The sequence below is a fragment of the Myotis yumanensis genome, unplaced genomic scaffold (assembly GCF_028538775.1).
Source record: "Myotis yumanensis isolate MYYU_CA2020_CCGP unplaced genomic scaffold, mMyoYum1.0.hap1 SCAF_3, whole genome shotgun sequence".
Lineage (NCBI taxonomy): Eukaryota > Metazoa > Chordata > Mammalia > Chiroptera > Vespertilionidae > Myotis > Myotis yumanensis.
In genome coordinates this window covers 8,230,741-8,302,829 of record NW_027223754.1, presented here as the reverse complement: position 1 = coordinate 8,302,829, position 72,089 = coordinate 8,230,741, and the positions used below count along the sequence as shown (strand labels likewise).

The 72,089-nt window shown below is 47.0% G+C and overlaps 1 long non-coding RNA gene and 1 pseudogene across 1 annotated transcript; one reads left to right on the top strand and one right to left on the bottom strand.

The window, feature by feature from the left end:
• Positions 1-27,909: 27,909 nt before the first annotated feature.
• Positions 27,910-69,436, top strand: LOC139004831 (uncharacterized). The gene is made up of 6 exons (XR_011470609.1): positions 27,910-27,965; positions 29,103-29,251; positions 33,237-33,400; positions 39,331-39,396; positions 63,231-63,379; positions 68,460-69,436. It is a non-coding gene; the product is annotated as an uncharacterized lncRNA (long non-coding RNA).
• A 139-nt stretch (positions 69,437-69,575) lies between these two features.
• On the bottom strand, positions 69,576-71,609 carry LOC139005841 (ribosome biogenesis protein NSA2 homolog pseudogene; annotated as a pseudogene).
• Positions 71,610-72,089: the final 480 nt, after the last annotated feature.

Sequence of the window (72,089 nt, the reverse complement as noted above, 5' to 3'; positions counted from 1 at the left end):
GGTTCTGCCCTAACTAGTCATCTGATCTTGATGAACCTGTCTCAGCTCAGCCTTTCAGCTCCAATAGAGGAAGTTTATCTACAGCTGAATCCCCCCCCCCCCCAAATGTGGTCTATAGAGCACTAGTTGCAATAACAACTATGCGGGGGGAAAGGGTGTACCAGAAGTTGGGAAAATGTTTTAGTGTGAGTATACCGCCACTCCTCTTGGAGAGCCACATGCACTTATGCAGAACAAAGGCTCTGAAAAGTCCTGCAAAAATCCTAAGTGTCGTTCGATAACTCAAACCCACTGTGTCTGGATCACAAAGCACCCTGGCTTTTTTTTTTTTTTTTTTTTTTTTTTTTTAGGAGCAGAATTTGGGAAATACTCATATGCTAGTATCTAAGGAAATCTTGCTTCCTGCTCCTTTAGGATGACCTTTGAAACTGAGCCATTTTGCCAATAAACTGGCCGCTGAGAAGAATAAAACATGCTCTATGCTGCCTTACCTGGCGGCTTTGTTCATCTTCATCATCCATTTTAATGGGGGTGCGAGGCCCAAGGGCCAGAACGTGTGAGCCAGCCCTGACAGTGAGAGGGCCCACGAGGGGGAGGGCTTTCTCCCTGCCACCTGCCCCTTTAACAGTCTGCTAGGCCCTGAGTATTTCTTCAGCGTCTGCTGGGTGGTTAGCCCTGGGGATGAAGGCAGCAGGCGAGACCTCAAGAAATGTAATGCTGTGCAGAGCAAACCACCCTCTTCTCAAGGCAGCGAAAGGGAAAGAAACAAGCAGGCACTGAGCTCCCACTAGGGGAGGAGCTGGGCTTCCATCTCCTGGTTAATCTGTAAGGCAGGTGTTATTCCCCCTGAGCAGGGAGATGCCCAGGGAAGAGAAGGTAGAGACTTCGCCAAGGACACAGGTCTAACTACTGGCAGAGTCGGGACTCAGCATCACTCAGGTGAGCTGTGAGGAGGCAGGGTAGGCACCGCATAGAGAGCCCTGGGTTGGGAGTCAACAAAAGATCCAAGTTCAAGTCCTGGATCTGTGACTTTGGACAATTCACTAAACATTGCTGGTTTCCTCAAATTAAGAGGAGGAGGCTGGAGACTGTCCTCTCTCAGCTGTGACGACGATCCGCTTCCACTTGGGCGGGGTGGGGGGTGGGGCGGGGGCGCGGGATTTGAGCAGGTCTGGGAAAGAGGTTACAATTTGAAGGTAGAGGCAAGCAGGGACAAAAATAGGAAGTGAGTAAAAGCTTACATGCACTAAAAAAATATTTATTGGGATAAGGACACATATGTAATACCTTAATCAATAAAGAAAGAAAAAGGAAAAAATATATATATTTATTGAGCACTTACTATGTGCCAGACACTGTTCTAGGTCCCCGGGACTCTACAGAGAACAAAACAGACCAAGTCACCGAGCCCTTGCCCTCATCATGCAGCTCACACACTAGGGAGGAGACAGATCCGCAGTATGGAATGTGGGAGGTGATGAGCTACAGAAGAGATAGAGCTCAGTGAAGGGGGCCAGGAGTGGGGCTATCTCCCAAATTATAGGGTTCTGAGCCAAGGCCTCCTGCGAAGAGGATATATTTTTTTGGTTGTTATCTTCACCCGAGGATATTTTTTTCCATTGATTTTTAGAGAGACTGGAAGGGAGGGAGGGAGGTGGGGGGAGACAGAGAGAGAGAGAGAGAGAGAGAGAGAGAGAAAGAAACATTGATGTGGGAAAGACACATTGATTGGTTGCCTCCTGTATCATGTGCCCTGACCAGGGCTGGGGATCAAACCTGCAATTCAGGTATGTGCCCATGGCTGGAAATCAAACCCACAACATGAGTCTGCAGGCTGATGCTCTAACCATTTAGCTACACTGGCCAGGGTGCAAAGATGCTGTTTGAGCAAAGACTTGGAAAGATGGAGGAGTGAGTCAGGTGGATTCTGGGAGATGAACCTTCCAAGAAGAGGAGCAGCCTGTGTGTGGGTACCGAGGACGGAGCGTGAAGGGTGACCCCGGGCTCAGAGACTGGCAAGGAGGCCAGCAGCGTGGTTGGAGGAGGGCCAGGGAGAAGGAGAGTCAAGGGATGAGGCTGGTAGAGCTGACCAATTCTTAGAATGTCAAAATGTGGGGAGAAAATTCAGTGGTTCATCAATTATTCATGTTCAGTAACAACATTAGAAAAATTTTCAATATTTCGTTACTGGGTCCAAGATTCTGGAGGGTGGGGCCTTCATCCCTGATCAGACTCTAAGAAACAGATGCTCTCCTAGGCATTGTCTCTCTCCTTTCCCTCTTCTGCTCTCTCAAAGACGTCTGGGATCTGCTCATGACTGACATGCACAGAGCAGTGGCTTTTAATATTTGTCACATTTACATGTTGTATTACATGACTTTTGTGAGCATTACCGTGGAAACCAGACTCTCTACCCCTGGATGTGTTGGGTTATAATATCAGGAGTTTCTTCCTATTTAGAAGGAGCCCCTCTCAGTGGACTGTTCTGACTTTGCAACTAACTAGCTGTGATCTTGATCCGGTCACTTAAGTCCATCTGAGGTTGGTTTCTTTCCCTGGACGTGGGTGGGTGTAGATTAGATGACCTGTAAAGTCCCTTTCCTTCCGAAAAGCCCTTGGTCTGCCCTCTCTAGCAAACAACATTTCTTTCCCAGCAGATCTCCTCTCAGAGGTCAAACCAGCAATTAACCGCCCCCACACACACTTTTTTGCTTGTAAAACATGAATAATTCATAAGTGGGCTTGCAAAGTGGGACCAGAGGTCCCTTTGGTCAATTCCCCTGTGGCCCACATGACCAGTGCTCACATACCAGAAAGGTTACCAAGGACAGATTCCCATTTCCTTTTACACTCAGCCTCTCGCCTCTAAGGTCTCTAAAAAATAATCCAACACATGATTGTACAGGGTGGGCAAACGTAGGTTCACAGTTGCTCATATGGAAAATAGTACCATAATTCATCAATAATACAAGAATACAAGAATAAACTGTATTTGTTACTCACAACTGTAAACCTATTTTTGCCCCACCCTGTATCTCACACATTTATTATTTTAGAGCTGGAAGGCTCTTAAAGACCCTTCAGTTCAGCATCTTCATTTGACAACCAGGAAGCCGAGGTTTGGGACGTCAGTGGCTTGCCCTCGGTGGGAATGCTCGATGGGGCCGAGCAGGGCCCAGAATCCTGTCCCCTAGCTCCAGCTGAGGCTCGTTCCCTCACCTCTTGTGGCTTCTATTTTGCCAAATGCTAACCCTGACCCTCAATTATGAGAAGCCTCAAAATGTTTCTGAGGGATGGTGACGAAAAACTTTGAGAGTAAGAAGTTTTTGTTTTGTTTTTAACTATGCATTCATAGACCCAGTGCTGTTGAAAGGTCAGCCAATGTACAACATTCCATCTTAAATGATACATTTTACAAACCCTGAAAAGTAAGTGACGAAGAATGAAACACTCAAAATAATACACTTCACCTCTATGAGTCCGCAGTTTCAGCTTTGCAAGATGAGTAAATCCTTATCTAATGTAAGCCTGGGGATTGTACTGTCTTGTATGCTTGAAATGTGCTTAGTAGATCTTCAGTTACAGCTTCTCACCACACACACACCAAAAAGACAATGGTAGCTATGTGGAGACAGTGGATGTATTAATCAGCTTGATTTTGGTGATCACTTCACAATGTATATGTACCAAAACATCAAGTTGTACACCTTAAACACACACTGTGTGTGTGTGTGTGTGTGTGTAAATGATATCTCAATAAGGCTGGTAAAAAAAAAAAAAAAAAGGAAAAAGAATATTCTTACACCTTACTGCTGCATTTCATCTCTTTCATCACCAGGTGGCCCCCTGGCTAACAGACTGTACAGAGAATGCTGCTTTCCGGCACCTCTTTTTTGGAGTGAAGGTAAAAGGCAAGAGCCTGCACCAAATGCAGTGCCTTCCTGCCTCTTGAAGAGGCAGGAGGAGGCGAGGGAGGGGCTTTTCAAGGGACCATGTGTTCTGGCAGCACCGTTCTTTTAACGTAGAGGCAGAGCTGAAGGGACTGGCTGCAGTGAGAATGAACAGATTAAGTGTGAAAGGGGCACTGTCAAAGCCTAATTGCCACCACAGGAAATGAGCGTGGCCCAGAATAGATGCGGAGCGGAGCATGATGAAGCTGCAGGATGGGCCTCTGGAGAGAAGGAGCGTTGGTACATATCGAGCTCGGAGCTGCTCCAGGGAGAAGCCCAGGACTGATGGATGGAGTGTCCTTTGCAGGCAGTGCAGAGAAACAGATCAGTAGGTGTCTTCTTGGGTGGGTCCTGCCCTCACAACCCATCAACTAAACTCACAGAGAGTCTGGAGGCTGTAACGCCGATGTCCCTGAAAAGGGAAAACATTCCATCTTAAATGACATACTTTACAAACCCTTATTTTTATTCTGGCCTTTTATTTTGATTTTTTCCCCCTTTGACTCAGACTGGCCTCACTAGAACCCTGATTCACCCCCGCCCCCCTTCCTTCTTAATCATGAAGCCCTCGGGACAGTGAGGTTCCGGCCGGCAGCCAGTAGCCTGAGAAACAAGGTCCTGGGTCTACTGACTATTGAGACAGTGTTCAATGCAACTAAACATAATACCTCGACCTCAGTGGTGTTTTAGCTCCGGACCCAGGAGAGCAGAACGACCCCACAGAACAAGTCCTTGTGAAATTGGACAGAGCAACTCCATGGCTGACATCAGGACCAAAGGCTAGGATCAGATACCCCTCCCCTAGCACCAACTAATCAGCAGTCACCATGATTAGTGATCTTTCCTGTATAATCCATGCCCGGGAAGCCATCGGGGAGCCAGGTCTGTGAGCAAAGCCACCTGTGACTCCGGGCATGGCGCCGTCTCCTTCAGAAATCCTCACTTTCTTGGCTGCAAACTCCTGTTGGTGTGTTATTGGGACCCCTTCAGTTCTGTAGCAAAGTTTTAGCTAGAAATAAATGACAAAGATTTATTCAAGGGTCTTAGGGTTTGAACACTGAAAACACAACTAGGACCTGCCCGGAGTGTTCCAAAGGAGCTGTGGCCAGGGGCTGAGCCGCCACACACAGCGCACGTGTAAGACACCCCTAGCAACCACTGTGGATTGTTCCCCAGTGTCACTTATAAAATTAGAAATTCTTTATAATAGGCACCTGTTACTTTTAAAATTAGAGGTGAGGGGGTAGAAAATGATATTGTACTAAAAAAAATATTTCCTAAGGATAATAAACACTCTGGTATGCTCTGACTAGTTATATAAGCCGAGGTTAACTCACTGTTTTGGCTGCCCCCCTGAGGAGCCGAGTGCAAGGCTGAGAGAGTGGGCCAAGGAGCTTGGTTTGTGTAAAGACGAGAGAGAGAGAGAGAGAGAGAGAGAGAGAGAGAGAGAGAGAGAGAGAGAGACCTGGGACCCTGGGGGTCTTAGGGAGGGCAGAGCTAGGGAGGAGGGTTGCAGCATAGACTGACTTCTTAGGTTCTTGTGCCCAGGACAGCCCTGAGGACTCGAGCCTTGGGAAGATGTGAGCACACAGTCCCTATGAAAGGCCACACCGACTAGCTTTGCTATATTAAAAACAATCTCCTATGGGACTCATACACCGCACCTCCCCTAAACACAAAGGACCCTTTCACGTGAAAACACCACCTATTTGCTTAACTCTATTGTTTTTCACTCTTATCATTGTCTAAACACGGTTTTCCGTGGTAGCCATCAGTGAACGTGTGTGTGTATCTTTTTTCTCTTTATTCCTACCTGCTTTTCCATGTGTTGACACAGGCCATGCATTGATTATTTTAATGGCTCTATAGTCTTTCAAATTAATATATGACAATACCTCAAAGGCTGGGCATTGGGATTGTTTACTTTTTTTTTGCTATTATGAAAAACCTAATAATTTAGAAATTGGGCTTGTTCCTTTTTTCTCAATAGTAACTATTTGTATTCTTTTAAAAACGATTTTAATATGTCCATTTCCCTGTTAGTTGTTTGAGACCTAGCAGCAGGCCTCTCCCTTCAGTTGACTAATAATCCCAGGGTCCAGAGGCTCGGTTCTTACTCCCAATGCAAGAGGGCTTGGATGTTGGGGAGTCTGAGCAGCCCACAGGTTCCGGGTGGTCTGCTGTCCTTGTTTTCTTACTGGCTGGAGTGTCATTGTAGAAAATGGATTGGATCTCAATGGAGCAGATTCCCACACAAGCAATGGTGATGCCTACAATCAGGCTTTGAAAGCTAATGCTTTTTTAAAAACTTATATTCATAAACGTAGCCATTGCTTCCAAAAGAGGATGCTAAGTCTGGAAGGGAGCCCCACCCCAGCCACACCCTAGGTGAGTATCAGCCATTTCCCACGGACCTGCTGGATTTGCTAGGCCCACATCCAGTCCCATCTCCCCTCACCCCCACCCCCACCCCAACCCCCAGTGAATGGGAGCAGTCCCAATTCATCCGGAATGCTTTAGTAATGTTAATCCCTAAAAGGGAGCTTCAGTGACCCCTACCCAAATATTCCTTTCCTCCCACCTGTCACCCTAGAGCTTCATACATCCTAAAGCTCACCCCATAGCTCACCACCTGCCGTCAACATGACCTGTCACTGTTGATGTTTTCCTTGACCATCTGGCAAGGTACTGTGTGTCACTTTCTTTGCTATGAAGCTACCTTTCCCCTGCTTTACAGGCTCTACTCCTGGACACTTTTGAGTTAGGAGGGTGCCTTGGTGAAAGCGTGTTCTGGAATGAAAAGCCCACTCATGGCTCAGGGGCTGGGTGGGAGCTTCTTAATCTTACGTAGTGCTGACACCGGTCTCGGTACTGTACGCTTATCATGACATTTAGCCTCACATTGCCCCCATTCTACAGGGGAGGAAACTGAAGCACCGAGAGGTTAAATAATGTTAAAGGTCACGAAGCCAGTAAACAATCAGCCTGAGACCTGAACCTGAGGAGAGTGTGGCCCCAAAGTCTATGTCATCACCACGTCATCTGGACAGACGAGCCCAGTAAATTCAGAATGTGGGGGAGCACCAGGATTTTAGTTTGAAGACAGTTTCCCCTGGTCAGCCTCCAGAGACCCCGTGTCAGGAGGGCCGAGCAAGGCCCAGGCATCTGCACCCTAACAAATCCCTGAGACTCAGCAGGCCCAACCCAGGGATCCACTGGGTTAAAGAATAGAGAGGCTGAGGCTGAGGCCACTCAGGAGGTGCCAGTGACGGGGTCAGAGGTCACAGAGGCCTCACCCAGTGTCCACAGTGGCAGGAGAGGTTGGGTAAGAGTGGCGTTGTAGAGGAAGATGTGAGGGCCTGTCACTGGCTGACGTGGGCACAGGTGAGACAGGCGCATTCAGCGGGGCGACGGAGGAGATGCAGGGTCAGTGACTGACAGGCAGGATGCCACGGGGAGGCTGTGGGAGGAGAGGTGGTGGAGTGACCTTGAACTTGACACTGAAGTGATGGGGGAATCAGTGGGAGGAGAGGCTCAGCAAAATGTGGGCTGGAGCCCCGGCAAGAGCCTCACACAGACTGTGGAGGCATCGAAGAAGTCCCAAGCCCCTGGGCATTCCGTGTGATAGGGCAAGGGGTAGAACATTGGGAAGTGCCCATTTCTGTGGAGAGAGAGGGAAAGAGGTGGGGTCTGGTCACCTGTCCCCCAAAACAGCAAACAGCAAACCGAGTCAACTCCCACACCTACCGCTAGTGTAGGCATGGCAGACTTGGGAAGTGTTCACAGGGACAGGAGGTTCCTTGAGTCCCATAAATGATGTCATGGGTGACCCCTCTTTCCTTTAAGGGTCTGGAGGCCAGGGGTGGGGTCTGGCTCCATCCTGGCCTGAGGCACGGAGAGGAGCAAGAGGGGTAGGGAGCTAAGGAGACCGTGTCCTTGGAAAGGTTTGCCAAAGGGCCTCTCTGCCTTGGGTTCTGGAACGCGGCTGCTGCTTTAGCCTTTGAAGGGAAAGCTAAGTTCCCAGCCTGCACCACGGCCAGCCGTGAGGTTCTCACGACCTGGAGTCCAAGTGTCTCTGCTCAGCAATCCTCCTCCGTGTTCTGCACATACCCTCCACCAGCGAGGACCAAGTGACTTGTCTGGAACCAGACTCCTCACTGACCTGGGATCAGCTTTTCCTGTTCCCAGGGCCTGCCCTACCCCTGGGGCAGGGCCACTCCTTGCTCACAGGACAAGGCGGCACCTCCTCCATCCGATAGTTCTCAAAGGGGCCAACTTGGGGGAGTCCCTGTGGTCTTTGCTTCCCGCAAATTCTGTCACTAAAGAAGAGAAGGAAAACCCAGCCCAGGACTGTCATCTCCTTTTGCTGCAGCCGACTTAGCCCAGGTGTAGAACTACCTTAGCAGTGTGACAGTCTGGGGAGGGGACTCCAGAAAAGGCCAGGGAGGTTGTCAGTGGATGTCCCCCAACATTCAGGTTCCAAACGGTTGGTTGGTGTTGGTGTATATTTCAAGCCATTAGACTCGAAAGCCTAGAGTAGCAGAAAGCGGTTGCTGAGAACAAATAAGTGTTTTTGACAACATGCCCTTGAGCAGAGACAAGTGCCTGGCACTTCCTCTTGCTTATTCAGTCGGTAACGTGTATTCAGTGCCTGCCGTGTGCTGGACATGTAGTGCCGGGCATACAACGGGAAACAAAATTGTGCCTGACTCGGGACCACTTAGTATTTTGCATCCAGAGGGGGCTCTTAATCACATGGACAAATGCTGCAGTTATATCCATTAGAGATCCAGATAAATGCGAAGGAAAGAAGCACGGTTTTATACAAATAAAGAACCTAGTTTAGAGTAGGATTCAGAAAGAGTTTGGATCTTACACCTCCAGTGGAAACTGGATACTCAGACAAAAACAAGAACCTCAACAACAGAGCTATCTTTTCTTCAAATTAGTACATCTTCATGTGGTAAGTGTAGTGATGTTTAAGTATCAGCATATGTCAAGATTCCTGTCATTTCTCTATCCACCCCCAGCAAGACCTTACATGGTGATTGGAAATAACCACTATGAGCAACTCGCAAATGGAGACTGAGTAACCCACTGTTCCCAAGGCACTGGCTCCTCCGCGTGGGCCCTGCTGGTGGCAGTCACCCTCCCCCCCGCCCCTCGCTATCTCTGACACTGTGGCCAGAGCTGGATGGGAGCAGCAGGATGAGGTAGAGTCTCCTGTTATCCAAGGAAAGGGTTGGAATGCAGACTGCTATCTAGGGAAAAGGTCAGAGTAATTTCCTTCCCTGAAGGTTTTCTGAAAGCATGTGGGTACCTGCCCAAGTCAAGTCAATTATTGACCAGGGACTGAGAGAGGCGGCAGTCTGTGTGGCATCCGTTATGTGCAGTAGGTGGGAGGGATAAGGCAGGGAGAGCGATGCCACGAAACCAGGGCTATAAGACGGGATTTCTGCCCAGTTTTTCATGGTAAATTAGTATCTGGCTGTCAGATGTTTAGATGCCCTCCAGATACTCTACCGAGTCGAATCTATGGGCACAAAGAATTTTAAAGAGAAGAGGACCTGGAGTTGAGTTCATCTAACAGTTTCCAGATTTTTGGATTGGGCAGACTGATGAAGTTCCAAAAAGGGATTTTCGAGAACTATCTAGAGTGGCCGACTTTTTATTTACTCACATGAGGTAAAGAAAACACCCAATAGTCACTGCCACCCCTATGATGTTACATTAAAGTGAATATAACAAAATGCAGCTTAATTGTTTTAATAGAAACAAATTAGAGTTATGAAAAACCCATATTTTGGGGGAGCGCATTTTCTCCTTTCTCCATGGGCCTGTGAAAAACAAAACCTTCCCAGTTCAGCACCAGTTCCTACACGAGGATTTGAGAAGCACTGATTCAATTCACACGTGTCCCCCAGTTTTATAAGTTAGGAGACCAAGGCAAGGCCCCACCTGACCAGAAGTGTTGCCCGCTCCTAGGCACCAGCTCACAGCGGGGGGAGTCCTGCTCAGGTCCAGCCTTGAGTCAGGTCCAAGGTGCGGGGGCTCCCATGAGTCGCTGCAGGGCCCGCCCCTCGGTGTACATTGACAGGTAATGTGCTGCCTGGGCACTGCAGGGAGGGGGAGAGGACGACAGTGACAGAGGGAGAAACGGGCCTCTTCCTCGCTCCTGCCCACTGGGTCCTACAGGCCCCTTCCTGTGGCCGCACTCCCTGAGCTTTCGTTACCCTTAGGAGGCGAAATGGCTCTCAGACCCCTGGGGAGTACTGTGTGCACTTCAAACTTTTCGTAACGTCCGTTCTTCTGCCTCCGCTCTCCTCTATAAAGATTGTGATTTTACTGCTATGTTGTTAGAGAACTGAATATCACCGTAAAAGCACCCTACTGTTGCCCAGCCGGCGTGGCTCAATGAGTGTTGAGTGTCAACCTATGAACCAGGAGGTGACGGTTCGGTTCCCCGTCAGGGCTCATGCCCCCAGTGGCACCCTACTATTCCAGTGTTCTCAATGTTCTGTTGCAAAGTGAGGGTTTAAAGGGTTACCCACCTTCCCGCTGAGAAGCTCCTGGACGCTGACAGTGACCAGCACCCGAGGGAGATGAGCATTTCTTTGAAGGCGAGTTTCATCTGTCAGGTCCCCACAGATTTGATAGCGCACCAGTCTGTCCGCGCACGGCCAGGTGCATGGAGCAGAGGTTTCACTCCGCCAGGTAGAAGGTGCCAGCAGTTTTCTGCACCAGAGGTAGAGGGAGTGGTCAACGAAAAGTGCCCCGGAGAATGCTTTCATTGTGAGAAAATGCATCAGGCGAGCTTCTGGGTCACCGACAGACCCTGAACCCTGGAGGGCAGTGAACGGCACCTGCAGAGTCAGCAGAAATCTTCTTTCTCCCACATGCGCACTTGGCCTGGGTGGGAAAGGCTGTTGATCCGGGGAAATGTCTGTGTGCCTTCTTGTCCAGGCCTGCGCACGGGAGAGTGGAGCCACACTGGCCGCGGCCCGAGGGCTGGTCCCGCCGCAGCTCACATGGGGGACATGATGACAAGGCCTGGTCCCGAGCAACTTGGACTGTTTATTTCCTTTTATTGACATAAAATAGGACATGAAATTTACCATTTTAACTTTTAAAAATATATATATTTCTTTATTGATTTAAGGGAAGAAGGGAGAGGGAGGGAGAGATAGAAACATCAACGATAAGAGAGAATCATTGATTGGCTGCCTCCTGCACGGCCCCCGCAACCCCGGGCATGTGCCCTTGCCCGGGATCAAACCCGGGACCCTACAGTCCGCAGGCTGACGCTCTATGCACTGAGACAAACCAGCGAGGGCGTACCATTTTAACTATTTTAAGTGAGGCATTAAGTGCATTCACAGTATTGTGCAACCATCATCACCATCCACCTCTGGAACTTTTTCGTCCTCTCAAACTGAAACTGTACCCATTAACTCTTTAAAAAAAAAAAAAAAAAAAAAATATATATATATATATATATATATATATATATATATATTGATTTCAGAGAGGAAGGGAGAGGAAGAGGGAAGAAGAGAGAGATAGAAACATCAGTGATGAGAAAGAATCGATTTGCGGGAGAACCAAGATGGCGGCGTAGGGAGCGGACCTGTGTGTGCTGCTCTCTCACAGCATCATTGAAACTATCAACTATGAAGTAAACAACCGCCACTCAGAACCATGGGGAAGTTGGCCCAGCTGGAGATCTACAACTGGAAGAAAAGAAAGAAGCGCAGTGAGACTGAGTGGGAGCTACGGAGGCACCAAAACCAGAGGTACGCAGTCACACGCCACGCGGGCTGCAAATGGATTCTCGGTTTTTTACGAACCCTCGAATCCTCTGGGCTTGCTCGGGGCGGGTCTCTGAGGCCCCAGATCCCACAGGGAGAGGCGGCCACGGCCTTGCAGTGGTCGGAGAGCGAGGGAAGCTCTGACACGCGGCTGCTCGCCGGCACTGAGGGACAAGAAGTCCTGGTGTCCCGGGGAGGCGAGGGGCGCGGAGACGCCGCCATCGCTATTTCCTCCACGCTGGCGACTCCCTGTGACCCCGCCCTACGCAATTTACATTCCCATCTGGGCTGTGCCAGACTCACAAGTAGAAACGCCTTTGCTTCTGCAAACTTTCAAATCCACTGAGCTGGTTCAGGCGGGATCATGAGGCACCAGACCCTACGGGGAGAGGCAGCACGGCCTTGCAGCCATCAGAAAGCGAGGGAGACTCTGTTGCACAGCTGCTCGCCGGCACTGGGGGACACAAAGCCCTGGCAGAGATTCAAGGGGCCGCGGAGACTCAGCCAGTGCTATTTGCTCCGCCATGGCGACTCCCTGAGACTCAGCCCTAATCAATTTACATCCCCATCCAAGCTGTGCCAGGTGCACAAAAAGACCCACCTGCGCTTTTGCAGCCTATCCCAACAAATTGCAGACTTCAACTGCTCGCAGCCATGGGAGACACACTCAAGAAGCAGACCCAGGAGAACCAGGATGGCGGCATAAGGAAGAGACCTGTGCGTGCTACCTCACACAACAACATCGAAACTACCAAATATCAGACAAACACCTATCATACAGAACCATGGGAAAGTTGGCCCAGTGGAAGCTCTACAACTGGAAGGAGAGAAAGAACATTGAGACTGAGTAGGATGTGACACCAAGTACAGAGCCCAACCCAACAAACTGCAGATTTCAACTCCTCCCATAGAAAGAAGCGCATTGAGACTGAGTAGGATGTGCAGAGGCACCAAGTACAGAGCCCATCCCAGCAGGCTGCAGATTTCAGCTCCTTGCATCTGGGAGGGACGCAATCGGGGGGCAGAGTCGGGTCCCGGGCCGGCCAGGGCTGGGCCTGACTGGGCCGGCACTGTGGAACTGCTGTACCAGCAAGCGCACAAACATGCCCACTGGTCCCAGTCTCTTGTGGGGCGCTGGGGGACAGCAGACAGGCAATCTGTGCACTTGGTGGAGGGCAGGAGTGCTGGATGTTCAACCACCAGGAACGCCTGGAGGTTTTGTCTGGTGGGGAGCCGCCGGCAGGGGACAGAGGGCCAAACTTCCTGATTCCCCGGTAAGGCTGGGATGGCCCCGGTGAGGTTGAAACGGCCCCGGTGTGGTAGGGACGACCCCGGTCAGGTCGAAACGGCCCCCGTGAGGTAGGGACGACCCCGGTGAGGTTGAAACGGCCCCCGTGAGGTCGGGACGGCCCCGGTGTGGTGTGGACAACCCCAGTCAGGTTGAAACGGCCCCGGTGTGGTAGGGACAACCCCGGTGAGGTTGAAACGGCCCTGGTGAGGTCGGGACGGCCCCGGTGAGGTTGAAACGGCCCCCGTGAGGTAGGGACGACCCCGGTCTGGTAGTGACAACCCCGGTCAGGTCGAAACGGCCCCGGTGTGGTAGGGACAACCCCGGTGAGGTTGAAACAGCCCCCGTGAGGTAGGGACGACCCCGGTGAGGTTGAAACGGCCCCCGTGAGGTAGGGACGGCCCTGGTGAGGTTGAAATGGCCCTGGTGAGGCTCAGACGGCCCTGGTGAGGTTGAGACTACTCCAGTGAGGTTGGGACAAATAAAGGGGACCAGTATAGACTGATGAACAGGGGTAGATACAGAAGCAGAGCAACATTGAACAGAATGTTAAACTATAGTGGGAAGCCTGGGGAGGGTTGGGGGGGGGGATTAAGAGACCAACTGAAGGACTTATATGCATGCATATAAGATTAACCAATGGACACAAGACACGGGGCGGGGGGGGGCGGGGGGTAGGGGCTGGGGGAATGTCAAGGGGGGGAAAAAAGGAGACATATGTAATACTCTTTGTAATACTTTAAGAAATAAAAATTATTAAAATATTAAAAAAAAAAAAAAAAGAATCGATTTGCTGTCGCCTGGACACCCCACACTGGGGATCGAGCCCACAACCCGGGCAGCTCCCAGTCTGCTTCCTGTCTCTAGAGTTTGGCTTCCCCAGGTTCCCTTTGTAGGTGGAATCACACAATGCGTGTCTTCCTGAACTGGTCCTGCCAGCACCTGAGACCGGGTGGGCGGGACTTGGTGAACCGCATCATTAGTTACTCTATTGACTGGTCTTGCCTGGTGGCGAGCAGACCCCGTGTGCATGTGGGTGTTTTCCTCGGAACAAATGGATGCTGGTCATCCTGGGAAGAGTCTAACCCCAGAGGAGGAAAGGGGGGACTGAGACTGGGGGAAGTAGGACTTTTCTCGCCCGGGCTTAGGTGGCCTACATTCCAAGGGGCTGAGCTCCCTGGGGTTCTCACTGCGGGCTGAGGTGGTGGAGTGGAGCCCTGCACCCGAAGAGCCTGCTGAGGGCAGTGTGGTGACCGGGAGGGGGCTGAGCCTGTGGGTGCTGGTGCCAGGCCCTTCGAGTGAGGCATCTTGGTGCTCCTGCAGTCGTCCCCACCTCGGTGACACCTGGGTGACAGCACACCATCTGAGCTGAGCTGTGGGAATGAGAGAGGAGAGAGTCCTTTCATGGGGCTGAGTGTGGGTGGCAGTGGTGACCACAAGCTGAGCCCACTGGGACAGATACCGCATAAAACGGCAGAGAGCAAAGGCTCCGTGATGGCCGCTCCTTCAAGAGGAAAGGGCAGCAAAGGCCAAGTGACAGGGCTCGGGACATCGGGAAGCGATGCGCTTGGGAAGCCCCAGCAACTCTAGCGAGCCGCCTGGTGTGAGCGCATGGCTTCCTGGCCTGAATATTCAAAGAGAACTATAGCCGGCTGGTGTGGCCCCGTGGTTGAGCGTCGACCTATGAACCAGGAGGTCACGGTTCCTGGTTCATAGGTTCCTGGTTCCAGGTCAGGGCACATGCCCTGGTTGTGGGCTTGGTCCCCAGTATGGGGTGTGCAAGAGGCAGCCGATCGATGATTCTCCCTCATCATTGATATTTGCTTCTTTCGCTCTCTCCCTCTCCCTTCCTCTCTGAAATCAATAAAAATATATTAAAAAGAGGGAGAATTATAATTACTCTTTAGTCACAGACTTATGAGACCAGAGACACCGAGTTGGGCATGTTGGACTTAATATGACAAGATTAAAAATTCCTCTTGGTGATCTGCAGCTGGTGCTGGAGGAAGGATGCCAGGCTTGGGCCTCGCCCACCTCCAGCCCAGCCTCGGGAGACACAAAGGCCCGGGTAATTACAAAATGCAAACTTGGTCTTGTGCTCAAAACGTGAGAAAGGTCCACTTTACAGTGTGCCATAGTTTTTGTCTTTGTGTAGCTGAGGTCAGAGCAGACATCATGGGGGTCCTATTCTCCTGCCTCCGCGACCCTGAACAAAGGTCAGGAGCCACTTGGAAGGAGATGCAGGATTTGGGCAAGTGCTGGACATAAAGTGGTGGTAGTGGACAGTAAAACCATGAAACCGGACATTAGCTCCAGCATCCGGCAGGGCTGAAGATAAAGCGCCCACAGAGAGTTCATAGCTTCTAGACCCTTCCTGGTGCCATTAAACAGAGCGACCATGAACTGCAGAATTGTGAAGCTAATAGCCTGCTTCCTATTACTTGTTATTATCCCAACCATATTCCCAGCTATTAGCTCCTTTCTCTCTTACCCGATGCCTGCGGGAGATGTTGACATAAATTATTATCCCTCTTTTATGAGTGAAAACATTAGCACCCAGAGAGATTAAATGACATGGCTGAGGCTCTAGAATTAGATGACAACTTATATCTCCCGCTGTCTCCCAAGGTTACGCTTCTCCTTTTGACGCCATGGGTATCAAACCTCCATCTTTGCCAACCTCAAAACAACCTAAATCTCTGTGAAGCCTGCTGGTCTCTGGGCCTGTTTTTGTCTCTCAGTTCGTCACCTTTTGAGCGCTGCCTCCGAGCCCTGTCTTCTGAGCAGTTTCTAACCACCTGAGCCAGGCCGAGCCCTCTGCACAGAGAGCCCGTGCTCCACCACCCGCATCATACCACCTGCGCCCGCGCCCGCATGGAGCACAGAGATGCGCTTCCTGCTGCTCACTCGCCAGTGGGAGAGTGACTTTGCTGAAGTCAGCGCCCAGCTGTGTCCCACGCTTCTCTGGTGTCCTTTGCGGACTCCACAAGCAAGTCAGGCAGGGACACGTGCCTAGTGCAGCTTGCTGAGTGATGTGGGCACTGTGGCACTGTCCAGGCCTGGACGAGGCCTGTCGTCTTTAACTGCAAGGCTCCCCTGTTTGTTCAACCCCTCGGTCCCCACGCTCCTGTAGTTGTCACTAAGACTGCATTTTGTCATTTACTTGTTTATGGCGATCTCCCCCACTACAGTGTAAACTCAAGGACAGCCAGACCCTTCTGGCTTCTCCAGCTCCTATGACATGTCGTAGGTGCTCAGTGAATGTTTGTTGTGAGATGGATGAAGACCTAAACCATGCTCCGTTCGGCGTGGCTGCCAGCCCACGGGCAGCAGAATCACTGATGCTTATTAACAATACAGGTTCTCGGCTCAGCTCTCAGCCACCAATTGGCACTGCTGGAGTGGGACCGGACACAGCGACGCTGACTTTTATGTGCATTCAGGTTGAGAGTGGCACTTACTTCTTTAGATGAGAAAATGGACCCTCAGAGATATGAAGGGGTTTGTTCAAGGTCACCAGAGAGGTTCTCCCCCGGCTGTTGTTAGAACCCAGACTTCAGTTCTCAGGCCAGAGCTCGACCACGCCAGGCTGCCTAGGCCACATGATCGGCAGCATTTTCCGAAGGACTTAGCCTATCGCTTAGATGGTCATTTGATTTTCAAAACAGCCCTGTGCAGGAGGCATTGTTACTACCTACAGTAACGACTAGGACTTGGGATGACAGAGATGGCAACATGCTTGTTTAACGACCACCCCCCTCTCCAGCCTCCCCACCGAGTGGGACTTGGGCCCGGCTCTTGCAAATACAAATCCCTGCTCTTGCCACGCAACTTTCCTTCCCTTCAGTGACGTCACATATATTTCTGAAAGGTTGAGATAACGGAAAATAGCTTACAATATTTAGATGTTGTGTCAGCTAAGACAGAGATTTTCAGCTGGGTACATCGTAAAGTACATGTATGAGAAAAAGGAAGTAGCTAAGACCAGCAACACCCACAGTAGCAAAACAAGCTTTCACTTACCAATTGCCTCCAAATGGCCCACAGTGTGGATCCAGGCAGATGTGAATCATTGTAGAGCTGCCCACAGACCAGATGCAAAGCATGTCAAAGACATCTGGGCTGATCTGTTACACACTCTGAGTGACAGCAGCCGACATCCTAGTGAAGGTTGTGCCTGAAGTTAAGAAGCGACACCCGTTGGCATGAGATTGAATTTAAGCAAGGACTCCGCAAATTCAGGAACAGAAAGTCTCCCTCCCTTCCTTCCTTCTTTGTGAAAATAAAATGTGTGAGTCTCTAGACCAGTGGTTCTCAACCTTCTGGCCCTTTAAATACAGTTCCTCATGTTGTGACCCAATCATAAAATTATTTTCGTTGCTACTTCATAACTGTAATGTTGCTACTGTTATGAATCGTAATGTAAATATCTGATATGCAGGATGGTCTTAGGCGACCCCTGTGAAAGGGTCGTTCGACCGCCAAAGGGGCCGCGACCCACAGGTTGAGAACCGCTGCTCTAGACAGTTGGATGGGGAAAAAGAGACAACACAAATTACCAATATCAATATTGAGAATCTATCACTGTAGAATCTATAGATATTAACATGGTGGTTCTCCACTGGGGGCTGCTCTCCCCCACCCCAGTCCACCTGGGGGCATTTGGCAGGGCCAGGACTGGCCTTGGGTCTGCACTCTGTCCCATGCCTCCTGTGCTGTGTGCTTCGTCAGCACGTAAGAATGTTGGCAGACTAACCCTGCTCTTCTGTTCAGTGGGAGGTGATTATTGCTGTGAGCACAACTTTTCGTTACAGCAGGACCCGTGACATCCGGGGATCTAACATTTGTGTTTCTCACTGTTTAAGGACAACCCTCTATGAGAACTCGCAGGTCATGATCACACCCACACTGCACCCTGATGAAGATAGAAGTAATTATTTCACTTCAAGGAAACTGGGGTGAGAGCTGATTCATCCCCTTGACATACTGTCAGGGGTCAGGGGAGGGGTCTAGAGGAGGAGGACTTGTTGAAATTGGGGGAGCAGCTTCGTTCCCCAGACCAACGGCTCTGTTTTGTGCAGTGGGACAGCAGGCCTCCTTCGCACTCACAGAGCCTTGAAGGTTGTTCCCTGCAGCGGGGAAGCAGGAGGTCTCTGGATTGGGGGCAGGAGGCAGAGATGGAGGTGGGCGCTGTAGGAGAAACGGGGAGTGAAACAGTACATTCTTTTTGGATTCTGAGACCCAGCCCTCCCTGTCCTCCTCTGCTCTCTGAATCCTGCCCCGGACCGGCCCTTCAGGAGGGAGACTGGAGAGCCCTCGGGGGATCTGAGCAACCCATGAAAAAAGTCCAGATACTGAGTTTCCCAGCAAAGCAGCTCAGCCAGCCCCCTGGCGGGAAGTTTGCTATTGAAAAGCCCCAGGCACTATTTACACTTACAAGCATGTGATCCAGGATTACCACCTGGGAGACAAGTCCTGGTGTGAACGATCCAGACCAAGGCAGACCAACATCAAACAAAAAAAAAAGCAACATGAAAAAACCTGATGTTCAAAGAGAAGAAGCTTTTAAAAAAACTATCAGTAGTATCTTCAGGGATATAAGAAAAGAAATTTTGACCTTGAAACAGTAACAATGATAATAAAACAGAACTTTTAAAGAGAAGAGAGCTCTAAACATTTAGGAACATGGAAACAGGCATTTTTTAAAAATATGATAGCCCTGGCCAGTGTGGCTTAGTTGGTTGGAATGTCGTCTCGTACACCAAGGGTGGTGGGTTCTATTCCCAGTGTGGGAACATGCCCAGGTGGTGGGTTCGATCCCCAGTTGGGGTTCCCCCATGCAGGAGGCAACTGATCCATGTTTCTCTCACATAGATGTTTCTCTCTCCCTTCCTCTCTCTAAAATCAATAAAGAAAAAAATAAATAATAAATAAAAATTAAAAAACAAAGTAGAAGATAAAATTGAAGAAGTCTCTCAAAAAGTAGAACAAAGCCCAACAACTATGTAAAATCAAAATAAAATAAAATAAAATAAAGAAACGAGGACTAATATTGCCTTGGGCAAGGGAAACAAAAGAAAAAATAAACAAATAGGACTACATCAAGATAAAAGTTTGCACAGCAAAGGAAACCATCACCAAAATGAAGAGACAACCCACTGAATGGGAGAACATATTTGCCAATGACATATCTGATAAGGGGATAATATCCAAATTTTATAAAGAATTTATAAAACTCGCCCTAGCTGGTTTGGCTCATTGAATAGAGCATTGGCCTGCAGACCAAAGGGTCCCAGGTTTGATTCTGGTCAAGGGCACGTACCTTGGTTGCAGGCTTCTCCCAGGCCTGGCCCTGGTCGGGGTGGATGTAGGAGGCAACCAATCGATGTGTTGCTCTCAACATCAATGTTTCTCTCTGTCTTTCCCTCTCTCTTCCACTCCCTCTAAAAGATCAATGGAAAAATATCCTCGAGTGAGGATTAACAACAAAAAATTTATAAAACTAAACACACAAAAAAAAAACAAAACCAGTTAAAAATGGGCTAAGGACCTGAATAGACATTTCTCCGAAGATGGCCAATAGAGATTAAAAAGATGCGCAACATCACTAATCATCAGAGAAATGCAAATTAAAACCACAGTGAGATATCACCTCAGCCCTGCCAGAATGGCTATCATCACTAAATCAACAAACAAGTGTTTGCAATAATGTGGAGAAAAGGGCAGAATGCAGATTGGTGCAGCCACTGCGGAAAGCATTATGGAGTTATCTCAAAAAAGTAAAAATGGAACTGCTTTGTGACCCAGCAATTCCACTTCTGGGAATATAATCAGAGAAGCCTGAAACACTAGCTTGAATGGCAGCATTATTTACAATAGCCAAGATTTGGAAGCAGCCCAAGTGCCCATCAGTAGATGAGTGGATAAAAAAGCTGTGCTACACTTGCACAATGGACTACTACTCAGATATATATATATGAAATCTTATTCTTTGCAACAGCATGGATGGATCTGGAGAACATTATGCTAAGTGAAATAAGCCAGTCAGAGAAAGACTGATTTCACTCATATGTGAATCTAAGGAACAAAATAAACTAACAAAATAGAAACAGACTCATAGATAGAGCAGACTGACAGCTGTCAGAGGGGAGGGTGTTTTGGAGCTGGGTGAAAAAGGTGAAATGATTAATGAAAAAAACAATAACTCAAAGACACAGAAAACAATATGATGATTATCAGAGGGGAAGGAGGCTGGAGGGAGGTAGAAGAGGGTATGGTGGGATAAATGGTGATGGAAGGAGACTTAACTTCGGGTGGTGAACACACAATACAATATACAGATGATATATTATAGAATTATGTACCTCAAACCTATATAATTTTATTAACCAATGTCACCCCAATAAATTCAATTAAAAATAAAATGAAATAAAACTAGAGGGCTAGTCCAGGAGATCTAATCTATAATAATAAAAATGTAGTATGCTAATTAGACCAGACAGTCGAACAACCTTCTGGACATCATTCTGGATGTCCTTCTGCATGAAACCGCGGGAGCGGGGGCATAGGCAGAGGCGGTTAGGGGCAATCAGGCAGTCAGACAGAGTGGTTAGGGGTGACTAGGCAGGCAGGCGAGCAGTTAGGAGCCAGTGGTCCCGAATTGCGAGAGGGTGCAGGCCAGGCTGAGGGACCCCTCTCCCCCATGAATGGATTTCATGTACTGGGTGTCTAGTATCTAAATAATAGGAGATTCAGAGAGAAAGGGAAAGAGGGAAGGAGAGAGGGGGAAGGAGGGTAGAAGGAGGGAACAGAGAAAAGGAGTGAAAGAAATCATTGACAAAACAATCCAAAACAATTTCCCATATAAGAATGGTCTAAGTTTCTAGACCAGCGGTCTCAACCTGTGGGTTGCGACCCCTTTGGGATCAAACGACCCTTTCACAGGGGTCGCCTAAGACCATCAGAAAACACATATATAATTACATATTGTTTTTGTGATTAATCACTATGCTTTAATTATGTTCAATCTGTAACAATGAAAATACATCCTGCATAGCAGATATTTACATTACGATTCATAACAGTAGCAAAATTACAGTTATGAAGTAGCAATGAAAATAATTTTATGGTTGGGGGTCACCACAACATGAGGAACTGTATTAAAGGGTCGCAGCATTAGGAAGATTGAGAACCACTGTTCTAGACTGACACAGTAGATAAAAACATACAAACTCGTATGTCATTGTAAGACTTTAAATCTCCTGGGATAAAGAGAGATCTTAGTAGATTACAAAGGATCAAATTATAATGCTCTCTGGGCCCTGGCTGGTTTGGCTCAGTGGATAGAGTGTCAACCTATGGACTGAAGGGTCCCTGGTTTGATTCTGGTCAAGGGCACATGCCTGGGTTGCAGGCTCAATCCCTAGTAGGGGGCATGCAAGAGGCAGCCGATCAATAATTCTTTCATCATTGATGTTTCTATCTCTCTCTCTCTCCCTTTCCCTTCCTTTCTGGAATCAATAAAAAAATATTTTTAAAAAATGCTTCCTAGTTTTTCAACAATAATACTAGAAGCTAGATAAACTAATGCCTTTAAAATGTTGAAGAAAAATGACTCCTATCTTAGAATTCTATGCATAGGTAAAACACCCATTATGTATGGGGATTGAATGAAAACATTTTAAAAAGGCAGTGTTTCAAAAATCGCATTTTTCCATGTGCCTTTATCAGAAAGCTAATAAAGGATATGCTTCACCAAAACAAGAGAGTAAACCAAGAAAGAACACATAAGATACAGGAAACAGGAGATCCAACAGAAGAGAGGAGTGAAGTGAATCCTCAAGAAGGTGGTGAAGGACATATCAGGATGACAGTTCTACACCAGATGTTGAAAACAAACAGTCCAGACTGGACCAGGTCAGAAGATGTGGGAGACACTTCTTCAAGATGAACAACTTAATTAAATATGTGATGCTCTGAATGCTTTGAGAGGAAGTTTATATAATTGAATGAGAGTTGCTGTTTGAAATAGTGATAAGCAATAACAACAATACTAGTAATAATAAAAATTATTATTCAGGAAAACAAAAAGTTGTTCAGGATAGGAAAAGTCATTACAGTTTACTACATGGCTTAGTTCAGAGTAACATTTATCTATATATATAAAAACCTAAGCTACCATTGTAACTGAACGGACGACCAAACAGGCTGCAAGGGGCGACCAGGACAGCAGGGGGGGTTAGTGAGGGGTGACCAAATGACCAAACAGCAGGCTGTGTGGGGCGACCAGGCCCATGGGCGGGGAGTTGAGGGTGACCAGGTCGGCGGGGGGCGCAGTGAGGGGCAACCAGGCTGGCAGAGGGGGCAGTGAGGGGTGACCAGGCCAGCGGGGGGGCAGTTGGGGGCGATTAGGCTGGCGGGGAGGGGGAGTTGGGGGTGACCAGGCCAGCAGGGGGGGAAGTTAGGGGTGACCAGGCCAGGTAGGCAGGTGAGCAGTTAGGAGCCAGTTGTCCCTGATTGTGAGAGGGATGTCAGACTGCCAGTTTAGGCCCGATCCCCAGGATAGGGCCCTAAGTGGCAGTCGGACATCCCCCAAGGGGTCCCGGATTGGAGAGGGTGCAGGCTGGGCTGAGGGGACCCCCCCCCCCCCCCCCCCGCACAAATTTCATGCACTGGGCCTCTAGTATGGTCATAATGATAGAAACACCAAATAAAGATCTAATAAAAATTATTATCTGTGTGGGAAGGATAAAGGGATGGGGAAGTTATGTGTGTTACATAGGGGTAAGGGAGGAGAGAGAGCCAAATCCCTAACTTGGAAAGTGTTAATAGATAATGCCTGAAAATGAAAAATCAAGAAACCTGTTTGGTGGGTGGGGTGGGGGGGTGGGGGGAGAATAATTTTCCCTGTACTCTTCTGAGTTCTTAGCTGAGACCCCTGTAATAAAAGGCAGATGATCAAGAGGAAAACAAACAGAAGTTTATTAACAAGTATGCCTCATGTATGCATGGGAGATACCCAGAGAAAAATGAGCAACGCCCCAAGTGGCTTAGAATTTAAACTTAAATTCTCATAGGGAAAGGGGTAGGATGTGGGCCCCTCAGGGGAGAGGAAATGATTTTTAGGAGCGATGAATGGGCCAATAGGGGAATAGATGGGAGGTATGATGGTTTGTGACAAAATGGTGTTGAATTCTAGTCTCTTCTCTTCTCCTAAGTCTCACTAAGTGTCCCTGGTTGATGAAAGTCCTGGGAGGGGATTTATAACAATTGAGTTCCTCTTGGAGGTTCTGTCTTTAAGCAAATAAGGGGGCTCAGAGGAAGCCGCTCCTTGCATTTGCTATTTGTCAAGTGCTTACAGCTCAAAATAGTCAATATAAACCAAAGTGGCTTATTGGGTGAGGGGGGTGAGTGTGTCCTGAACTCCTACAGTCATATTCCAGGGTGGCATATTCTACTGCCTTCAGAAGCAAAACAAATATTTTATTTAGAAATATAGAGGTTAATACTAAAAGCATCAGCTCAGCTTGGCCGGTGTGGGTCAGTGGTTGAGTGTTGGCCTATTAACCAGGAGGTCAGGCTTTGATTCCTGATCCAGGCACATGCCCGAGTTGCAGGCTTAATCCCCAGTAGGGGTCATGCAGGAGGCAGCCAATCAATGATTCTCTCTTATCATTGATGTTTCTATCTCTATTCCTCTCCCTTCCTCCCTCTGAAACCAATAAAAACATATTAACAAATATATATCAGCTCAGACACTTGAAAGTGGTTCGTCCGGAGAAGAGGCCGTGGGGGAACTCTGTCTTCACAAATATCAGAGACTCAAACTGGCCTCACCTAATGCTGACTCATCCCCCTCCCCCTCCCTTCTTAATCATGAAGCCCTCAGAACAGTGAGGTTCTGGTCAGCATCCAATAGTCTTAGAAACAAGGTCCTACTGACTATTGAGACAGTTTTCAATCCAACTAAACATAATATCTAGTCTCAATGGTGTTTTAGCTCCGGACCCAGAAAAGCAGAACAACCCCAACAGATCAAGCCCTTGTGAAATTGGACAGAGTAACTCCATGGCTGACATCAGAACCAAAGGCTAGGATCAGTTACCCTTCCCCTAGCACCAACTAATCAGCAGTCACCATGATTAGTGATCTTTCCTGTATAATCTGTGCCCGGGAAGCCATCGGGGAGCCAGGTCTGTGAGCAAGAGCCACCTGTGACTCCGGGCATGGCGCCATCTCCTTCAGAAATCCTCACTTTCTTGGCTGCAAACTCCTGTTGGTGTGTTATTGGGCTTTCATGCGCGCAGGCCAATGGTACTGTTCAGCCTGGTAACAGCATTACTTTAGTCAAAATTAAAGTAAAAGAGTATAAACAAACAGAAACAGCCCACATGGCTTGTCTCTCTGAACTAGTAAATTAAACTAAGCGATGAATGTTTTATAGCATGATAGCATGTGATTCTAGCCAGTACTGCTTGAGGCACTTTGAGCTCAGAGCCAGAAAGTCCTGTTTTTACACATGAAGGGAAGCTCAGCATGAGCTCAGTGATGGACACTTCCCAGGGGTGGGAAGGTCGCAGCCACAGAAGAGATGCCGTTTTATTGATGGTTAAATTCCAGATGCAACCTGAAATTTCAGTTTTTTGTGCGCATATGCAATGATGCGGAGAAAGAAGTCTTGAGAACTCTGAGATGTATCTGCAACATCACAGTTAAACTTCCTGGTGTGGAACCCAGCCAAAGATAACATAAAGCAAACACTGAGCACAAGAGTGGTGACTTGAAATTCAAAGGTGTTGACCTATTAGTCACCTGTCCACAGTCACTAAAGAAGCCTGCTGAAAGAAGACCCACGGGGTGGGGTGGGGTGGAGAGCAGACTCTTACATTCCACACTCCAAATGGGTCCAAAGAATCAACTGCTGAATGTGAAAGGGACACCTGAACCCGTGAGAGCAAACTGAAAACATTTTCAAGGAAACAGGAAATGAATTCAAATATTGCAAATTAATTCCCAAGCTTTCTCTCTCTCTCTCTCTCTCTCTCTCTCTCTCTCTCTCTCTCTCCCTCTCTCCCTCCCTCTCTCCCTCCCTCTCTCTCCCCCCAAATCTTGTTTTGGCTTCAAGTTACCTTTCCACCAGTCTGTTCAGATTTTAATTTCCTGGTGTGATCATTCAAGCTTTGGTGAACGCCCGGCAATAATTTGAGCTGGCTGGTCAACACACCAAACCCATTACAACTTCTCATTTGCATCGCTAACATCTAAAGCACTGAAGAGATTCAATGTAAAGGCAGTCCTTTAGTCACACAGTCTCAGGGAATCCCTCCCCCGCTCCCCCAGGGTAGAGTCACTATGGGCATTTAAATTGTGAAAACCAAATGTGTAATTTATGCAAAAGTAATCACAATCGTTCCTTGAAAGGTGAGGTTTCCTGTGTTTTACTGACTTTATTTCTTAAAGTTTATTTTTAAATTTATATGCAGTAAAATTCACTCTTTTTTGGAGTATAGTTCCATGAGTTTAAACACATTGTCAACCTTAAAAATTCAACAGCCAGTTATTTTACCAGCAGAATGGGTTTATTAGGGAATAGTGGAGAATTGCGATTGGTACAAGCAAACTATAGCAAAATTCACAAACAAATCCAGTGAGTTAGGGAGAGGAGCATTATTTTATAGAGAGAAAGGAGGACGTGGGCAGGGTTGTTTGAAGGAAAGTCTATTGGAGGAAAGTGAGTGTTCAGAGTGGTGGCAGTTTCTCATTGGCTGAGTTGCTGGACAAGTGAAGTAGTGTTGGCATGTAAGGTCTCCTCCTGTCCAGGTCTGTACTTGAGAATCCTTCCTGTTGGCGCCTGTAATTGATGTCCAGTGGTAGTGCATGAGGGTCCCCGTTAACCCCCAACTCCGTTTTAAATGAAGTTTCCCTTTATTGATTCTCACATGTATAGATTCCTGTGACCCCACAGCGAACAGGACACAGAATGGTCCCATCATTCCGGAGTCCCTTGTGCTGCCTCACATGTAATGCTGGGAAACCATGAACTTGCCCTACACCCCTGAAGTCTTGCCTTTTCCAGAATGTCATATAAATGAACTTATTCAGAATGTAGCCTTTCGTGCCTAGCTTCTTTCACTGGACATAATGTGTTTGAGAGTCATCCATGTTGTTTCCTGCATCATACATATGTGTGCACTCATGCACATGTGTATTCACATTTCATTTTAAAGTAAGTATGGCATCAGAAGAAGTTGCCAAGGCAGTACCAAGTGGTTTCCTGGACCCTCAGCCAGTTTCCTCCAATGATTGCATCTGACGTAACCATAGTACAGAATGGGTTCCAGGAAACTGACACCACCGCCAGGTGCGCCATTCATTCCGCCACATGCACAGGCGCGTGCGGCCACCACGTCAGCCAGCACACAGAGCTCTCCCCTCACCAGCAGGTCTCCCCAGCGCAACTGCTCTGTGGTCACCTACTGCTGCCCCCACCCCCATTCCTCACCCATGGCAGCCACTGGGCAACTCTTCTCCATCTCTGTAATAGTGTCATTTGAAGAATGTTACATAAATCAAGTCGTACAGCACGTGACCTCTTGCCATTGGTTTCTTCCTCAGTACAAAGCCCTGGAGAGGCTGTTCATTCCTCCTTATTGCTCAGGTGTATTCTATTGTAGATGTGTGGCCGTTTGTTTACGTATTCACCTGTTGATGGACATTTGGATTATTTCCAATGTGTGGCAAGTATGAATAAAGCTTCTATAAATATTTGCATATAGATGTTCTGTTTCTCTTGAATAACACCTACGAGAGGAATGGCTGAGTCATATGGTGAGTGAATGTTTATAAGGAACTGCCACCCTGTTTTCCAAAGTGGTTGTATCATTTGCATTCCCATCAGCAATGCACGAGGATTCTAATTAGCTGTTCTTCATCCTTGCCAGCACTTGGTGGGTTGTTTTTTGTTTTTGTGTGTTTTGTTGTTTTGTTTTGTTTTTGGGGTGGGGGGATTGTTAGCCATTCTAATAGATGTGACGTGGTATCTCATTGTTTTAATTTGCATCTATCAGGATAGATTTGGAGTAAGAAAAGGAAAACTCTGTTTGAAGAAACATTACTTTGATTTTCTACTTCATAGATTTATATTTTCATTTATCAGTGAATCTATAAAAGGTCGCAGAGTCACTGGGTCCAACCCAGGCCTCAGGAACGTGAAAATGGAAATTTTATGGAGACAGTTACCTTCTGTTTTAAATGATTGACAACTCTGGTTGTCAACTAGTCCCTGTGCTGAGTGAAAAAAATTAATCTAGTCCCCATTAATTACCTCAAATAATTATACAAAATGTATATTACAGAGGCACTGTGTGGATAGAAACTGTGTTCCTTGAATTATTTTCCAGGACATTGAGAACGCGTGGTGTTCTAAGGAATCCCAGTGGCATGCATTTGTTGAAAAGGCATCAGCAGGGCTTTAGTGGGAAGTGCACTGGGTGGAAGTTTGAAAGTTTCATCTCCTCTGCAAAAGGAAGGTTTGGGTTCCCTTCAGCCACATTCCCTGGTCCTGGGCAGGAAGGGACCCCTTCCCAGTGCCAATTGGACAGGTCTGGCCCCTCCTGTAGGTTTGGGGTATTCTGTGACCTCAGGAGTTTAGACTGGGGCGACTTAATGTCATGAGGAGAGTGTCGATCAAGAGTCAAGAGGCCAAGCTCAGCTGAGGGCTTCGATTTCCTCATTCATTAGACAAAGTTTTCTTCTGCTCACAGGTACCAAGATTCTAGGAACTGCTTCTGAGTCTGGGGAGGAACAGCCACATCCCATCCTGGATGCGGAGGCGAGAGGGGGCTTCCTCTCTCCTCTAGTTCCACGTCGCTGGCTTTTCCTGCCCTCCCCATGCACCGGGCCTTGTTTGCAGGCTTGTGGGTGAGGAGACAGGCCGTGCTGGCAGCGTTACAGGGCAGACACCTTGGGATGGAGCTGGGGGAGTGGGGCAGAGCCAGGGAGAGGCTGGAGAGGGCAGGTCAGTGCAGGAGGCAGGGCCCACCTGGCCGCCGAGGAAGTATCAGACACAGACAGACAGTTCTGGGCGATGGGATAAGCAGACAGCATGCCCTCACCCTCACCTCGTTATCAGGGGATGTCCCTCCAGATGGCTCGGCCCAGGAACTGGAAGGAGAGGAGTGTCTTGAAATTAAAATGGCACAGGAGGTACCAGTGACACTCATTAGAGGAAGGTACATTCCTGTGGGACACTCAAGGCCGTGTCTTTCTGAAGCAGGGGCCATTAGGATGCTGAGGCACAGCCCGTTGTTGGGGGGGGAGCCTGGAGACAGCCCAGGCGCCTGTCTTTCCTCCTCTCACAGACCCTACGTTTACTCCCAGCCCAGCAGAAGCAGCAGAGGCAGAGGCAAGCACGCAGCAGCTGGCCACAGCCCAGGCTGCAGTGTGCCAGGCTCAAAGGGACAGGGCCCAGGCTCCTGGGACATTGTGGGAGGGGCTGGGTTTCCTCAGAGAAGGCTCTGGCCCTGGGTTGGATGGGATGTCCCTGTGGAGGACAGGAGGGGGTCACTCCAGGTGGAGATCTGGAGGAGAGGCCAGCGTTCCTGAAAACACACTCAGGTTGAACTCTGGGGGTCTCCTCTGGGGACAGTGGCCTTCCCAGAGGGAGGGAGGCACCCCCACACAGAGGCTTTAGCAGCCCCGCCCTCGTGGCACCAAAGGCGATGGGGTGCGTCAGGCAAGGATGCAGAGAGAGAGCCTCCTTCTCCTGCCCTAATTCCACGTGACTTCACGCGTGGGCATTTTCCTTAGGTCAGAGGCAACCAGCCCTTTAACACCTTATTGGAACAGAATTACCTGTGTATGCCTGTATGCTCCGTGCATCTCCTCCGTTTCCTCCCTCACAGTGCCTGGGGACTGATCATGTGAAGTTGTTAACTCTGTTGCTTAACACCTGTGAAGTCCTAGCTTGCCACAGAGCAACTCTCCTGTGTACCAGTGAGTAGATGGCTGTGAATTCTTGTTTCATGGCCTCCAGCATGATTGGCTCCTGACTTTCAGGTAACAGATCTGTCCTCTGAGTTGTCACCACACCCATCTCCTTTCATCCACGCTGAGGAAAAGAGCCCTCCACTTAGCAAAGGCCTAGCCCAGTGTCCTGCAGGAGCGTTCCGTGTCCCCAGCATCCCTGGAGAAGAGAAGCAGCCCCTGTAAGTGCTGTTACTAATAACGCTGGCAACATCCACCTCCAGGAGCCCATCTTGATCTGTACCCTGGGGACCCGTAAGCCCAGGGCAGTGCTCTGGGGGCTAAGACTAGAGACCCACCACAACCCTCTGCCTCTTCTTTCTCCTTGAATTTCCTTTTACTTTAATTATTTGTGGGACCACAGGGTGGTTGAGAGGTTTCTCCAACCCAGTTCTCTAGATGTGGGTAAGGTTACACCATCCTAGCAGGACCACCCTGGTCTTAACCTTCTCTAGAGAATAAGGCCTCCATGTACCCCTCTCCCGCCCCCGCCCCCACCCTTGGGCCCTGGTTGCAGACCCATTGCTATGGCTGACCATCATTCAAGGTTTGTTTTCTTCTCAGGTATGTAGATCATTTAGAATGTTTCTCAAATCAGTTTTCCACCTGGCATTTTCGGTGGCGAACTGCTTTTACAATCGGGTGGAATTACCTCTCCTTTAAGGTCCTTGTCTTCCATCGAAGTCTAGTGGGTTTTGTTTACGTTTTACAAAGTCATGGTTAGGCATCATCTTTTGTGGGCCATTTAATTGATCGGCCCTCCGCAGCCTTCTCTTCTTCACATTACAGAATTTTATTTCTTTCTCCTTACAGAGGGGCCCCACGCCCGTGGGAGACGTGACCAGAGTGAAGAAGTAGGGATATTTCCCCTCAGTGACTAAAACAAAGGCAGCCAAGTTCCATATCTCATGGTCCAGGGTCAGCAAGCGCCTGGTGGTTGGTCTGGTTCTGGCCATTACTGGGGTGTAAATCTAGATCTCAGTGGGCTCCTTTACATAGAATCCTTCCAAGTTCAAGACGACCCCAGGGAGGCTGGGACAGGCCCAGGGCAGACCCAACCCTGAGCCCTGCTGAGAGCCATGGCGGCTTCCTGGGGAAGCCGCGGGCACCTGCTTGTCCACAGCAGGTTCGTTTTGGAAGGATCCACAGCTCACCCCTCGCTTCTCTCAAGCGCAGGTCACCTGCCTGGGAAGCCCCTGCTGACCCCCAAGGCACCCACTGGTGGGTGTGCCGAGAGGCTCTGTCTACAAGATGGATGAGATCTGGCTCTATTCTAAGGAACTGAAATGCGTCATTTAGTCAAAGTCTATGATACAAATAGCCCTTCTGTGGGAGCACGATTAAGAATAAGCAGTTAGGAGAAATTTTTCAGCTCTTGAGAGATTAATTGAAGTAGAGTTAAAAAAAAATAGACCTATTTCCCTCGTCTTCCCATTGGTGACGTGTGCGGGCAGACATGGCTACTTTTTGCTGCCTCCACAGACAGAATAGCACCTGCACATGGGGTGGGAGCATGTCTCAGCTAACTGACCCCACAGCGGGTTGTTGCATCTTTGTATGGTACTGAGTGGCTGGATGCTTGCCCAAGCCTGAGTGCGTTTCATTCTTTGAGTTTGGTGCCTGAATGTTTGCGTGAGCAACAAAGAGTAGCCGAGTTCCCCCTTGCACCCTCTAGGTCAGGGGACAGAAATCTTTTTCCGTAAAGAACAGACAGCAAGTGTTTTAGGCTTCGTGGACCTCATATCCTCTGTGGCAGCTGCTCGACTCTGTTGGGATGGTGGTGGGCAGGCAGCCACAGAGAGTATGCAAATAAAGGGCTTGGCTGTGGTTCCAATAAACCTTTATTTATAAAAGCAGGTGGCAGGCTCACTTTGCAGGCTGTAGTTTGCCCACTCCTGCTCAGGAGTCAGAGAGATGAGGAAGTTCCTTCCCTCTCCTTCACTGTTTTCAGGTGATGCATGGAAATAGTTTGTTCATTCAACACATACTTACTGTGCAGTCTGCTACTAGGCCAGGCTCTGTGATGTGAGTTTAGGAGAAAACAGAATATAAAAAGTTTCCTGATTCATGGGACTTACATTGTAGCAAGGAGACCGGTGTGACCGGAGAGGAGTATGAAGAAGGAGCCAGTGGAGAACTTTGAACTGAGAACTACATGATCTCTTAGGAGGGGAGAGCAGTAATCCAGGAGGGAGACGGTGGTAGCATGAACTGGAGTGGTATCAGGGAAGATAGTGAGGAGTACTTGGATTCGAGTATAATCATTGGCCGATGATTAATTCGGTATATTTTGAAGGTAGGGCCAGCTTGATTTCCTAATGGACGTGATATGTCTGAGATAAAGGATGTTTTGGGCCCAGCAATTGGACTATGGAATCGCCACTAACTGAGACGGAAATACTAAGGGTGGAAGCAGTGTCACACATGCTAACTTGGAAATTTCTCTAGTCATACAAGTGGATATAGTCAAGCCTGGCATTTGGGAGAGAGGTCTGAGCTGCAGAGGATACATTTATATGTTGTCATCATGGGATAATAATGGTATTTGAAGTGATGGGCTCAGATGTGATCGCCATGGAAACGGAAGTGGCTAGAGAAAAGAGGAGAGCCAAGACCCTGGGGCACTCCAGTATTAGATGTTGGGGAGAGGAAGAGGGACCTGCAAAGGAGAGAGAAGGGTGATGAGTGAGCTGGGAAGAGGAAACCAAGCGAGGGCAGTGTCCTGGAGCCAAGCGAAGAAAATATATCCGGGAGGAGGGAGTGATCTCCTGGGACAAGTCCTGCTTGTAGGTCTGGATCTGTTGTAAGATGAAGACTGAGTGTTGACCGCTGGATTTGGCAGTTTGGTGGTTCTTACTGACTGTGATGAGAGCAGTTTATGTGGAGGGGAAGATGGCCTGATTGGAGGGGTTTGGCTACTCAGAGGAGCAATTTAATGGCGGGGGGAGGAGGGAAGTAGGATTAAAAGAAGATTTTTTTGTTGTTTTTTTAAAAAATGTTTTTATTGATTTTTAGAGGGAGAGGAAGGGGAAGAGAGATAGAGATAGAAACATCAGTGAGAGAGAAACATTGATTGGCTGCCTCCTGCATGGCCCCAACTGGGGAGGAGCCTGCAGCCGGGGCATGTGCCCTGACCAGGAATAGAACCGGAGACTGCTTGGTGCATGGGTCGACACTGAGCCACTGAGCCACGCCGGCCAGGCTTTGTTGTCTTTGATGTGGGAGAAGCAGTGCATGTTTGTACGATGGAAATCATCCAGTAGAGAACAAAAATTTGATAATGAGGGGGAGACAGGGAAGAACTGCCCGAAAGGTGTCCTTTAGTAGGTGAGAAAGATGGGGTCTGTACCAAAGGGAGGTTTCAGCTTTAGACAGCTGCTTCGAGGACTTCAGCTTCTGGCCAAGAGGGAGTACTTGGTACTGGACTCTCCATATACAACTAGAAAACCAGGAAGATTGTTACGGCTTCCTGTTTCACTGAGGACGCAGCTTCCAGAGATCCCCACCATCACCCCCTCCAGCATCCACCTCCGCACGCTCTGCTGCCCTCTGTGCCCTTATCTAGACCAGCTTCAGGCTTCACGGATTGTCTGCCTATTGTTTGTCCCTTTTCTACGTTGACTTCGGCTCTGATCTGTAATATTTCTTCTTTCTGGTCATTTGGTTATTTTTTTCCTTATTTTTAGCTTCATAAGGTAGATGTTTAAATCATTTTTAGACTTTCTTCTTTTTAGTGTAAGCGTTACATTATACATTTCCTTCGAAGCACAGCTTTGGCGGGACCTCACAAATATGAATAGGTAGGGCTTTTATTATTCAGCTGAGAGTGGGGACAGGGCAGGTGTGATGGGGGAAGAGGGCAGGGGGGCTGCTGTGACCCGGCCTCTGGGACTGGGGAAGAGCGTGGTCTCCTCTGTGTGCTAACCTGGCCACATTAAGGCTCCCTTAGCTTCAGAGCACCTTCGCATCTGCTGCTTAATGATATTTAATAACAACCTTGAACAGTCTACAGGGTGGGCATCATTGTCCCATTTTATAGATTAAGAACCTGAGATACCAAAAGACTAAATGGCTAGCCTGCAGTCATGACAGTTATTATTGGTAAACTGAGGTCTAGAATCCTTACAAATACTGCCGCATGTAACCACAACTGAAGCTATTTTATAGGTGTGAGAGGATCTGAAGCTCTAAGAAGTTAAGTAATGTGCCAGCATACACACAGCTGATCTCCGCTGGAGCCCAAACTTGAACTCGGGTCTGCTAAGGTCAGATGATCTTTTCACCTCACCCACCTCAACTGCCAGGAAAAGTATACATGGAAACATTGCATAGTAAGTGGATTCAATTAAAACTACTTTAAGTTAGTTTTCATTCTGTATTCATGGGGCAGCTATGATTCTTTAGACTGAAGGAGGCATTTGTATTTCTCCAGTGGGTTCAAGCAGGCTAGTTTGATTACACAGGGTATTTTTCTAAATAAAGACAGTAGTTTGCTTTAGATCCTCCAGACCATTTTATAGATACACTGACTTAAAATTAACCAGTTTATTAGATTATTTGCCCAGTGTGCTTTGCGCATATGCCTGGCCTCTGTTTGTGTTGTGCGCAGTGTCTAAAGGTGTACATATGCAATTTGGTTTACCTGCTGCAGGACAAAGTCTGAGCCAGCTCCTGGGCGCCCCATGTAATAAATAACCCTCAGATACTGTTCATGCATATTAATTAATTAATCTCCGTATTGAAGTTTCTGATTCTGAAATTCAGAGGATGGTAGGTCCTGTAAGATCCATGAAAATCACAATCATCTAGTTCTTTTAAAGGTTTAAGTTGTAAAAATAACTTTTGAGGTTTTATGTGTTGTTTTTTGATTTGGAAAATTTGATTAATATTGTCCCTAAAATGAGCAATCTTACAAAGGCTTCAAAGAATACCCATAGAACACATCAAATGTTACAAAGGACTTTTAAAGCAAGCTTGTGAGGTTCGTGTTGCGATTCCCATCTTACTGATGTGTCTGAGGTTCGGATGAGAATGCTGTGCCGTGAGGGAAGGCTGGGACCCTACCGCTTCGCCCAGTGCTCTCATCACAATCACACACCTAGAAGCACCAGGACAGGTCAGGGCTCAGGCTGACCTGCTGGCCACAGCCCCATCCAAGGAGCACACGCCCTGCTCTTCCAGTGTTTTGCTTTCTGTGCCCCCTGCTTTGTTTAGCACGACCACCCAGAGCATTCGTGGGCGCACACTTGGCCTTTGAAGAGGAAAAGAGCTGGGATCCCAGCCGGTGTGGTTGAAGACATGCCTCAGTGAAATCCATCTCCCAGAGGGAGTCTCTGGGCAAGTCAGACACAAACTGTGAGAGATTGGCTCCCAGGAAGCACACCGAGACGGCAGTCACTTTTAGGGTGGGATCGTGGGATTCATCATCCCCACGTGTTCTGCTCTGGCCTGGCCTCTGGGCTGTTCGTTGGTTTGTGAGGTGCAAACGGCCCTCTTCCACTGAGCACCTGAAAATTCTGCTGGGGCTTGTGTGAAAGGTCAGGTCATGAGCTGTGGATGCAAGTCGTCTGTGTATTCATCAAAAGGCCGAGCAGTTCACAGAGGACTGCTGGTTGCCCTGGCAACCTCACAGCCCTCTAGACAGGGCTCCAAATAGACAAGAGGTGAGGACAGCAGGCAGCGTCTGTAGGATGGTTTTCTGTGCCTGAGCCGCCCCTGACAGCAGTCACAGCTACAGCCTGGACGCGAGAGGCCATGCTGGAAGCCTGTGTAACACAGACCAGTCCAGAGCCAATGTGGTGTGACTAGCTGAGCAGCGGATCACTGTTGCTTTTCCCTGACACAGTCCAACGCTCCTGGCTCCCAGGTTTGTCCCTGGAAACCAGGGGAGTGCAGCTGAGCTGGCCCAGCAGACGGATGCTTGGTGCCGTGGAGGGGAGGAGCTCTCAACTCCCTCTGCAGCCACCATACTCAGGGATTTTAGGGAAACGACCTCATCCTGCCTCAGTTTCCACATCAGTCGTGTGAGGCTGAGAACACATGCTCTTCCTTTATAAAGGCAGCTGTGAAAAGCAGATGTGACAAGAGCAGAGCGTTGCTTGGAGGTCACAAGTACAGTTCCCCAAACATACCGTGCCATCCTCTGGGAATAGAAGTGGAGACTCGGGATTGCTGCGTTTGCTAATTGTGAATTAAAAAATATTTCATAGTCTCCCCCCCCGCCCACCCCCCGACGGTTCCAATATCACCGGTATGACTACATGGATCTCGTTCTTCTTCCTGTGTGAGGGCCTGTTGTGGCTATATTAGCTTAAAGCCTCCGGCTAGAGGTCAGCAGAACAATTTCAGCTTGCAAACCAAATGGATTTTGACACCCATAGTGTTGTGGTTGTTTTGAAACTTGAATTGACTGACAATAAAAATCCAGATTTTTAGCTTCATTAAAAAAAATCAGATCTGGCTTCATTGCCATAGCAGGCGGGTGTCGGAGCAGCCGCCCCTTGGGCCCTGAGCTCCAGTTTGTGGCGTTTCTATGCTCTGCCCGGTTCAGCCCTCTCCACCCTCTCACAGGCCAGTGTCAGTTTCATGTCAGCGGCATTCACACTGCAAGTCCATCTGCTCCCTTAGATGCCTTGGCTGCCGGAGTCTTTTCAGTCCGTCATCTCGTATCCAAAAGTGCCAGGTGAAAATCCGGCCAGTGGCCCCAATGCCTGTGGAACCCCAGTGTGGGGGACAGTGCAGGTCGGTTATAGGCTGTTCACAGTCTTGGCGACTCAGCTTTGCGACATCCTCAGATACACTTGGATACACCTGCTGCATCCAAGTTGCTGGTGCCCTAAAGCACTTTCCTCATCCACCGAGTGTCTTTGAGGCCAATTACGTCTTAGAATGGTCTCTTGAGCTCTGTTTCCTCCTGCCTACTGTCCCTGGTCTTAATTAACACCTGGTCTTAGCACTGGTCTTCTGGTCTCCTTCTTCTCCAGTCTGTTTCACTTCCCACAAAACAAACACAGCCCACTTTCCCCTCCACTTGGAAAGCCCTGCTCTCTAAAGGATGAAGTCAGAACTGCTGATAAAAGGGCTCCCCATCTGCCCTGACCAGTTTGGCTCAATGGCTAGAGTGTCGGCCTGTGGACTGAAGAGTCCCAGGTTCGATTCCAGTCAAGGGCATGTACCTTGGTTGCGGGCACATCCCCAGTAGGGGGTGTGCAGGAGGCAGCTGATGGATGTTTCTCTCTCATGGATGTTTCTAACTCTCTATTCCTCTCCCTTCCTCTCTATAAAAAAATCAATAAAATATATTTTTTTTTAAAAAAAGGGCTCCCCATCGAACCCTAAAGCACTGCTCCGTCCCAGCTTCCGCCACACACGGGCCTCCTCCCAGTTCTCCACAGACCCTGGCCTGTCCCCGAAGATGGCCTTTGCCTTCCTCAGCCTGGAATGCACTCCACAGCTTGCAGACCATTTCTTAAACATGGGCGATGTGTGTTGTTGCATTAGGCCAAGTAAGAGAGACTATAAATTATAGTAATGCCATCTATTATCACCTTGATTTCACAAGAGAAAGAAAAACTGCAACACTTCCGCAGTGGAAAGTATGTCATCTCAAACCAAAGCTGCTTTCAGTGGAATAAACCTCGCTTTCTGAAAAACGTGCTCCCTTGCCCTTATCTTCCCCATTTCCCCTCAGGTCACTGGAAAACTCATCGCCAGTGCCTCTCCTGGGCTTGCTTTTGAGACCCCTGCCCTCCCATCTTTCTCTTTCCAGATAAGCCCCGCCCATCCTTCTAGTTCCGTTTTGCACGCTGCTTCCTGAGTGGAGTCTTCCCCGACTCCCCACGGTAACGGTGGCCCCTCTCCCCTTGTGTATACCCTTGTGACGGCGATAGACATGGCCTTTTAGTGGAAGCTTCTTGGGCACATGGGGAGGGAGTTATACCACAGACCACTAAGGCCTGTTAAACGTCTTCTTAACCTACCCCTTCTCCCAGATTTCCATCCCTCGGGCAGCTGTGCTCCCCTCAGTTTTTCTTTTTAGAGTTTCTCCTTCGGCCTTTCCCGGCCTCCCCCTGCACCCTCACTGCCTACACGTGCACTGGGAGAGTCCAGTTAACCTAAATCTGCCCAAACCAACCGTGTGCCTCAAGCAGTGCGTGAGTCCAGCCACCCACATATTTATCTACTCAGTCTTCCATTTTTTAAAAAATTTTTATTTTATTTTATTTATTTTTATTAAATTGATTGGGGTAGCATTGGTCAACATGAACATATAGGTTTCAGGTGTGGGTTTCTATGTTACAAGATCTGTATATTGTACCATGTGCTCACCTCCCAAAGTCAAATCTTCTCCTGTCACCATATATTAGGGACCCCCTTTCCCCCCCACCCCCTTCCCTCTGGCAACCACCACACTGCTGTTTGTGTTCATGAGTTTCAGTTTTAGATCCCACCTATGAGTGAAATTATATGGTTCTTAGCTTTTTCTGACTGACTTATTTCACTTAGCATAATATTCTCAAGGTCTGTCCATATTGTTGCAAATGGCGCTGTTTCATCCTTTCTCATGGCTGAGTAGTATTCCATATGTATATGTGCCACATCTTCTTTATCCAGTTCGCTATCTCGGGACTTTGGTTGTTTCCATGTCTTGGCCATCGTGAATAATGCTGCAGTGAACATAGGGGTGCATATATCTTTACAAAGAAATGATTTTGATATTTTCATGTATATACCCAGGGGAGAGGGATTGCTGGGTTGTATGATAGCTCTATTCTCAATCTTTTGTCTACTCAAAGTCTTGTGGCCCCATGTAAACTGGTAAACTGTGTGAGGTACTCGTGGTAGAAAGAAGTCACCTTTGCATGCTTTGCCTTACACACACACACACACACACACACACACACACACTTCTATAAACAAAACAATGAACAAATAAAAGTTCTGCGGTCAGTAGTCACACAGTCCATGAGGAACATCCCTCATATCTTCTCTCATTTGATACATTTCTTGTTCTGATAACCACAGTCCCCATCTTCTTTAGAATGAGGAATAAAACATTTTTAAGACATTGGGGCAACTTCACTGGAACACCAGTACCTGTAAACACCAGTGAAACACAGATGAAAGCTATGCTCTCTGGAGCCCAGATCCAAGCAGGGGTCTCTGAGAGTGGCACGGAACGGTCCCTGGTGTACTTGCCAAGTGGGCTCAGTGTGCACAGGCTTATAGCAACTGCATGCATTGCTTGTTCCTGTGACCCCTTTGGCAAGCTTCCTGGCCCTGGCTGGCAATCCAGTTTGAGAATTCGGAGAAGAGAGGCCCCATGCTGGCACCAGCCTGGGACCTAGCAGATCAGCACACTGACTGTACCCTGGACTTTCTAGAAACTGCCTACAACTTAGCCAGATCTGCTGTGGGCAGGGTCTCATGCCAGCCACATACAGAGCAATGAGATTCTGGGAAGAAATCAGGCCCTCTGTGCTCTTTCCTCTCTTGTAAAACATAGGCACCGCTGGTTCCCTGGGGCCTCCATCATTACATAAAACTCTTCCTCATCGGGTGAAGGGATTAAGCAGAGAAAGAAAAAAAGGGCTCATGGGCTTAGACAACAGTATGGTGATGTCCAGAGGAAAAGGGGAGTAAATGGTGGTGGAAGGAGACTTGACTTGGGGTGGTGAGCACACAATACAATATACAGATGAGGCATTACTAGAATTATGCACCTGAAACCTATATATTTTTACATTTTTATTTATTTATTTGAGAGAGAGAGAGAGAAACATTGATTGGTTGTTCCACTTATGCATTCATTGGTTGATTCTTGTATGTGCTCTGACCAGGGATTGAACCCACAATCTTGGCATATTGGGACAATGCTCTAACCAACTGAGCTACCTGGCCTGTGCATGAAACCTATATAATTTTATTAACCAATGTCACCCCAATAAATTCAGTAAACATTTTTAAAAAACCCTGTTTTTTATCTGTCTGAGGACAGAACTGCCAACACCATGGCATACGACACTGTGCTGAGACCAGAGGGAGCAGAGTGCCCACAGCATGTCCAAAGGCTCTGCCCACTGACTATCCCTCATGTGGCTCCCTGCTTCCGGGGGCCTCCTCGAGGCTGTCCACAGCGGGCCATCTGTCTTCAGGGGCCTTGAGAGAAGAAGTACATCCCCCCTTTATGAACAGTGTGTCTCTCCCCTGGGGTTGTTTGTCCAAACCCACAAATGAGCAGGAGCATCACTTTATCTTCCAGAGAAATGACGCGACCACCTGAGGATGAGAATGTGGAGGAAACGCTGTGTCTGGCGGCGACGACAAGGTACAGGGTAGTGTCCAGGCCACAGTGACTTGGATGGCAGAGATGGTGAGGGGGTGATAGAGGCCATGCTTCTTGTAGGAGAGCCCAGCTTAGACCTTTAATGTACCTTATTTGATACTATGTTGTGTTTTTATTTGTTTGAATGGATAAAGGGAAGAGAACTGAAGGATGTTTAGTTTTTATCAAGGTCACCTGGCTCAAAACTTAGCCACTGAAATGAAGCCATATCCTTTGGCCAACTTCTTAGGAGAAGGTTGTGTGGTGGGGACAGGTGTGGGCCTTTCACGAGGAACAGGCTGGTCCCTGGTGCACCGTCATCCCGCTGGCCACGGCTGCTCACATAGCCCAGCCCCCCGACCTCTGATGGCTCTGGGGGTCTCTCTCCTCTCCTGCCCCATCACTGCTGGCTCCTGGTGTCTCCAGCCGGTATAAAAACTTCCTTCCACCACCCAGTCAAGCCTTTTTAACAGGGCCCTTCTCTAGAGGCAGTGAGATACGACATCCTTTAAACAGGGGCCGAACCAGACGCACCCGCTGATTCCCAGCATCTGGGAGCAGGTGCATCCTCGGCTGTCTCTATGGGGATGAGCAGGCATCCAGGCTCATGCCTCCTTTCGGGCGTGCTTGGCAGCTTAGCAACGGACACGCAGGCCAACGTCACTCTGCCTTACATTACACCCTGAAGTGGAACAACTCAAGTGCTCAGTAATATGAAATGATTGGTGAAATCGTAGTCTATTTGTAACAGCTTTTAGTGATCATGTCCTTAAAGATTTTTCAGTGAGATGGGTGAAAATCTCATGATATAATGTTGAATCCAAAAAAGACTATAAAATGACATAGATAATATAAACCCAATTATGTGACATATATAGATACATATTATATATACAAATACATATACATATATATATGAAAGCAGGAAAGAGATGTATAAAGTATAATTTGCCTTTGAGAGATGGGGTGAGAAATGAATTTGTCTTTTTAAAAATTTCCATGAGTTTTTGTTGTTATAGTAAGCATATATTGCATAACTAGAAAAAAAACACCTTATATGTATGTATTAAAGCAAAATATACACATATGTGTGTATATATTCTGTTTCCCAAGAGGTCTGCGTGTATATATCTGGCCAGAGAATCCGGGGTCATCTTATACTCAACCTTGATGGTCGTCTCTCTCAGGGTCAAAGAGGGCCCCTGGAAGAGCCAAAAAGAACCTTCAGAAAACATGTGCTCCGCCAATTCTCTGCCCACCCAGTGCCAGGGAGGAGAGGGTGGAACCTGGCCACTAGACAAGTAGGAGTGGCGCCTGGCCGGCGTGGCTCCGTGGTTGAGCGTCAAGCTATGAACCAGGAGGTCACAGCTTGATTCCTAGTCAGGGCACATGCCTGGGTTGTGGGCTCAATCCCCAGTGTGGGATGTGCAGGAGGCAGCCGATAAATAACTCTTTCTCATCATTGATGTTTCTATCTATCTCTCCCTCCGTCTCTGAAGTCAATAAAAAAATTATATATATGCTGTATATATGTAGGAGTGGCTGTGCCCATACTCACAGTGACCATTTTTTTTCTGCTATTACAAGATCTCTAAAAATGTGCTAAATCTGTCTTCTCAATGATCTCCTCTCTGCCCCTCCCCACTCCACTTCCTTTGGGGGGAGGTTTTTGTTGTTGTTTGTATTGAAGGAAATCTGTTGGTTAGGCTGGATCCCCTCGCCTGGCCACAAAGGAGAACCCCATTCGAGACCTGTCCCTGTGATTCCCTGGGCAGGGAGCTGGGTAGGAGGCTGTCACCGCACCGGCTGAGAAGAGAACCCAGTGTTCTTGATCTCTGTTGTCAGGTGAAAAAGCATCACAGCAGAGAGGCGGGCAGGGGCGCCAAGGTCCCCTCTCTGGGTGCAGTAGTCGTGTGCTTCCTTTTCATGCATTTACGTAGGCATCTTGTGCTTCATTAGAAAAGGCTTTGAGATGAAATAACAGCATTTATATTCTTACAAATTTAGAATTTGGGGTTTACCCTAATTTATACGTTGGTAAGTGTTTTTTTAAGAGGAAGGGAGGAAGGAAGTGATGGAAGACCAAATCAGAGAAAAGGGAAAATAGAAGTAAAGAAGGAGACCAGAGGGAAAGCTCACGCAGAGAATGTGTGTGGGGAGGTCCTATGGAGTTTCCAATACTGGGGGCCGGGGGGGGGGGGGGGGGGGGGGGGGTGGCGGGGGGGGGGGACGACTCAGCCAGAGCCCCCTACTGGTTAAAGAGGCTCCGGACAGCAGACTCCTTTTATAACAGGCTCAGTGAGGAGAGAGCCAGGTAGCAATCTGGCTTTATGGTTTAATCATTTTAAAGTGCTGCCCAGAGATAGCTGGCACTGTGTGGAGACTGGTGGTGGAAGATGGCAGCTAAAAAATGGGAAAGGGACCGAGAGCCAGAACCACAGCCGGGGGGTAGCTGCCCACCTACCAGAAATTTCTATGGAACAGTTGGGAGTGTGTGTGTGTTACAGCAGTTAACTTGCCCAAAGTAATACACCCCAAGAAGAGAACTTAGGATTGCACAGGTGGGTTTCATTGCTTTTTCTATGTTTGTGCACCCTCTTTTCAATTAGAGTGCAAGTTCCTCTGGAACAATGTAAAAGGAATTATACGCCCAGAGAGCCTAGCATAGAGCCATGTCCATGGTGAGCCTTCAATAGATGCTGAATGATTGATTCGACAAGCTCCCCAAGGGATGAAACGGAGGCTCTGTGGATTGTCTCCGGTAGTAATTAGTACAGGGCTAGCTATGTGCTATTGGCTACTTGTAATAAACACTTTGCTATTAAGGAATTTGAGACCCAGTATATTCCTAGACAGTGGGGCTCTAGGGGAAAGAAATAATATAGATATGTCCAAAAATCCACTTACAATTTCACTGAGAGATATTTATCTCTTTAATCCTGGAGGTTATTGAATGTAACGGAAGCTTCAGGAGAATGGAAACAGGACTGTGATTGGGAGAAGGCTGTGTCCAACAGCCACAAATTGTGTGACTTTAAATTTCCTTGCCTCCAAGAGGACGCCAGTGGTTCCCAATTGAAATTCTGTGCATTAATGGCACACTGGCTTCCATTCGATTACATATCTATTTGTACTTCATGTGGTTTTGGTACACAACCAGATTTGGGAACCACTGGACTAGGGTATTCCTAACTCATGAGTCTGCCTTTTATAAAATGGAAATATAATTTTATTTTTCTGGCCTAAGGTTATAGAACTTAGACCTGGAAAGAGACATAGGATTGACCAATCCATCTCTTGGGGGGTGGGGGTGGAGAGGAAATGAACAACAACAAAAAGAACACCTTTAGGTAGTCCAAAAATAAAATGGAAAAATAAACACGATCTAAGATGATTGGGTAGAGGACATATTTTCTTTGACTGGATATTAGAGAATTCATCAAGCGTTATTAAACAGAGAAGGCAAAGGTTCCATTGCAGGAATTTAATAAATATTTGTTATTTAACCAATCAATGTGCTAATTCAAGCAGAGAAGGAATTTGTTGCTTGTTTCAAAGTCAGAACTTCTAATTGCCCTGTTCAGGATAAAAATACACTTGGTGTTCGCCTGAGCAACCCAAACTATCTACTCCATTATTCAAATACCCAAGAGGATTTAATGTATTCTTTGGCAACCAAAGGTAGAACTCCCATCAGACAGATATTAGCGATTACTGTTAGCTGTTGGGAAACATTGCACAATCCATGCCCTGTGCTCGACAGAGTAGGTTTAAATCCTGAACCCTCAGGCATTCCAGGCAGAACTCCTTCCCTTTGGGTGGCTGCATTTCCTGCCGCTGTATGCTTTACCATACCTCTCTCCAAGGGATGGCATGGTGCCCTGGCAGCCGGGCGCAGGCACTGGCCCCTAGTCTGGAACTGCCTGTCCCTGGGAGGGTGCCCAACACTAGAAAGTTAGAGATTCAGCCCCTCTGGCACTGAAGAGGTCGGCAACAGACAAAACTAGATATTCAAGTTTCAGAACCAGGGCAGAACCCAGCGATTGGGTCAAACATGGGAATAATTTGGGGAGTGAAGCAAGAGCATACAAGGCAGGGGCTAGAAAAGCGTGTTGGGCTAAAACCACCAGGCTGAGGGCAGGACTGGCCCCCAAGGCTGGACTGAGGTTGGGCCTGCAGATTTGGGATGTTTAGAGGAGATGGTGCAGGGACAAAGGTGAAGGCTGCTGCTGACCAGGCCGAACTTCACACTGACTTTTAGCCCAGTGTTCTTTTCTCTTAAATATTTACCTGTTACAAATTCTGCAGATCGGGGGACTTTCCACCCTTGAACCTAAAAAATGCAAATGAAAGAAAGGCTAAAGAGGGAGAAGGCTTTGACTGGCTCCTGCTAATTTGGGGAAAGCAGTTGTGTTTACCCAGATTTGGCAATTGCATGCTGGAGAACTCAGGCAAGGCAAAGCCACAGCCCGCAGACAGGTTCTCCTGGGCCCGGCTCACAATTCTTCACAAACTCTAGGAAAATGGGCACTTAAGTAGGTGTGACATAGGTCATCCTTTAAAAAGTAAGCAGAGCATAAAATTTGGGATTCAGTCAGAGATAATTGTTGCAAAAACTCATGCAGGACAAGGAGGGTTGAGACCCATCTCCAAGGCAGGAGAGAGGTGGGGTGGGAGGGAATACTGGTCTCAGAGTCAGAAAACCTGGCTTCTAAGCACAACTCTGCTACTACAGTTGCTCTGGCCAGTGTCCTCTATGATCTGGCTGCCACGTACCCAAGAGAGGAAAGAGATTCAATAGAATTACGTCTTTGCAAGTCCATGGGAGGGCGTTGCAGAGAATCTTCTCCTGTGATTGAAGCCCACAACCCTTCCTTCTTCCTCAGCCCCTCAGATATTCTTGGCTGAGTTGAGGGGTAAACATTCCACTTGATTTGCCCAGTGTAGACCAAGCCTGGTGACCAACTCCACTGTCCCTCAGGAGCTTGGTGGCTGGTCCTCTAGCTACACCTCACCTAGTGTCCAATCGCACCCAATCTGAGAGCAGTAGAGAGAGGCTAAAATCCCTCTCACTATCCAGTAAAATTAGTGGGATCAAGTCATAGCAAACTAGCAGTGAGGGAAGCCGTCGAGATCCAAGAGAAGAGGGTGACTGGGGTTCCCATGGAGCCCCCTGGCTCCTTGGTGACTCTCCCATTACAGACTCTCTCATCCCCAGGACTCCTGGGGACACGGCAGCCAGCCACCCCTGCGGGCAGGTAGCTCAAGCTGGACTCACTTCTGAGAGTTCTCAGGACATTGTCCTCTGGAGTTGATGAAGCCAGTGGACAAGGAACTGCAGGACTAGAATTGTGATGGTCCACACAGGAATTGGAGAAAGTCCCCGTGGGCCTTTCATGAGAGAGGGCATGGATCTCCCAGCCAGGTTCTCTATGTCTGGCATATAGAACTGTGCTATGTGCCACATACAGGGTGTCCCAAAAATGCGTATACACTTTGACTAATTATAAAGGCAGTGTTTATTAAAATACATTTCATTTTCAAAATGTGATAGAATCTATGGACATTATGTGTATACGTTTTTGGGACACCCTGTATATATATTAATTCTCACAAAAACCTAGAAGAGTGAGTCATTATAGAGATGAGTAAAATGAGGGTGATGTGAATTAGGTTTGCTTAATGTTGCCAGCTAGCAGGCAGCAGAGCCAAGAAGTCAAGCTCAAGTTTGCTAGAGAGCAAAGCCCATGCTGTTTCCATGGAACCACAGACCTCCTCCTCAGAGACGTGCTCATCTGTGTGTTGGAGCTAAAGAATCCAAGGCTTACAGCCCATTCGGTTAAGGCCAAGAGTACCGTACTGACAACTTAAACCTTCCTTTATGTCTTCTCTTTCCCCTCCTCCCTCCTGTTCCTTTACCAATCTGGGAGATCCCTGGAGAGGGGCGGGGCGGGGAGTTTGGGCTGGGTCTGGGGGTGCACTCAGAGACTGAGATTCTGTTAGACAAACAAATGAGCCAGAGCCGTGGGTGCAATCCCACGGGGAGTCACTGAACGTGTACCACCAAGTGCTCAATGTGGACAGCTGGCATCTCCATTAGGGAGCAGGATAGTCACCCCAAGTATTAGGTGGCAGGTAGTGCTGCATATGACAAGAAGCCAGACGGAGAGCTCCAGGCAGCGAGGGCTCAGTCCTCAGTTGAGCTCGGAGGAGAGGAGTGTGGATGAAGGAAAGGGCTCCCAAGAGGCAGGAGGCTCAGGGACGCCCACCCTTCTTCAGCCCACACAGTGGCCAGTGTCTGGCTCAGTCCATGTTTGTTGAACAAATAAATGAAAACTGAAGGGTGGTTTGAATTCCAACAGGAAAAAAGTGAGTTGTGATGAGATTCCAAGAAAGAGGAAGCACACCAAAGAAGTCCTGGGGCAGGACTAAGTGTGCAGAGGGAGGAAGGACCCTGTGGTCCATGTTGGGAAGGAGGGGTAACTGAGTGTTGAGTGGAACCGAGAGATGCAGGGCCTTGAGTGCCTAGGATGTGTCTGTTCTGTCCTGTGGGCACACGGCTTGCAAGCCCTCAGGCATCTCCACTTGGCTGCCTCATAAGCATCTTGTTTCAAGCTGAGCTCTTGATCTCCAGCCCCACCCACCCCCTAAGTCCCAGTCTTTCACATTTTTGCTGATGGCAAATGCATCCTTCCACTTGCTCAGGCCCAAAATCTTGACGTCATTCTTGATCATGTCTAGAATTTAACCCCTTCTCACCACATCCACTCACCACTCTAGTTCAGGCCCCTCACCTCCTGCCTGGATCACCACTGCGGCCTCCTGGCTGACCTCCCTGCACACATCCTTGCTGCCCTCGATCTGTTATGCAAGTCGGATCTCCTCACTCCTTTACTCAAAACCTGTGGCTGGCTGCCATCTCTGTCAGTGAAAGGCCATCGTCGTCAACGATGTCCTTCAAGGCCTGTGCTGCGCTTCCCTCAACCCCGCACAGCCTCAGCCCCTCTGCCCCCCTTCCCCCCAAGGACCTCAGAATGTGACCTTATTTGGAAATAGGTTTCTTAGAGAGCTAATAAAGGTAAAATAAGGTCATTAGGGTGGCCCTAATCCAGCAGACTGGCGTCCTTACAAAAAGGGGACATTTGGACAGGGAGACAGACAGGCACAGAGGGGAGTTGGTGTAAAGACACAGAGGGGAGCCAGCCCCGTGAGATGGGAGTGGAGATGGGAGTTGTGCTGCCATAGCCCAGGGGCTGCTGGGCCACCAGATTCTCCCTCAGCCCCAGAGGAACCAGCCATGCTGACTCCTATTCATCTTGAACTTCTAGCTTCTGGAAAGAACCGCGAAACTATAGCTTCAGCCACCCAGTGTGCAGTTCTTTGTCCCAACAGCCCTGGAGTATTAACACGGATGGGATGCCTTCTCTTGGCCAGGCAGTCAGCCTACTGTGGGCAGAAAGTGGAGAACGCAGACCTCAGCTCCCTGCTGCTGACAGGGGTGTGGAGAGGGCCTGGGGTCAACAAGGTAGGACGTGGGCCTGACGCCGAGGAGCAGGAGAGCTGCCCAAGGCTTGGTGGGCACCACAGACCAGCATGTTGGTTCCCCCTCTACATCCTGGCCCTGTGCTGTTGGCTGACCACTCCACCATCCAGGCCTCCACAGCGTCACCTGCAAAGGGAATTTTTGGAGTGGGTCTTGTCCACAGCGCCAGTTAGCACTCCTTGTTCTGAGCCATTCTCAGAGCTCTAACAGCGGCAGAAGTCAAGAGGAGAGGACATTTGATTAAACCGTGAAAACACTATCAAAAGAACTATTACTTTTCAGAGCCCAACTAAATGATTAAAACACTTCATATGTCCCCCCCAGCTGGCTTTGGGCAGCATTTATTTCTAGCCTGGGCTGATGTCATGGGTGGAATGAATGGGGAGATGAGTCAGGGCCTGTGTAAGGCAGAGCCCTCCGCGGTGGCGACTAAATACAGCTAGTGTAGCCTCTTACGTTCAATTAAAAAGCAGACATGGGACAGGAAATGGGAAGGAAGCAGGCCAGAGGAAGAACATTTCGGTCTATCAGGGAATAGATTGTGCAGAGTGGCCCCGAATGATGCCCAGCTGGCAAGCTTCCCATGGGCTCTGCTGCTTCAGTCCCAGCAGAAGTGCGTGTCAGCTGTGTCAACTGCTATAAATAATGACGGGTTTTGCAAAAAGTACCTCCAAACAGCAAGCTCGTGTCCTGTGGGAGCTACGGCTCCGAGAGAGCCAGATTTGGAAACAGGATTGCCCTCCTCCGAAACCGCGCCCGCAGTCTGCAATCAGGAAAGCGTTGAGCAACCCACGTTCAAGCACTCACTGCCCAGGGGTGGGAGTGGGTTTGGGGGAGATTGTGACACATTAGTCTGGACATGACACGGCTGTTACTTAAGCTGGAAGTAGGGACATGAGAGGTTACCTGTGGACGCATCCACTCAACCCGAGAAGTTCATTCAACATCACCTGCTCCTTCCCAGGCGAGAGACCCTAGAGATACAAGTCAGATGATGTTCTGCTTTAAAAAGCTTACAATTTCAGATAAAATGCCTGGGAAATATGATAACTGTGAAGGAGACAGAAAATAACAGGGCACATAGCCTCTTTCCTGAACCCAGCCTGGCTCCCTGGACCTGCCAAAAAAATCCTCACATAGTGATATTTTGTTCCAATAAGTGATGTAAGTTTTTAGAAATTCTTTAAATCAAATGCTTTCATCCATACTCAGAAATGACAGTATTTTACTACCTTTCTTTCTCTCAGCAGTGAGCAGTATTTCTCTTAAGTCTCCCAGCAATGTGGTCGCTACACAGTGGTGCTTCTGTGGCCTGGCGCATGGGGAAGAGCACTAGAAGTCGGGGGGATTGCCTGTTAATATTTATGTTGGGGTGCGGTGGTTAGGTATGTGGCATTTGGGAAGTAGTTACCTATCATCACCCTTCTCAAACCCTTGTGGCTGAGGAGGTGAGCTGAGTTCATTGCCCGCAGCCTACTGTTAGAGTGGCCTCGCTGGAATAAAGGAAGTGAGCCCAGTTGGAAGCTAAAAACCAGGCTAACGCGTTAGTGAAGACTTGTTCAAGCTGTGGTCCTTGGGCCCCCTGCGTCTGAGGCAGCGGTTCTCAACCTGTGGGTCGCGACCCCTTTGGCGGTCGAACGACCCTTTCACAGGGGTCGCCTAAGACCATCCTGCATATCAGATATTTACATTATGATTCATAACAGTAGCAACATTACAGTTATGAAGTAGCAACGAAAATAATTTTATGGTTGGGTCACAACATAAGGAACTGTATTTAAAGGGCCAGAAGGTTGAGAACCACTGCTCTAGAGGCATCCGAAGTGCTTGTTAAAGGGCCGATTCCTGGTTTGCCTAAGTGTCCTCCAAGTTTCTCCACAGCAGTCTCACGTCATTGTGGTGACGAATCCTTGTCACTGCTGTCCATCGTTTCTGACCAGAAGCCCTGGGCAGGGCACACCAGTGCTCTGAAGGAACCGTCTTGCTCCTCTCATCCTGATTTCTAGAGATTGCTTTTTCTGTTACTGTTCATTTACGGTCTCATGGGTTTTTTTGACATTTGTTTATTTGTTAGTTATTTTACTGTTGACAGTATTAGAGATGTTTCCCATTTTTCTCCCTTTTTGCCCCCCTCCAACCAACTCCTGCCTCACCTCACCCTAGGCCTTTCCCATGCTATTGCCTGTGTTCATGGATTGTGCGTATATATTCTTTGGTGTTACTGTCTCATGATTTTTAAAACTTATTATGAAAATTTTCACATAGGTGACAGTAAGGAACTATAGTCAGTGATGTTGTAATAACTACATAGGGTGTCAGATGCATACTAGACTTAACTGGGGGATCACTTCGTAAGTGATACAAGTTTCTAATCACTGTATTGTATATCTGAGACTAATATAACACTGTATATCAACTGTAGTTGAAAAATTCTAATTAAAAAGAAATAGATGAAAGTAGACAGAATAGTAAAATAACCTCATGTGTCCATCATTGGCTTTAACGCATCAACTCATAACTAATTTTGTTTTAACTGTGTCCCCACTAATGTTTCCCACCCCTGGAAGTCCCAGACATCCTGTATTTCATCTGGAAATATATGTTATATGTATCAAGAACTACTGCTCCGGGGGAGGAGCAGCCCAGAGGAGAGGGGGCTGGAGAGCCCCCTGGGTGGGTAGCCTGCTGGGGGTAGCTGGGCTGCCCTGAATCTGCTATGTAGAGTTTGTCCTGGGCACATTCTGGGATCTCTCATGGCTCTAGACGCAGCACGGCCCTGTCTTGTGAAGGGCTGTCCCTCCTGGGCTGTGGGAGGGCCAGACGCGAGGGCATTCGCTGAGGCCACTCGCTGAGGCCACTCGCTGAGGCCACACGCTGGGCTGGGGAGGAGGAGACATCCTGGCGTGGACACAGCTGAACACTGGGGCTGAGGTGCAGTTTGGTACAAGGGACGTGCTTTGTTATAGTTTGAGTATTTTGCCAGACTTTTTCCACTCTTCAATGGGTTTGGTTTTTGAATTTCCTCAGCATTTTGTCCTCACTCCCTTACTCCCTACAAATGCTTAATTTCAAAAAGCATTCACTCCTCTGCAGGAGTACATGAACCAGGAGGTTGCTGGTTCGATTCCCAGTCAGGGCACATGCCCGGATTGCAGGCTCGAAACCTGGTGGGGATGTGTGAGAGGCGGCCAGTTGATGATGTTTCTCTCTCATCGATGTTTCTATCTCTCTATCCCTCTCTCTTCTTCTCGCTCTCTGAAGAAAAAAAAAAGAAACTTTTCTCCCTTTTTAAAGAAAAATATGGCCATGTGCAGAATAACAATTTCTGTTTTTATAGGGAAAATCCAAGCACTTCATCGACTGCATGATAAAATGCCACTTTATGCTTTTGTAGCCACTATAGGCTGTTTGTGATCCTCCACAATCCCCACAGTCCACTGTGCTACTGACCCGGCAAACTGGGTGCATCCCAGACAACGAGGAAGCCAGAGCCCCGACCGCGTAGTATCAGTGACACAGATTTCGAGAATAAACCACACACCCAAAAGGCAGGCACTGCAAGGGAAGCTTTTCATCACCTCCGAGTTAGACGGTTCCCACCAAGTTTCTCGAGGGGATGTGTGATGATAGGGTCTGGATTGATCTTTGGTCCAGAAAGCAAAGGGCTCTTGCTGTTGGTTTGCATGTAGTTGGCAACTTCACATTCTGATTTCTACTCCAGCACATGCCTGGTAGCAAAGGTCTTTCGTCATTAGGCGAACTCGGTTGAAAAGAGCTGTATTTCTTCAGCATTAGGACACCACTCTGCTGCTTGTGAAAGACCCTGCTTTCCATGCAGGGAGCAAAGGCTTGGGAAACAGGCTCCGATTCCTCAGCCTTGTCAGTGCCTTGTTGCCCAGGCGCTTGGGTCCCTAACGACACTTGGTAGAAGCTGTTGGGTGAAATCCGCCACTGAACAAGGCACCCCAGAAAAAAGTAGAGGCACCAGGTTCCATTTTTCTTGTTGCTTCTTTAACAGCTTGATAAATTGGACCTGAGTAAAAATGTGAAAAATTAAGTTATAACCTTTTCACCATATAATTGACAAATATTTCAAAGAATAATACCCTAAAAAGCAATGGTAGGAAAGGGGTCCCTGATAATGGGAGTATAAATTAGCACAACATTTCCTTCTGTTGTTGTTAATCCTTGCCTGAGGATATTTTTACCATTGCTTTTTTTTTTTTTTAAGAGAGAAAGAGAAACATCAATGTGAGAGAGAGAGACACATCGATTTGTTGTCTCCCACACATGCCCCAACAGGGGCCAGGGATCAAACCTGCAACCCAGGTACCTGCCCTTGACCCAGGAATCAAACCTGAGATTTTTAATCTGAAACACATGCAGGAGAAGGTACTATGGAGTCAGGAGAGCTGGGAGAATTCCAAGCTCAGAGTCAAGGGAATGGAGAAGTAACCGAGTAAATAAGCAGCTTTACAACTGAGCACCCAAGGGAGGTGGGTTCCTCCTCCACCCCCTGTGGGAGCAACAGCTCAGCAGTTTAGCACCAGCCACAGCCGCTGGCCAGCAGGGAATATTACCATAGCTCTGCTCTAGACTTTTCTCTCCTGTGGGAGAGCAAGGGGCGGGGAGACAAGTTTTGAGTCACAATATACAGATGGTATTCAAAGCCATGGGACTACATGGGATCACCTTGGGAAAGAAAGCAGATAAAGGAGGGAAGGGAGCCCAGGACTGAGCCCCAGGACACCCCAATATGTGGAGGACAGGTTTTCTCTATGGACACTGGATTATCTGCTCCTGTGTGTACTCGCATTCATGCCAGGGAGTGGAACAAGCTGTATCACAAATGGATACTGGCATGGAGATGAATCTGTATGCCTATGAGCACATCTGTGTGCATCCATGAATATGTATGCATTTGTACAGCTATCCACAGGCACAACACATATGCGCATCTGTTGCATACACCCTTTGTATACATAGGAAAAACACACATTGAGATGAATTGGGAAGGGTGGTATGGAACAATGAAAGTGAAATTGCTTTGGGCAGCATTGGCAATTATAATTAAAGGGCATGATGCAACATTGTGCAGGAGGGAGTTTGCTTATTCAGCATTTAGAACAATAGTAGGATTTTTTTTAAAAAAGTTTCCCAGATTATTTCTTTCTAAATATATGACGTTTTAACCTTGAAACAAAGTAAAATTGAGTTTGTTTAAGCTGAGAGCCTACTTCTGAAGAGAGCATTATCTAATTTAGTTCTCAAATTGTTCTGTTATTTTCAAGGGATGGGAGGAAAGAAAAGCCTAAAGCAAAGCTATGTTAATATTTTCTGCTCTTAAAATATAATGTACTCATCTACTTTATCAGTCAAGAGGGTTGTGATGGTTAATTTTATGTGTAAACTTGGCTGGGTCATGGTTCCCAGATGTTTGGTCAAACGTTAATCTCAATGTTTCTGTGGGGGTGTTTGGATGAGATACATATCTCAATTGGTGGACTTCACTCAGCTGGTGTGGCTCAGTGGTTGAGTGTCGACCCAGGAACCAAGAAGTCACCAGTTCCATTCCCAGTCAGGGCACAGGCCAGATTGTGGGCTTGATCCCCAGTAGGGGATGTGCAGTAAGCAGCAGATCGATGTTTCTCTCTCATCGATGTTTATCTCTATCCCTCTCCCTTCCTCTCTCTAAAGTCAATAAAAATATATTTTAGAATAAGTGAAAAGAAACCATAAAGGAAACATCCTGCATCAGAGGTCAGATTAAGAAAGATCTACGTGTTTTACTCTGACCGTGTCATCTATGCATTTTCACTCATATTTTAGCCACATATTTTAATGGTTTGTGTGAGCAGTCTTTCTAGACCTAGTTTTCAGTTTCCATATGCCAGATTTCTGTTCTACAATACTATATGTATTTTCTGTAATATACTCTCCATTTGACCAATCTGTTCCTCCATTATAAAAGCAAGGCTCAAAGAGCTCAACCTTCTAACATCTACCTAGCGCCTTATGCTCCACGTTGACTTCTAGAATGGACCAAGCTTGAGCACTGCAGTGCTCTACTTGATGTGTTTTTCATCCTCACGTAAACTGATTATGATGTGCTTAAGTCTGAGCCTTGGTTGGCTAGTTTTGTTTTTCCCTATCATTTGTTATATTTTCTTGTCATAATAAACAAGGAATGACTTCAAGCTAAATATTCATTTAACTGCCTCTAACACTCCATCTGCAGTAATTCTGTTTCCTCTCCCCCATTTGTAAATGCATCTCTTGATTTGGTACTGTGGTATAGAAATGCAACTCTGAAAGTTATATTTCATTTCAAATTGTTGATTAACCACTTCCCTGGAACCATTTTTTTAGTGAATTTCTATGAAAAAGAAGCCAATGCAAGGAAAACAAAAATGATATCAGAAATTTGTTCCAAAAACATGGTCCAGGATAAAGTAGGTCTGTATAAATTCATCCTGTTCCCATACACATTTTATATTTCCATCTATTCAGTAAAGATTATGGTTCATAGTGGTGATCCTAAAGAACTGATAGTAAAGTCCTAAAGTTAAAATAGTCTTGAAATCTTTGACATGCAATGTAACCGTTGAGGCTGGAAATAATAATTTATGTAAAACTGATTTTTCAACAAATGTTTTTATTTAAAAGAGTTTTCTGCTTAAGAACTTTTTTTTCATTAATTCCTATTTTACCACCACTGCCTCTGATTCCTCTATTGCTGGGGTCATGAGAGGTGCTGCGATAAACAGCACATATTAGAGAATAAGTCTGAGCCAGGTCAAGTAGCCCATCAAATACAAATGAAGTCAATCATTTTTAAAAACATGTTTTTATTGATTTCAGAGAGAAAGGGAGAGGGAGAGAGAGATAGAAACATCAATGATGAGAGAGAATCATTCTTCGGTTGCCTCCTGCACGCCCCTCACCAGGGATCAAGCCCACGACCTGGGCATGTGCCCTGATTGGGAATCCAGCTGTAATCTCCTGGTTCATAGGTTGGTGCTTAACCACTGAGCCACATCATCTGGGCGAAGTCAATCATTTTTAATCAGTCAAATTAACAAAGATGTTTCGAATGCTTCACTCAATGTGGGGAGAGTACAATGTACTCTTTGATGTGCCCGGGCAGAGCCCTGCACATTTCCAGGAAGCCATTCGACTTGAAAAGAAAATATCAAGAGAAGTTTAGATAATGTGGCCGCCACACGAATGCATCTTCTAGGAATCTATCCTTCAGAAACAGTAATATCCATCACACACTTGGACAAAGGCTATTCCCAAGGGTGTTACCGCCTTACCTACTATGGCCAAAGTCTGAGATAGCCTACATGTCCAAACATAGAAAAGTGACTAGAGAATCTATTATACGCCTATAGGGAGACTGCTACTCGATCAGATAAAATGTGTCCCCCAAAATAAAACAAAAACATGGGTAAATACATAATAATTATAGTAATGATGTTTATTATATATTTATAACACATAAATATGTATTTATGATATATGCATACATAATAAAATAAAGAACGCTCATGAAATATTTTAAAGAGAAAAAAGGAAATGCAAAACTGTACATACTGGAAAAGCTCAAATGTCCATCAATAAATAGATGAATGGATAAACAAAATGTGTTAGTATTCAGTCTTAAAAGGAATGAAATTCTGATATGTGTTACAACATAGATGAACATTGAAAATATTATGCTAAGTGAAATGTCAGACACAAAAGAACAAATACTGTATGATTTTATTTATTATGTGGTACTGAGAATATGTAAATTCATTGAGAGAAAGTAGGATTGAGGTCATCAGGGATGGGGAGGAATGAATGGGGTGCTATTGTTTAATGGGTACAGAGTTTCAGTTTGGGATGATGAGAACGTTCTGAAAATGGATAGTGGTAGGAGTTGCACAACTTGTGAATGTACTTAATGCCACTGAATTGTACACTTAAAATGCTTAATGATAAATTTTGTTAGGTGTATTTTACCACAATAAGAAATGCATAGGAAAAAATTATATACACACATTTACAAAAAATTCATGCTTTGAAATATAGGATAATATATAAATAGATATTAAAATGTAATCTCTGGACACTGATTGGTTCATTTAAATATATAGATTCAAAAATGTATGGATTGACTCAGAGAGAAAAGGTTTTGTATTGAATACCTACTATGTGCTAGTTACTATGCTAGAGTCTGGGAATAAATTTTGGTAAAAAGACAAATGGCCCCTTACTCTAGAGCAGGGGATAAGAGATACTGAGATGATAAGAAATTCTTTCTTTTTTGACCTTTTCTATATTTTCCAAATTCTTCTCAATGAATATGCTATTTTTATATAGGGGAAAAATCGTAAGTGGAAGAAGGGAAATAATTAGGAAAAGCAATATTGGCTTGAGACGGACTTTCTCCCTTAGTGTAAACTCATATCCATCAATACAGAGAACAGGCCTGCCAATGATGGGGGAGGGGGGCCTGTGGTATGCGTTCAGTCTACCTTCCCGCTCTTCTCCTTGTTATGTTTTGGGCGTTCTGGCTTCCAGAAGTATCTAGAATGTGGCCATTCTGTTAATCCTGCTTGCTCTATCAATGGTAGTTTACATCAGTGTTCAAAAGATTAAGAGCTTTGCTTTCCTGGTGTCAGGATTTTATTTCTTTAAAAATAGCCCTGCAGTAACTTTTGAGTAATTGTTTTGGCCCTCTCTCTATTCACCCTAAGCCATCAAACATCTTCTAGAGACTCACAAAACTGACCTGAAAATATGAGGCAGAGGTTAGTAGACTTACTAACTCAGTGCCTCTCTGCCAAGAAATGGTTGCTCATTTTGGGCTCCTCTTACAACAGAACAAAACTGAAAATAATTTCATGGCTTTTCAATGTAAAAAGTCCTCAGTAGTCTCATTCTACATCCCCTGTCCACCCCCAAGTAACTGAACCTGAATTTTTGTTCATTCTTGTTTGATCAGCTGGGATTGGAGGAGGGAACCTGACAGGGGTGAGTGGAGCTGGGCTTTCCTGAACCCCTGCTCTGTGCTTCCCTCTGTGGTGATGACAGAGCTAGAAGAGGACGCCCTCCTGTAGTTCTTCTTTAGCCTTGGCCCAGGGATCTATTTTAGGCGGCAGTTTCCACACTCCCTCTGTCAGCAACCTCTCTAGCCATTGAACTAGATTTTGAAGGTGTGTGAACAATGGTTTTTAGGGTGTGAATCCCCTAAAGGCTGATATCATGTTTGATTCTAGCTGTTCAGCGAATGTTTAATTGATAAGTATATGATGCATGAATAAAACCAGCTTTGATGGCTTCATTTCAGTCTTATTCCCAACACAAATTTTACTTTCTCTATTTTCCCCAAAAAACTGCCTTTTTTCTCCTTCATTCTTTCCATCTCCCTCTTCCCCAAATCCGCAGGTATCAGTTCTTCCCATTGAAAATTCCTTCTCTACTCTCCGTTCCTACCTGTTCATGACCTAGTAGCTTTATCTAGGAAAGACCGTGTGATTTGGTGGTTAGAAAGCACAGGCTGCCTGAGTTCAAATTCTGATCCCACCACTTGTTTGTAAGCTCTCTGGGCCTCAGTGTCTTCATCTGTAAATTGAGCCTAATGGTAGAAACTTCCTGATGGGGTGGTGAATATAAAGTACCCAGCATGGGACCTGACAACTGAGGAAGGATTCAGTAAATGTTCATTGTTAGGGATGTTGCCTAAATGGGACTTAGGTAGGCGGTTCTTTCTTCGTGGTCTTTGTCCAAATCTAGACTTGATCATCTGAGGAGAAAATGGAAAATTGGCCTGTGCAGAACAACCTGGAAAAATGGGCTGTTTCACCCCCGAGAAGAGGTGACTGAGAAGGGTAACAGCCCCCGCTAGCCCAGCACCTTCCAGCTCTGTGAGTGCTTCCTGTGGCTCAGCCCCTTTGATCCCACAGCAACCTGACCATCTGCTCAGAGTGAACAGGCAAATGGCCGAGACTCAGTGTCCCTCCTTATTAGCTATACCATTTCCCCCTTAAACAGAAGAAGCTGCAACCTAGGTTTACAAACAATTTGTCCAGGGCCAAAAACCAAGTAGTGACAAAGCTGAGTTGAGATTCCAGGTCTTAGGGGGGTCAATCTAGGACCTTTCAGAGACAGAGAGCTGCTGGTTCATTTCCACCTACTCCACCTGCTTCTGGGGCCTTGCCTTCCTAATCAACGCCCAGCCACATCCTTTCACACCCTGGACACAGTCCTGGACACCACAGGTGCAAAGCCTGAGTGTCTCTACCCCTCCTCATGTAGATGGCGGAGCTTGAGAATGAGTCACCAGCCCAGACCAGGTCTGGCCACAACTGCTTGACTCAGGTGACTTCCTGAGGGACCTCGTTGTCAGACCTAAAGAACTGATGGCTCTCTCTCCCAGTTCTCATCTCTAGTTGGGCACTTCCTCCTTGGGTCTGATCCCTTGCCCTGTCTTGTCTCCAGGCCATCAGGAGACTAGTCTTATTCTGAATCTTAGTTGTCAATGGCCTTGGCACCCATCCTGGCCCCAGCTCTTGAACTTTAACTGACCCATAGTGTCATTTCCTTCCATAAACAGACAGATTTCAGAGAACAGAGCTTCCTCCTCTTGGCTTCTAAGCAATAGAAGGCTGCCGGCACCCCCCAGTCCTAGACCTTGACCATGTGGTTACTGATTCTCTTTTCCCTACCACTTCAGAAACGAGAGCCTACCTTCTTTCTTACTCCCCACCACCCATTTCATGAAAGGGCCCGTGATATTTTGCACACAAAATAGCCTTGATTTCAACACAACCACGAGATTGCTAATGCTTCTCTATGGAGTAGAATTACACTATCTATTCCAACTGTGACATTGGGCAAATCATTCTACTGCTCGGAGACTTTCCTTCTAGTTAAAATGGGCATTAAATTAGATGACATCTTTCTGCCATAAAACTGTGAATTCAGAGCTGAAATTCTCTTTATTTTATGTTACCTGATGACTCTGAGGACCTAAGCATGGTTATAGGGCTAAGGGCTTTAAGTAAGTCTGTCTGTCTTTCAGGAGGAGATTCTGAAAACTTTGTCCACCATGGACAAGGAGCTCTAGTCTTTATTTCCAACTCATATCCCTTATGCTATTGCTTGAGAATGACCTTCCTGTCTACATAAGCTATATTATATTAGTCTTTGTGTGTGTGTACTTTCAAAACTATCTTTAACACTTTTGTAAAACACCCTCAACTTTGTCTATTCAGCTACTTGCATGAAAAACATTCTAATTTATTTCAATCTGAACGTGGTTTGAAGACCTACAACAATGACAGTAACCTCTACAATGCAATGTCACCTTGATGCTAATATGGAACGTTGAAGTCATAAGATTTCCACAATTACCATGTTGCCTCAATATATACTGCAGTTGTTGGCTAAATGATTAATTTTCATGGTTCCTCTCTCATTTATGTTTCTTAGATATCTTCCACCATATCTCTATAGAAGCTTCATTCATTTAGTAACACACCAATTCAACAAATAGACTTTTGCAATCCTCATTTACTCCTGTGCTTTTAAATATATATATATATATATATATATTTTTTTTTTTTATTGATTTCAGAGAGGGAGAGGGAAAGAGAGAGAGAGAGAAACATCAATGATGAGAGAGAATCACTGATAGGCTGCCTCCTGCACACCCCCTACTGAGGATCGAGCCTGCAACCCGGGCATGTGCCCCTTGACTGGAATCGAACCTGGGACCCTTTGGTCTGCAGGCTGACGCTCTATCCACTAAGGCAAACCATCTAGGGCTTACCTCTATGCTTTTACCAAAAAATGAGACCCACGTACTTTTTTGGTCTTCGCAACCCAGAGCATCTATTTGACATGGAAAATTAAATCATCCCATGTTTATAGGCATGTCAATTGGTAGAAAAATATGAATTACTGCTTAGATTTCTTTATCCAGACCAATACTATATTTTCTTCTACAGAGACTGACTCACCAATCCTAGGAACACAACCAAATTAATTTCCCACTCCCTGCTGCATCTTGGGGAGGCCATCTGACTAGTTCTCAGCAATGGAACATAGAGCAAGGATACTTCCACTTAGGAGCTAAGAAGCTCTCGTCCCACTTCCCCCACTTGTTGACTGGCTGGTAATACCAGGATGATCTTGAGACCTCATGTTGAGATGGCAGAACTACAGGAAAGGAACTGTGCTACTGAATTATCCCGTGCAAGGCCACCTGCCTAACACCTGCTTGGACTGTGAAGACAGTCATGAGAGTTCTGGGTTGCCTGACACAGAAGCTAGCAGGCCTGGCTAAATGCATTCCTCTTATCCTGTAAGTGAACAAATTAGAAACTGCAGAATTCCCAGTGTAGGTAGGCGGCTACGTGGCACAGCCAAAGGCGATGCCATGCAGATGATTTGGAAAACTTCCTCTCACTCTGTCTTTAAGTAATAATTGCCATTCCCCCAGAACAAGAAGGGGGCTCAGAGCCATGAATGCACCCTCTCCCTTCAGGCACCTTTGCTGCTCACCCCCGGTGCCAGTCCCACCGGCCAGAGCTCAGATACCTGCCCCGATCTCTCTCGTGTTGGCATTTTTTAATACAGCACGCGGGCTCTCCCGTGTGACATAATCTCAGAACCAAAACAAAGCATCCCCTATCTGGCCCTTCTCACTTCTTTCAGACCATTCAGTAAACAGAACCTGGTTTCTTTCAAAATAACACAGTTATCTAATTTTCTCCATGAGTAGCGAGGTAAGCAATGCTGCTGGCTCTCCATGACCCAGTTTCCTGGGTGCATTTAAGGCTTTTCCTCTTACACTTGTGTCAGCCACAATCTCACTTCTTAATGTGACCTCTGGTTCTTCTGTTTAATGTGCTTCCTGTTTTTTCTGTGTTACTTACAAACGTGAATGCCTGGGGTCCTCCTCTTTGTTGCTTCTAGCCCATTGCATCTTCACTCCTGTCCAGGCCTCTTTCCCGGCGGTTCCCCGGAAATGTAACTCACATCTTTCCTCTCAGGTCTGTCTTTTCTCTAAGAGAAAGAGTGCAATAATAGCAATAATCCTGAGTGTACCGTTTCTCCTTCCCTTTACCATAGTTGGCACTGACTGTATTCTTGAACTCCCCCTCCTGGTCCGCGCCTCTTACACGATAACCTAAACACAGACCTCTGGTTGCTAAATCAAATCAAACAACATAATAGCCAATTTTGTCTTTATTTTCTCATACTTCTTCTAACATTTAAATTTCTCCACCAGTCAGTTAATAAATCACTTTGGAACACTTTGCCAGGAGCTTTGAGATGGGAACAGAAGAAATACCAACAAGCTCACAAGTAACGCGTGAGCCTCGTTTATATGAAACCATTTGAGAATAAGATAGTATATAATACTAGCCACCTAGTGCACATAAAAAGCACATTCAGAATTGCAGAGGGGAGAGAGCAGTGTGTGCTGGCTAAAGGGAACGTTTCGTGAAGATGGGATTTGGCCTTTAATAACTGTTAGGTTAGAGCAACAGGAAGAACACGCATTACATATGTGGGGAATACCATGAACAAAAGCAGAGAGGCAGAAAAAATAGGACTAGTCACAGTGGGTCCTATTTATCGCGCACCTATTATATGCCTTGCGCCATGCTGCGCTTTCTGTAATCGTTATATTTAATCCTCACAACAATCCTGGGATTGTGGGGTGGGTATTTCACAAGTACGAGAACTCAGGGTTAGAGAAGTACACATGTCAGGCTCATGACTCAGTGCCCTGCTCCACCCACTGCTTAGGAAGGTGGGGCCGTTAAGAGGAAGGGTACCACTCTGGATAGTAGAAGGCAGTCCAGCGGGCAGATTGGTGAGGGTAGTTTAGGAGACGCTGGGTGTTGAAGAAGGATGCTGGACCTGATAAGTCACAGGAGACTGCTGTCGGTTTTTTAGCATGCATGCAGCATGACACACATTGGAGTTGACTAGATACGAGTTCAAGGCCGTATTCCACGTTAGCTGTATGACTCTGGGACGCAGAGGTAAACTTGCTGAGACTCAGTTTTCCCATTTGTGAAATGTGTTTAACAGTAGTGTCGATTCATAGGGTTGAGAGGCTTAAATGAGGTAGCGTATTTAAAGCTTCTACTGGGAAAAGGATCTAAATAGACACCTTTCAAAAGAGGACATTCAGAAAGCCAAGAGACATATGAAAACATGCTCAAAGTCACTAATCATCCGAGAGATGCAAATCAAAACAACAATGAGGTACCATCTCACACCTGTCAGAATGGCCATCATCAACAAATCAACAAACGACAAGTGCTGGAGAGGATGTGGAGAAAAAGGAACACTTGTGCACTGCTGGTGGGAATGCAGACTGGTGCAGCCACTATGAAAGACAGTATGGAGTTTCCTCAAAAAATTGGAAATGGAACTCCCATTTGACCCTGTGATCCCACTTCTAGAAATATATCCCAAGAAACCAGAAACACCAACCAGAAAGGATATATGCACCTCTATGTTCATGGCAGCACAATTCACCATAGCTAAGATCTGGAAACAGCCTAAGTGCCCATCAGTAGATGAATGGATTAGAAAGCTGTGGTACATCTACACGATGGAATACTATGCTGCTGTAAAAAAGAAGGAACTCTTACCATTTGCAACAGCATGGATGGAACTGGAGAGCATTATGCTAAGTGAAACAAGCCAGTCAATGAAGGAAAAATACCACATGATCTCACTCATTCATGGATAATAAAGACCATTACAAACTTTTGAACAATAATAGATACAGAGGCAGAGCTGCCTCAAACTGATTGTCAAACTGCAGTGGGAAGGCCAGGGAGGGTTGGGGGACAGGAGGGAGGGGAGTAAGAGATCAACCGAAGGACTTGTATGCATCCATATAAGCATAACTAATGGACATAAGACACTGGGGGGTAAGGGAGGACAGGGGATTGTCAAGGGGGGGGGGGAGGACACTTATGTAATACCCTTTGTAATACTTTTAGCAAAAAAAAAAAAAGAAAGAAAGAAAAAAAAGCTTCTACTAAAGTACTTGGCATATAGTAAGCACTTGATATATGAAGCTACTGCTACCAAGACAGTGTTTAAGGAAGATAATTCAGAGAGAAACAGCTACCAGACTCTCCCCTGGAGAGATGTGACGAGATGGCTTTCGATTCTTGGGATGAGAAGAGACAGGTAGCAATGAATTTATGAACATGGCAAGGGTGAGTCCACAGGACTTGGTGACTGACGGAGGGACAAAGGGACAGGAAAGCCCAACGGCACAAACTTAGGAGAATTTGAGAACTGTGATAACATGACCAGAAATTAGGAAGTGAGGGAGGACGTTAGGCTTGGCGGGTAGGGGATAAATTAAGTTTTGGGTATTTTGAGTTTGAAATGATGACAACACAACAGGGAGCATGTACTGGAAGCTTTGGCAAAAATGGTTGGCTTTTTGGAAATGTAGCTTTGGGGATTCTTTTAGTAAGTGTATTTATTGAGAAAATAGAAGTGAACTGGTGTCCAGTATAAAGCGAGAAGACCAGAGGACCAGGGTTGATCCTGGAGGTGCCTACAGTCAAGGAACGTGAAATGGGCAAGGAGTCGTGGAAAGTCATAGGAAAGGAGCAGAGGGAGATTGGGCAAAAATGTAGATCACAGAAGTCCTAACAGGGAAGGGTCTTTCCAAAAGGAGGAAGGGACCTACCAGGCCCAGGGCTGCTGAGGGCAGAAAAAACTGAGGGGGTTGGGAGGGGACTTCTGCAGTTGGTACAGTGCTGGCGTGGGGCCCAGCCTGGGAGGCACCAGCGGGAGTGAAAGCCAGCAGGCAGTGCCCATTCATCTGAGATGTAAGTACATGAGAGAACCAGGCTGCGGCTGAGAGGCCAGGACCACCAGCAACCCTCCGAGGGAGCTTCAGTTCAGACCACCCCTTAGCACGGCCCATTCTCCACTGACCTGCCTCCTTCCCGTGATCACTCTCACAGTCTTGGTCTGACCTCCATTAACTTTTGTCTTCTCCTTTCGGTTTCACTATTGCTACGACACTCATCAACCTGACCCATTGAACCCCAGCCCCACCATGTCTGATGATGTCATGCTCCTACGACCTTTCACAAACACATCTAAGATGGTCTGTTTCTCTTTCAAAGGCATCATCAGGAATGCAAGTTATTTCACCTTGCATCAATAAGTAAAATACATTGATTTTTGGTTTGACACAAGTATCTAAAAGATGACAGTGGTGGTTATTATCAACTGTGGGTTTCAGATCACTCCTCGCAAACACTCTCTAAGTTCCTGCCTCTTCGCTGGAATTCCATCAGGAGTTGCACCCAGCTGTTACATGGAACGTGCCCGGGAAACAGCCTCCCTGCCCAGCCCACTGAGAATCAGCCTTCCCCCACGGAGCCTCTCCAGGTGGGTTTCTTTCCCTTTGCCCTGGTTAAGCCTAGGACTTCCAGCTACTTCCCTCTCTCTCCTTCCCAGACTTGCTCCCTGCTTTCCATCTCCACCAACAAATGCTGTGTGCCAATGACCAGTGTAAATGCAGTTGCTGCACTGTGTAAGTAATGCCTTATTTTCCTTCTTTTGTTGGTTTTACCTGGTAAGTTGGCCTGAGTTAACTTCATTTTACATTACCTTATATCATACAGATCAGAAACCCTGTCTAATTCAGTGCGTCTAACTAGCGGTCACCCTCTATACTCCAGTATCCCCACAGTGTCCTAGAACACTTGGGACTTTATAAATGCTTTTTGTTGATGAGTTGATAATTGGGGTTACAAATAGCCTCATTTTCCTCCCATTTCCTGCAAAGACATCTCAGGTATCAACTTTCTTCGCTGTGAGCAGTTCTGAGTCCCCGTCTTCCTTCCAGAGAGTTTCAGGAAAGAGCCTCTTTCTTAATAACTTGTATCATGATGTCTTCATGCTTTCCTTGCGCTCACTCTGCCTTTGGCAGGTACAACAACTGCATCCTGACTGGGAGAATTCTCCGCAGACTAGCTTCTGGTGATGCACATTTCAAACTAATTCCTTCTGGTTCCGTATACCACAGGACACAGTCATGTCCTATGTGACCTCTCGTCCTGGCCTCTAGCATCACAGCGCCAGGTGAGTCAGCCAGCAAGCCAGAGCAGTATTCCTGGAAGTCACTTCTACTTCAGGATGCCCAGTAATAACTTCACTGTCTGCTGAAGTTACTGAAAACCACATCAGCATATCCCTGTCCACCAGAAATTGTATCTTGTCATTTAATTTCCCCTTAACAGGATCTCCAAAGTGTCCATAACCATTCCAATGACACCTGACACAGGAGAAATGTGATTGAGGGGAGGTTGAAGTGGAAGAGTACAGTAGACTTAACCAATTGCAGCTAAGATCTCTTGCCCCTGAAAATTTACAGAACACACGTGCATATGAACAGGTTCTGGGTCCCTCCTGGTGTCTTGACAGAAGGTGTCATTGCTAGTGAGGGGCTCTGAAGCTAAAGCTTCATTAAGTGCATAGAAAACCTACCTTTCTACTCCGCCTCTCTAAGTTCTGTTTCCTCATCTGCAAAAGAAGAGTGATGTTTGCTTTGCCTATTTGAAACTAATGAAATCATCTAGTTTTTAAAAACCGCTTTATATTATTGCTTAATGCATCATCAGGGCTTGCTGTCACATTATTTACCCAAATTGGCTACAACAACATCTCCCTTCCCACATCCTCTTCTTACAAAACATGTCGACGCTCCTCCCATTGAGAGGTAGATTCTCTGACCCCTCCCTTTGTGTTTGGGTGGGCTTGTGACCACAGCAGAAGTGGTGATATGATCCCCAAACCTGGGTCATAAAAGGTGATACATCGTCTACCTGGCCCCGTTGGGATGCTTGTTCTTGCAACCCAATAGCTGTGAGGAAGCCCATGCTATAGAGAAGGCCACATAAAGAAGAACGGACAGCTTGGCCAGAATGGCTTAGTGGTTGAATGTTGACCTATGAACCAGGAGGTCATGGTTCGGTTCCCAGTCATGGCACATACCTGGGTTGTAGGCTCAATCCCTAGTGCAGGGTGTGCAAAAGGCAGCTGATTGATGATTCTCTCTCATCATTGATGTATCCCTCTCTCCACCCTCTCCCTTCCTCTCTGAAATCAATAAAAATATTAAAAAAGAAGGAAGAGGAGGAAGAGGAAGAGGAGGAGGAGGAAGAGGAGAAGAAGAACAGATAGCCACCTCCAATTTTCCAGCTGGGTGATGGTGCCATCTTGAAAGTGAACCCCCAGTCCCCGTTAAGCTGACACTGAGTGAGTAAGGACAAGCTGTAGATTCAGGAGCAGGATAAGTGACTGTTGTTGTTTTAAGCCTTTACATTCTGGAGAAGTTTGTCATGCAGCAATCGGTAACTGATACATCACTGATCCTTCCACTCTCTCCGTGACCACACCTCACAGTTCCCTGCCTCTGTGCCTTTTCTCATTCCTTTTCTTCCATCAGCAGGTCCTCTTCCCATTGAAATCTTACGGCTCCTCAAGGTCTCATTCAATTGACACTTCCTCCAGGAAGCTCTCCTCATTGCTCCAGTTGGTTGTGATCTCTTCCCCCTCAGAACTCTTGAAAACTTTGTTTCTACCACTTATATAGTACTTATTGCCAGGATTGATATCCAACATATTTAGCAACTGGCTAAGCCAAGTACTGACCAATCAGAAGGGAGGCCTCCTGAGTTCGCAGCCCTGTGATTTCCTTGCCCTGCAGCCAAGCTGGTTCCACACAGACGTAACTCCTCTCCCAGCCTGCCAGCACCTTCAGGGCAGGGCACTCATCTCTGTAAGTGTCCCCTCCCCCATGGGTCTTCCATGTATATAGTATGTATGTATATTGTTGTATGAGTAATTTGTTGAGACTTTAAAAAAAAATCTCTGACTAGTAAACGAGAAGGTCCAGAGAGAATACCTAGGGAGCAAAAGGAGTTTAAAACTTTAAAACTACAAATCACTGAGAAATAGGTAAATCTCCTGAAACCAGGGCCGTGAAGCCCCAGGATCTTTGACCTGAGAGCTTACCGATCCCTTCACTGGTTCTCACACTTTTGTGGGCAAAAGGATCACTTGGGGAAAATGAGTGTGGGTGGGGGCTGGGGGAGAGAATGTGGATTCTGGGTCCCGCCCCCAGACATTCTAGATAAGTAGGTCTGGGTGGGGCTGATGAAATCTCCTCCATAACCAGCTCTCCAGGTGACTCTGATGCTGGCATCGGAGGACCACACTTTCGGGAGCCCTGCTTATTCAGGGCAAGGGAGCAAAAGGAGTTTATTCCTCTTGCTGTAGACCTGTGCCCTTTGAACTGGCTATGGGCCCTGGACTGCCGAGAGTGGAAGAGGCAACATGGTCGGAAGGACAGAGAAGTTGGGAAAGCCATACTTCAGGTCTGTCTTTAAGGAGAATCGCTGCTGTAATCTTTGGGTGGTGGCAACATGAAACAAACACTGCATGGAGATCAGCAGACAGACAAGTTGCCTGGTTGGCTGGGGAGTCTTCTGTCTGGGGGTGTCCTGATGTGGGGTGACCTGTTTCCTCATAGTCGAGTAAATTGTTAAGGGTGTGACTCACTTTGAGTTTAGCCTCCACCCTTGGCTACCCGGTTCCTACCAGTCCAACGTCTAATTTCATTCACTCATAACCCCAGAGCTCACATCAGAACCACAGATTCTAATATCAGATTATCTACTTCAACTCTTTTTTTTTCCAGAATAAAATCTAGACAGTTCTGAATCTTTCAACTATTTAGGAAAAAATCCACAGTCTTTCCAGTTTTGTTCTTCCAGCTTCAGGCTCCTCATCTCCTAGCATCCTTCACCAAAGAGCGAGTCCGCCCTGGAATCTGCCTGTGACCTCACCCTGTGATTCCTAAGAGGTGCTCCCCAGCCTTTGACATCTCAGCATCTTCCTGGAATAAAAACTGAGGGGTGTTCTTTAACTCAGCAGCTTTCCACCACCAGCATCTTCCCCATTTAGAAGGGGAAGCAGTGAGCAGTGAGCAAGTACCACTGCTCTCCATGAATTATTGTCACCCTCAAATTATTCAGGAGCTGCGGAATATCTATCTTATGTAAAATTTTGGGCCTTTCAGAAATACTCTTTATCTTCTCCAATCCTTGTGCGTTGAAAAAAATTTATAAATATCTGCCCAGAACATAATTTTAAAATCTGACTTGGCTTGGGGTGGTAAACACACAATACAGATGATAATGTATTGTAGAATTGTATACCTGAAACCTGTATACTTTTATTAACCAATGTCATCATAATAAATTCAATTAAAAACCTAACATCTCTGAAGTGGTTGAGATGTTGTAGAACTTGAATGCTGGAATAGTGTGCAGTGTTGTACAAATGGAACCACAAAGATGGACAGTCCTATCATTGCCACAGACTTTCCTTATGACAGAATGCAGACGTCCTGTCATTGGTCTCCAATAGCAGTGCTTTGTTGATTTTGTTCACCATGTGAGCATTTGTATCAACATTGTACAAAGTACTCTTTACCACAAGTTCATTTCCTTCTACACAACACTGTGAGGCAGGTGTGCGTTTAAGATCAAGAAGCCAAGGCACTTAGAGGTTGTATCTAAGGTCACAGAGCTAGTGAGTAACAATCAGGGCCTTGACCCAGGACCTCGAGGCCAGTTCCAGGGCACATTCCATCCTGTCACGTGGTGCTCGCTCTGTGTACGGGCTGAGCCGGGCCCACACCGCTTGTTGAGACAGCCTGCGAGCAGCCAGGAGCATGCACCTTGCAGACCTCCAGCCCCCGGCAGTGCAATGGGCCCGGCACCAGCCGCTGTCCTCTGCTCTAAAGTCCATCTCTGCCTCTGCTAAGCTCACCCTTCCCACGGGCTGCTCCTGGCCAATGACTGGGTGTGGCAGGGGCGCTAGGAACAGGCCCCTTCCTGGGACACATGGGACTCCTCTCACTGGAGACTTTGTCCTGGGACCTCCTGGCCTTGCTCAACTTTCCTAAGATCGCATGGGGGCCAAGGAAGGCCACTCACCTTCCTTCCTCTCCTTCTCTCCAGGCCAAGCCCGTTAAAGTCTGCAGGGAGCTCCCAGTCTGCAGCTCCCTAACCAAACCCTTGGCTGCTGCTTCTCAGACCCCACATTATCACAGGCTTCTCATTCCTTGTGCAGATGCCCATGTGAGACATAGCTCCAGGCTCAGGAACCAGAGGAGAACCTAGTGTTCAGACTCTCCAGTGAGGTAGCAGGTGAACCAGGAAGGCAAGAGACAGACAGATTAGGCCAATTTCAACATGCATGACAGTGCTGGGCTGAATCTGTCCTGAGACATGGAATCTTCCGGGAAAGTAGACACTGCCGTGGGCATGTCGCACGACAGCCTTGAAGTGGTGGGAGGAAGTGGCAGTTCCTGAGAGGGGGGTCCCCGATGAAGCCCCGCCTCACGTGGAAGACCAGTTCTTTCTGTTTGACCTCTGTATCCCTCTTGTTTCCAAAGCCACCGTCCTCCAGACCTGCTCTTGTTGACCTTGGCAGAACCTGTGAGGGGGAAGAGCAGGCAGCTCTGATGAATACTCGTTAAAGAAAAACGTCTGTGCTGAGTCCGCCGGAGAGGAGATGTCAGAAAAGACATTAGTCTTTGTCTGTATCTGTCATTCGAAGAAGGAACCAATTTCAAAATCACATCTCACACTTTCTCCTCCCCTGAGTCACGGATCAAGCTTACCATTCCTGTGTTCACTCACTGAACACAGACTTAGCCCTGCCGTGCCCGGGGGTGGGATTCAGAGAAGAAATGCTGTCCATGGAGCCACTGCACACGTCAGGGAACGGGGACAGCCGAGGGGATCTAGGCAGACTCCGGGATTGAGACAACTCAATTCACCAACTCAACCGAACACCAACTTTTCTTTAACTTTGCTGATAAAACTTATTTACCACGGTGGCAACGCTCTCATTTTAGAAGCACACAGCAATTCTCCTCTAGTGGATCCCTAATTACCCAGGTGTGGCTGAGGACAGCCGGATGCCGATCTGGGCGATGGTGGCACCTGCATCATCAGGCTGCCTTTGCTGGGCCTCAGATTGTGTGGACGGATAGCTGTGCTCTGGGGCTGTGATGCTCAGAGTTTCCACTTCACCGTTTTTCAGCTCCCTGGAGCGCCACACAGTCCCCAGTGTCTTGAGATGACCAGAGGGGCAGAGGGGATGGGTTTGCACGTCAAGAAGCAAAGTTGTACAACACCCTTTGGATTGTCTCGTCCAAGAGCCACCTGGGGCAGTTAAACACTTGAAATGTTGTTAGTCTGATTGAGATGTGCTGTATGTATAAAATACACAATGGATTTTGGAGACCAAGTTTAAAAAAAAAAGAATGCAAAACATCTCTCTAAAGTTTTGATATGGATTACATGTTGAAATATTATTTTTGGACATACTGGGTTCAATAACATATTAAAATTTACTCCATCCGCTTCTTTGTACTTTTTTTGTAAACTGGGCCATTTTAATGACTGCAGACATGTAAACTGTGAGCTAGTACTCGGGAACATCACAGTAAAGGAGCTTCCTGATTGGTGCACAGTCTTCAATAATTATAAGGAGTTACTTGCTGTCAAACCAGTAAGACTGCATTTATGCATCCATCGTTTTCAGGACGGCTGGTAACCTGGGCATATTTTCACGTCACAAGGCCCAACTCGCTCACATTCACCTTGATGACAGCACCTTTGCTGATAACACCCAAAGTTGTATGAAGTGGGGATGAGGGTTTCTTCTTTACGTAAAATACTGGCAGGCCAAAGGTGGCCTTCCGTGCAGGCTGTGTTACATGGGCCTGATGAATGTTTCAAATTTAGGTGGTTTTCAAGTAAAGCCACCTCCAACAAAGCAGACTTTGGTAACCAGCCTCTTTGACACTTTCTTTTTGCTCTTTCCTGTTCGGATAACGTTTAATACCCCTGTGTCTCCCTGGGCACGGACTCTGGCTGCCCATTGTGCCACTCTCTCTTTTCATTTTTGTTTCATCCCTTTGGAAAGTGCTTTAGCTGGGGTGGGTCCCTCTCTGCCCAGCAGATGAGCAGGGACTGCGCCCTGGGGACTCTGTCATTCTTATGTTTGGTGTTTCTCTTCTCACCCTTTCTGATGGTCCCTCTCAGTTGTGTCTCCTCAGCACTGCGCTGTGCAGGGTAGAGCTTAGCCTTCAGACCACACATCTTTTTGTCCTTTCAGTCCCATGTCATTAACTCTTATTTATCTTGATTTTTTTTTGTTAGCAGATTTATGAATCCAATTTTTCCTTAGACTTTTGAAAAGTCCTACTCAGTTCAATGATATGATCTGAAAATGGCTCAGAAACCTGTATTTTAGAGTGTCAGAGTCCTCTCCACCAGTCTCTCTGAAGAGGAAACATTTTTGCAAAAAGTATCAGAGTAAGACAGTGACCCTATAAATGACCGACTTGGAATGACCGTTAAAGACCGGATTACAATGCAAATGACAGATTTGTTTTTCTCAACACATTTTAGTGTAACTCGAATTGCAAATAAAAACATTTTATCAGGACATTGTAGATTCTTAGAAATTTTATACAATTCCTATAATATTTCTTTTAATAACAGTAATATGTGCATATGAATATAACACAATTGTTACTGTTATTTGACAGTGCTTTCCATATAATTTTAACATATCAAATAGACTTAATTAGTTTAATTCCCCTCTTTTACAGAGAGGAAGAGACATTCTTTGAAATGTTTCAGGGATCCTGATAAATATTCTCAAAGTTATTTTCAGGTTAAGAAAGACTAATTTTTGAATTTAGGGAATTTTGTCAAACATATCAAAAGTTTTAAAACATTTTAGGTCCAATGGGATCATAGGTCCTTGTGACATATATTGTTTGTTCATTTAGTGACGGTGACAAAGACAGCTTACCCATCTGATCACAGTGACAGTGCCAGCCTAGGCCCTGTCTCAGGATCCCACACTCAGGGCCGTGTGAATAGAGTGACTGCTGTCTGGGCAAGCCCGCCAGAAGACTGCCTGCAGGCTGGTGCGCTGGAGACTGCCGCCTGTTTCCACCCTCAGTTGTGTGCGCCATTGAAGCATATCTGTTAAATGCAGATACAGAAACCCTCTTCTACAGTAAAGTTTATTTGGAGAAGGTGTGGCTGGAGAGCTGTCCAGTGAGGAAGGCAGGAACAGGTTATGAAGGACATCCTAGAAATTCTTGTAAAGAGTTCGAATTTTACTGGTTGACATTGAGAAGTTAGTTGAATTGGAAGATTGGGATACTTATAATTTAATAGAGGCCCAATACACGAAATTCATGCAAGAGTAGGCCTTCCTTCCCCCGGCTGCCGGCACTGGCTTCCCTCCGGCATCCGGGACCTGGGCTTCCCTCGCAGAGGAGGCCCCACCCACCTGCTGCAGCCCACTGGTCGGTGGCCTGGGCCTTCCTCTTTGGGACGATCATGGAGCCCCCCTATTGATCGCCCCGCCAGCCAGTGGCCTGGTCCTCCCTCTGCAATGCCATCATGGGGCAATGGCCGGGCCCCCGACCAATCGCATTGCACCCGCCTTAGCTGACCTGGCACCAGCGGGTGTCATAGCGTAGTCCTGGATGGTCGTCCAGATGTTCGGCCATTCGGTCAATTTGCATATTATGCTTTTATTATATAGGATTATATAGGATATTCAACATCGACTAAATAAAGTCATATCACCTCAAGACACAGAAAGTCAGGTGTTGTGGGGGAGCAGGATGAATTCTGGAATCCCTGACTTTATTTAGCAACTATGCTGGAGCAGTACTGCATACTGGGAGAGGGCCTGACCAGTGAGGCTGGGAGAACTCATTGACTCCATCATAAAGTTAATGAAGTTAGTGGATCAAGTGCACTTAAAAAAGATAAAGGATGTGGGAGAAGGAAGGACCATAGCTTAAATAGAGAAGACCATGTGATAATCATCAGTACTTACAGAAAAGTGTTCTGTTGGTGGAAATATCCTTCTTCCTTATTGCTGGAAGTCCGAGAGAGCTGTACTAGCAAATCTGAGCAGTAGCACAATAATGCTGAAAGAGTCCTGCCGACTATGGATGTTAACACAGCTTCACTAGGGCCCT